The sequence below is a fragment of the Saccopteryx bilineata genome, chromosome 12 (genome assembly GCF_036850765.1).
Source record: "Saccopteryx bilineata isolate mSacBil1 chromosome 12, mSacBil1_pri_phased_curated, whole genome shotgun sequence".
Taxonomy (NCBI): Eukaryota; Metazoa; Chordata; class Mammalia; order Chiroptera; family Emballonuridae; genus Saccopteryx; species Saccopteryx bilineata.
In genome coordinates this window covers 1,534,166-1,606,254 of record NC_089501.1, presented here as the reverse complement: position 1 = coordinate 1,606,254, position 72,089 = coordinate 1,534,166, and positions in this window count along the sequence as shown.

Sequence of the window (72,089 nt, the reverse complement as noted above, 5' to 3'; positions counted from 1 at the left end):
GGTTGTCTGCTTTTTATTTTATTTTTTTTTGGTTTTGTTTTCTTTTATATTTACTGATTTTGACAAATAAAAATTGTATATGTTTAAGGGGTACAATGTGATGTTTTGATGTATGACTACTACAAACTAATTAATGTTTCTATCACTTCCCAGAGTTATCTTTTGTGTGTGTGCGCGCATGTGAGTGTACCTGAGCATGTGAGGACACTTGAGATCTACTCTCAGCAAATTTCCAGTGTACAGTACATTAGTACTACCTACAGTCACCATGCTGTACATTAGAGCTCCGGAACTTATTTACTGAAGGCCTTAGGTTGAGCTTTAGGCACTTTGTGAGTCATGATCAGAAGCATTAGATCAGAATATCAGATAGTCATATCGGGTTAATAGCCATTGGGTTTCCTTTACCTCACCTAGTCCCAGTCAGTGTGGTGGCAAAATGGACAAGGGAAATGAACACCTCTGCAGGAAATGTTTGAGGGAAAGAAATTTAAAAATTTTTGAAAAATTTTGTAATTAAAAGCAAACTGGATACAATGTTGAATATGGGTTTTGGCTTTATTCTATACTTTGATTCTTAACATTAATCGGTTAACTTCCATATAAGTGGAAGTTTGTATCCTTTGATCAATATTGATCAATATATCCCCTCCGCCTCCCCCCACTCCAGCCTCTGGTAGCCACCATTTCTATTCTTTGTTACTGAGTTCAATTTTTTTTTTTTTTGATTCCACATATGTGAGATCATGTGTTATTTGTCTCTTTGTGTCTGGCTTATTTCACTTAGTGTAATGTCCTCCAGGTTGTTGTTGTAAATGGCAGGATCTCCTTTTTTACAGCTGAATGTGTATATACATAAGTATATATATATAACTATATATATATATAATCACATGTTCTTTGTCCATTCATCTGATAAATGCTAGGCTATTTGATATCTTGGCTATAGTAAAATTTCTGCAATGCGCATGGGGGTGCAGATATTTTTTCAGATAGTGGTTTTATTTCCGTTGGATGCCTAGTGGGGGTATTGCAGGATCATATGGCTGCCTGCTTCTGTGAGGCTGCTTATGGCCTGGATTTCTGAAGCCCTTGGGTTCCTTGCTGCTGTGCTTCTTCCTCTGTTGGGACATCCCTTCTCTTTCCTGTTTTGATTCTCGTGCTGGCAGCTGGGCCTGCCCTTGGATACGTGTCTGTCTCTGGGATGAATGATGTCTGAGTGCTCTCAACTGGACCTTCCCCTCCGCACATTGTGCTCAGTCCCTCTTGGTTTCCATCCTGCTCCAGACATAAGGCCATTCTCACTTGCCTTGCTGTTTCAGTATTGTGGCTGACAGCTACCATTTCTAGGTTACCCATATTGTGTCCAGTCATTCTCTCATATTATCTCATTTATTCCTCATAAACATCCTAAGGGGCAGGTAGTATAGATGTTTTACAGATAAGAAAACTAAGGCTCAGGGAGGTTTAGTAACTTCCCCAGTGTATGTCTCTAGGATAATGGCAGAACTGGGATTCTAGTTGGAAAAAATAAATGCCTAGTAAAGTAAAAAAAACCCCAAACAAACAGATTCTTGGATCTTACCAAAATTGATTCTAATTTCTAGATGTTATATGGGGACCAGGGAATATATATTTTTAACATTTACATAGATTTTTAATTGGCCCATATATTGTCTTGGGTAAACAAGTGTTTTTTAGGTTTGCTGGCTTGTATTGGGGCAGTGCCATGTGTGTGGTCTGTGAAAGGCTGCCGGTGCTTACCCTCAGGGTGGCAGATTGCAAATTGCAGACTGCCTGCCTTCGTGGGGAGGAGCCATTGTTTGCCAGAGAAAGGGTATCTCCCCCCAGCCTATTTGGCTGGGGAGTCCTGAGGGGCTTGGGAGTCCTGCTGAGGCTGGTGGGGGCCTGTGAGTCCGGGAGAGTCCTGACAGAGGGTGTCGTCTTCCCTGACTGTTTGCTCCTCTGCCTTTAGGAAACTTAGATAAACAGAAATGGTCCACATTTTCTGGCTCCACAGTTCCTTTACAGTCAGCCCCAATCCAATGGGAACCTGTATGGCCACTGGCCTTACAGACTGTCTTTTGGGAACTCAGCAGTCTGCCATTCTTTACTAAGATAAAATTGATTATATATAGTCTTTGTGGGTCTGATTCAGGTTCAGACGGCATATTCTAAAATTTGGGGACCAGGTGAGCAAACCTGTCCTTTTAAACAGAAACTAGAAAGGATCAGCAGAAAATGAAGATTTCTTAAGAAATCTTTAGTTAAAATGCTGCCAATGGCCCTGGGATATTGTAAGCAAAAGCCTGGGTATATAGTGTGTTAAGAAAGCAATGAACTACTCAGCTACATTTCACTTTGACTAATTGTTGGGCTGCAATAATAGAAGGGTGTGTTATGTATAGGCCCAGGAGCAGGCAAACCAAGGAATGAGAGGTGTATCCAGCTGTATTTAGACAAGAATATGTTCTATTTCAGGGAAGGCAGCTGCAGTTCTTGGTATAGAAAACTCCCTTGGAGGAGAGGAGCACTCTTTGAGATATTTCCAACAGGAGCTGCTTCTGTGAAGAGGAACTTGCTAAGCAGTTGATCCATAGTGGGTCTACTCACTGGATGGCTCACTCAGCTGAGAAAGGGAAATCTCTGCACAAGGTGCACTCAGTTCTCAAACCAAGCCAGCTCTCTAGCTCCTTTGTGTTTGCTTGATCAATTGTTCTCCCCAGGAAAGAGAGGGAGTAGAGGTTTGAGGGTATGGGGAATGGGCTGGATAGTGTGGGCCTATTGCCTAAAGCAGGGGTCCCCAAACTACAGCCCGCGGGCCACATGTGGCCCCCTTAGGCCATTTATCCGGCCCCCGCCGCACTTCTGGAAGGGTACCTCTTTCATTGGTGGTCAGTGAGAGGAGCATAGTTCCCATTGAAATATTGGTCAGTTTGTTGATTTAAATTTACTTGTTCTTTTTTTTTAAATATTGTATTTGTTCCCATTTTATTTTTTTACTTTAAAATAAGATATGTGCAGTGTGCATAGGAATTTGTTCGTAGTTCTTTTTATAGTCTGGCCCTCCAATGGTCTGAGTGACAGTGAACTGGCCCCCTGTGTAAAAAGTTTGAGGACCCCTGGCCTAAAGCATGATCCCCATAGACTCCACTGAGTTTCTCCATTGGCTAAAGCTGAATTTCTGAATCTCTAAACTCTCAGTGCCTCCATCAGCTACTGATACCTGTGAGATTCAATCTGAAAATACCAGCCAGACTTTCTTAGCTGCATATAAATGAATGAATGAATGAATGAATACATTAAATTAAAATTGATTGTCCAGACTTAGGAATAGAGGCTCCTGAACCTCTATACCTTAGACTCTAACAAGATTAGAGACTTAATTTTTCTCCTAAGGAGTAGATATTTAAAAAAAATATGCTTTTCATATTAACCAAATATAAAACTTGGTACAAATGTATATTTAAATTTTAAAAAATGGATAACTTAGTGTATCCCGGAGGTGGGTCGGTATCTGAATTAGGGCACGCAGACACTGGGGGGAAGGGGAAGTGCGCGGCTGCCCAGTGAGTCAGTGGCAGAGCAGGGTTAGAATGCATGTGTTTCTGACTTCTCGAGCTGCGCTCAGTTCAATTAAATCTCATTTTTTCCACTCAGTGTCATTGCTCTGTCCATATTTTCCCTCCATTTTGTTCCTCAAGACACTGTCTACTTACTACCTTGGATTCAGCTGACTCATGAATTCCTTTGTTGTCAGAGATCTTGGGACTCTATTTTGCAAATGGTAAAGAAGGGTTTGGATGATGTGTTTGTTGTGATCATGGAGAGATAAATAAAGAGCTACAGACTTCACATGGGGCAGCGCTAAGAAACAATGAATAGACAGCACTCCCCTACCCACCTCACCAAAAAGATGTTCACAAGCTATGTGAAGGTGGGTTCTCCACAGAACGGAAGGTAATTCATGTCAGCAGAAAACCCAGCAGTGGTCCAGCTGAGCTTCTGGTGAAGCTTTTGAGGGCATATTGTGGTGAGTGTGTGAAAGACTGAAATTTGAGCCACAGCTGGGGACAGATAGGCCATCTTATGAATGAGGATTAAAGACACAAGTTAAACTGAACACACACACACTCACACCACAAAAATAAAAATCAAAACCACACGCACAAACCAAAAAAACCCCTGTAGTTCCATAATACAAATTTTTTAACAAATACATATAAATTACTCATAATTAATAGAACAATTGTTTTACAGTAGTTCTTGTGTCCTCAAAAGTTGTGTATCAAACCTTCCTTTCTCAGATGTTGCTTGTGCTGTTTACCTGCAGTGAACACTCCCTGGAACACAGACTTCCTATCCACCCCTGCTTCTTACGTCCAGACTTAGTCCCTGCCCCCAGGACTTGCCCACAGGACCTGCCCATATACTTACTGATGGCTCTTCAAAAAAAAAAAAAGGGTCAGCAAAGCCAAAGTTAAACTTTGCTCCCCTCTCTGAGTGACCAGCTTGTGATATTATACATATTCAAGTGATGACGTTTGCCAGCTTAGAATACACACAGAAGTGCTACACCCAACACAGGTTCTTTATCTTTGAATTTATCCAAAAATCTAGAATTCTCAGGCCAAAACAGATAATATTTACTAGCAAAGCAGTGAAATTCTGTCTGGCATGCCAGGATGGCTTTGAAGTTTCTCTTTCTGAGAGAAGGAGATCCTTTTATACATTACGATGGCTTATACCAGGTACTCACAGTTTTGAAAACAAGCCTGCCTCCAAAAGGCTTTTGCTATTAAGAAGTTACACGGGCCATGAAGTTGAAAGGTGGCCTGTCTGGTCTGAAAACATTTTGTCTGTGCAAACTACTAGGGGAGGCAGGAGAAGGTGGTCAGGGAGGCATAAACACAGCTGGATTCAATATTAGAAGCAAAGATAGGCATTTGGCTCTTTCTTGTGGTACCTGCCTGGGGAATCAACATGGAACACATGAAAAGCATCCGTAAGCACGGGGCTGCGCGTGGGGCTGTGCGTGGGTCCGGTACGCAGGCTGGGCAGGTCGGTTGGGGCTCCACTTCCCTTCACCACGGTGCTGTGGTGACATCTTCCCCTGCCTATCATGTCAGCACTCGGTTTTCATGAATTGCGAAAGTTCCTCTTTTTGTAGAAGAATCGACGTACGTCTTTCTTGCCTCATAAACATCATCCCAAATTGAAGCTGTGCGTCTTATAACCTCCCAGCAAACAAGAAGCAGTCTTTCTGATCTAAATTATGGGAAAGTGGACTTTTATTTTCTATTTAAAGAAATGTGAATTTTCGTAATATATTACTAATTCTAGTAAAAAAAAAAGTAATGTTTGCTGTGGACTAGAGGTCATAAAAAGAGGCAGTTCTCAACATGCTCCTGCGTTTCTGCTCGAAGCATCACTTTCAGTTTGTATGAAAAGAAAAAAACAAATTTAGAAATGAAAATGAAGTCACTGGTCACTTTTATTGCAATGATTTCCGCACAGAGCTTAAGAAAAAGGGAAAAAGTATTTTTTTTTTAACTCTAAGGGATGTACCAAATGTATTTGACAGTGAGAAGTTGGTATTATAATCAAATATGGTAAATTGAGTGGAAATTTACCAATCCCATTACAGGACAATCTGCTCATCTTTAGTATTCCTTTTGTATTCTTATTCCTATCATACTTTTCCACTATTTTCTAATTTAAAAATATATCTAGGGTGCCTCAGGGCTGAGGCTCTGCTCAGTGTTTGAAGAGACGAGCCTCTGATACATTTATTTATTCAGCATCAACCTTTCTCCGACATTTTAAACATAAACAAGCAATGGAACCTCAAACTCAAACTACTCCAATCTCAAGTCGTCATCCAGCACGCACTCCTCAGAACTGCTCCCTGCGTTCCTTTCCTGCACCCGGAAGGTAGGAGTCGTTGCAGATTCGGGTCCTCCTACTCATTCCTTAAATTCGTCATGACTCAAGCTCGTAAACTTGGCTCCAGCCTTTCTTGTTTTCTACACTTTTTATGGTCCATGCCCTAGTGCAACCCCCCGTGGATTCCCCCTGAGTTTGGGCAATAACTTTCCAGTTGGCGTCCATGTTTTGCATCTGGCCTTCATCTAATCTATCCTCTCCTTTCAGCCAGAGCGATCTTTCTAAAACATTCTAGGTAAAGTGACTCTGTTGCCCCGAACTTTCCGTGGCACCTCCCGCCCGAGAGTGTGGGATGGAGTTGAAATTGTTTAGCCTGGTGTTCCCAGGTCGCCGTGGCCTGGCTTCCCGCCCCTCTGTGCAGCGCTGTTAGTGACCCTGAAGACCCTGACACTTACTAAGTGCTCCACACTGGGTCGCGTGCCTGTGCCTGTCCGTTGATTGTCCATCTGCTTAGAATTCTATGTTCTCATTTTCCCTTGATGCATTTTTTTTTTTTACTTTAAGATCTGCCTCATGTCACCAAAGATCAGACAACTTCCCTCCCTGCCCTGACCACCTCCTACCAGGTGAAGGTAATCATTTTCTCCTTTATGCTGCTCAGAACTTTATATTTTCTTCACATTATGTTATAATGAGCTTTTATAATTTTTATTTTTGTACACATTTTCTTATCTATCTGTTGTGTCAGACAATAAGCAGCTTGAGGGTTTTGTCCAACTCACGTTTCCCCCTTCCCCAGCCCCTGTTCCCATTCTGCACTCACTACAGTGCCTACTATGTAGTGGCAAGTGGTCAGGGTGCTCACCGGGTGAAGAAGCCACTGAAGGCCATGGCCCAATGCACCAGTAAGCTTAATGCACTCCCTAGTATCCTGCTCTCCTCACTGAAATGCGGAAAGTGTGGGGAACACACCCTGGCTTTGTTTCTCACTTTTACAATGCCATGCCCTTACGACTGGACTGCACCTTCACTTCAGGGCTTCCCTTGCCATTCACCTTAATCTGCACAGAGCCCAGGGTGGGCAGGAGGATAGAGATGGACTTGTCTCCTCTCCAGATCACCTTGCCCACCCCTTGCCTTTTGAGCCCCAAGTATTTGGGGCTTTGCCATAAAAGCCACTCAAGCAGAAGAGTCACTTGTTCTAGATTCTTTGGTTACCTCCTTACCTGTGCCAGAGAGACTGTGTTTTGTAGAGGAAACCATGAAGCATAATTTCTCCCAATTTGTAGCATGAACACCCGCTTTGCGGGAATGATAGACAAAAATTCAAATTGATGTGGAGAAATTAGAAGTGATAGTCCACGCCACAGTGGGATAGTTTTCCAGGACTCACTGTCTTCTCTATGTATTGAACCTGACTTGGTATTGAAACTGTCCAGTCCCTGTAAGGACTGATCTGCTGACACAAATAGCTACTGTTATAATTAATGTAGGCTTGTTTACACTAGGCAGGGATTTTCATCTTATAGGAGTCGAGTTTTACTAGATCGAATGGAATGTCTCTTCCTTTGGGAGCTTGCTTATTTGTTTCAATATTTATTTGTGATAGAGAATCAGGAGCTTCAAAGACTTTCTAAATGGTTTACGTGTGACGGTGAACCACCCAAGGCCCACCCAGAAAGGCATATGCGTGAGATTATGCAATGTCATTGCTCTCTGTCTCAGCTTGGAACCAGTAACTAGTTAGCAGACAGTTCAACTGGCCCATTCAGGCCACTGGCCCACAGCTGACCTGGGTGACAGAATGTGGCTGAGTTAGTTCAATCTCAGTGTCTGGCCCAGGAAGTGCTGCAACCCAGTGAAGGTGTGTGATCCACACAGTAACCAGATTTAAGCCTCAAGGCCTACTACCCCCATGCCGTAACCAAGGGAACCAACTGACCACAGGCTCTGCATGATTAGGGTAAAAACTGGAAGAAAACAGAGAAGACTAATCAGTTTCCTCCAAGAAGATGAACTCAGTTCTTTCTGAAAGCTTTTTCAAAACTATGATTAAAAATTTGACAACCTGCAGTGGAAGTCACACTTGACCATCTCCAGACAGGGGCTGTTATTTTTGTGGAAGTCTATTTTAACCAAAGGAAATCCTGCTTCCAGCAGCCCTGGCAACCGCCCTGAGCCGCACGGTCGTCTCAGGGGTGTTGTGAGGATACGGTCTCTCTTTAATCTCAGAATAAAAATATTTGATGTTTACAAGGTGTATTAGTATAATTGGAATGTGTCTGCCTGTCTGCTGGCCTTCCTTCCACGGGGGACCTCATAATTAAAGAGCACCATGTTCATGTGGCGACCTGTTTATCCTTTCATGGTGTCTCGTGAGCGGTTACAGGCGAGACCGTTACCCTGGGCTTCTGGAGAGCTCATCCTTGCAGAGACGGCTGCTGCCAGAACAAAGGGGATGCTCCCTTGGTGGGAAACTCTCCACGGGGACTGTGAGGAGTACAGCTTGGTGTCAGGGATGCCTGGTGTCCCCGAACAATTCCAGTGTGTGCTGTGGACACACACCTGCATGAAAAACATAGGGAGGCTAAAAAGGTGATTTCTGTTTTCTTTAAGTAAAAGGCCAGAAAGAGCAACACCCACCCCTAGCTCTGTGTGTGTACTGGCTTTGACATTAGGTTTTAAATTGTACTCCTAATGCCTTGGCACTTTACTAGTCAGTGTCTCTGACAGTCACTGTGAGCGGTAAGTACTCACATCTCCTAAGCTTGAGTATATGTTGATTTCTGCTTTCTCCTGTAAATCCAGAACCTCTAACAGTGCCTGGCAAAAAGTAGGTAGGTGCTTAAATAAATATGTTTTAAATGAACGAATGAATCTTCCTGTAGAGTTCCTCTCCTCCCCAGTCTGGAAGTCCCCAGCAGAGTGTCTGCCATGTGCTCAAGTGTGTCTGTCAGCCACAGCCCCCTTGTGACCTCTGGCTGCACCGGTTCCCCTGCGTGGCTCCGTGTGTTGCCCGAGGGGCCCAGTGGTTGCAGCTGCTGCTGACCTCCCTGAGAACAGCTGCTCCACATGAGCACACGTGCTTCTCTCTGCCCGCCCAGTGCCCTTGGAGCTGCACTGCCCAGCGTTCTCGGCTCCCAGCTCTCTCACCTCTGCCTCTGATTCTGTCCTCAGGGAGTCTCAGAGTTTCTATGGAACAGGGCAGAGAAGTGTCTTCAAACCTCCTTTTGCTCCCACTTAAGATTTAAGGATCTCTGTCACAAAAACACTCTCTTTCTTGAGCATGAAACTAAAAATGTCCTTATCTTGGTGCTTTTCAGCCCTAGTTAGATAAATATGTCTCCTCAGGTCCCTCCCCCAGGAAGATATTTTGATTTGGTGGGTCTGAAGTAGAGTCGGGGCATTTGAATTTTTCCAGGATGCTCGTAGGGGATTCTGAGGACCATGCAGTATAGTGAAGGACACTGTCTTAGGTTACCGATTCATAGCAGTGGACACTCAGAGGGGTCCTCAGTTAGGGCTCCGTGATGGTGCTCTGCTAGAAAATGGCACCTTCACAGAGGCAAGGGTAATGTCTTTTAGTTAATTTGAACAGCACTATATTTGGGTAAAGATAGAATGAATTGTCATTTGCGTTGCTAACCTAAGGGTAGAAATTGTAACAGAAGTACTGAGCTCCCACCACTGAAAGCATCCAGGAGATGTTGTGTTATCATCCAGATGGGACACTGAAGAAGGGACATCAGCATGTGGTTAGACTGGCTTTGAAATGCTGAGAATGAACTCGTTGATTCCCTGATATATATATGGTGGGTTACAGAGAATAAGTAGATATGTACTCTATCCTCTACAGCATAGATTCTAGAAGGGTGGATCTGTGGTCTGTTCTCCATTGATTCACTCATTCACTTTGCCAGTCAGTGGCTAACTCTTCATTTATTGTCCACATACTCAGTACCAGGCCCTTGCTAAGCTATGGGGGTGATGATGAAGAAACAAAGCCCTGCTCTCATGTGGCGTATATTCTAGTGGAGGAGGTAGAAAGCGTGCAAACATACCTGGAAACAGCTATCAGGAAGGGGAGAGAATGTGAATCTCTTATGAGCATTTTAGACAAAGTGCTCTGAGAGTTCAGAGACAAGTTAATATCTGTATAGGCGGGTTAATCTCTTCAGAAAAAAGCAGTAAGATTAAAATTTTGAATAAAACACATAGCTCACCTAGGGTATTTAAAAAAATATATATATTTTAGAGCAGTTTTAGGTTCACAAATTGGGCTGAAGGTAGAGATTTCCCTTGTACTTCTAATCTGACACATGCATAGCCTCTCCCATTACCAACATCCTCCTCTCAGGCATTTTAATGTATGAAATGAAGCAAGCTATAGAGGGCTAAGGCAACGAGATTGGATGTGTTTGGGTCCTGCTTCTTGGGGGGCAAAAACCTGGCTCTATGTAGAAGTGGGTCCCCTGGAGAGATGGTGGCATAAAATATCTTCATTTCTTGTATCACTTCAGCCCTGGGAACAGATCTTTGCACATGGTTTGTGGAACTGAAATAAATTGAAGTAACTTATCAGCTGATTTATACTTGACACTGAATAAAAGACTCAGAGAAATAAACTACTTGAGAATTAGACAGCATTTTCTATTTGAAAGTTGTTTTTCACAACCGCAAATCTGACATGTGTCAAAGGAACAATTTGTGATTCATTTGGGTAATACTGTCTTTCCTGGAATGAAAGGATTCCTTTTCATATAGAAATTGAAAAAGAAGTACGCCCTCATTTCAAACTTAGAGCTGACACAGCTTTGTAAACAAGGCTAGTTCCAAGTCATAGTGATGTTTTCCCAGTCTATTGTCCTTGAGGGGTTATTATAGTGCAGGAAATAGTTTTAGGGATTGGCCAAATAAAATATTTCCTTGGGGACAACCCACTTCTGCCCCCAGACACCCAGTAACCTTAGAATGCATGTCCCTTAGAATGCACTTGAAGTGGCTCCAGCCTTTCAGCGCCCATGGGCCTTCAGTGCCTTCATTGGTCCATGCTTTCAAGCATTAAAGTTCATTCAGTTATTTCATCCTGCATTTTACAAGATAGAATGCTGTATATACCTGTCATTCTAGATTATAAATGTTTGAGATCAAGACTCTCTCTTCAATTTAGTTTTTTAAATACTCACCATCCTCTACCATGTAGCACAAAGTTAAATATGTGACATTTTTATTTCTTAATAAATATTAATTTATTATTTTGAGCAAATGGCTTTGTAGATATCTGAAGATCTATCACTAATTTTTGATTAGTCAGAAAACTATGAAAACGTAGATTCATATATGGTATTTGGCTTAAGTAGAATGTTTATTTTTATTTTAAAATTTTTTATTGATTTTAGAGAGAAAAGGGAGAATCAGAGAGAGAGAGAGAGAGAGAGAGAAGAACATCGATCTGTTCTTGTATGTGCTCTGACTTGGGCTTAAACCTGCAACCTGTGCATTTCTGGATGTGGTTTTCTATAGAAGGAGAAGAAAGTTTGATAGAAGAGAGGGGCCTTTTAGTGGAGATTTATAAAGCATCAAGAAGATAACAGGGGATGGGAAATTTTAAAATTAATTTTGGGCTTCTGGGGATCAACCATGGAGTCATGTGTAGACAGTTTCAGGTTGAGCCATGTCTTCTTAGAGGTCAACATGTGCCTGTGTATTCTTATTAGACTGTATTCCTTTTATTTATAGCTCCCATTTGATTGTGCTCATAAGATCATTACTAATACTGATAAGATTTGTGGGTACAGAAACACTTTGAAAAGAACCTTTCCTAAGTTGTTTTAGGTCTTTAGCTAATTTGCAGGGGAAACTGAATGAAAAAAAAAAAAAAAAGAGAAACCAAATACTGTGAAACCCCTAAATTTCTTAACCTTAGGCCAGGTGCCTATTGCAAATCTTATTAATTCTAATCATTTTCAGCTTCATTTAAATTAAGTAACATGAAGGCTTTTTTATTCTATCCCTGTTCAATCAATGGAAGTAGAGTTTTGCATAGTTGGACAATCAACTAGTGAGTATTTATTGGGTACCTATTATGTGCTCAGCATTTCTTTGTATTTATAATTTAAATACTATTTTTTAGAGCTTGAAATTTAGCAGCAAAAAATCTGAGGCTAAATGTACTGAAGTGTTGGTTCATAGTGTGATGCTCTATGAGAGTCTTAGTAGTAGAAATCTGGGAAAGAAAGAATAAAGGCCTTGGGTAATCAGAGATTTAGACAGCCAATGAGAAGAGAAGGGCTTACAGGTGATTGGACAAGAATGGGGAAAAAACCCTGAGGCAGAAGAGTGGGCTAGGGAAGCAGTCAAGGGATTAGAATCGATCTACTGTTTTCCAAATAACTTCTTCTTTCCTTGTTGTTTGAATGTGCAACAAGGAGAATCCTGAAATAGTTTTATTTAACAATGTTTGGCAAACAAAATTAGTTTCTCTCTTACACACACACACACACAAAATATATATATATACACATATCTATATGTTTCTCATTAATACCCTTGATTATCTCTGTAGTTGATAAGAAGAAATATATCTTTAATGTAATTGGTAAAAATTTTTGTGATAGTTACATTCTTAAGTTTTTTTAATTTAAAAAATAAAATTTTTAAAATGATTTTATTTATTCAGTTTAGAGAGGAGAAAAATAGAGAGAAGGGGGGAGGAGCAGGGAGCATCAACTCCCATATGTGCCTTGACTAGGCAAGCCCAGGGTTTCAAACCAGCAATCTCAGCATTTCAGGTTGACGCCTTACCCACTGCGCCACCACAGGCCAGGCCTTACATTCTTAATTTTTAAAGATTTCATCTGGGAGGTATGTATGGGTAGGTCATCAGATATGTGATTATTACTCTTTAAAGACTCTCAGTAACTATTCTAAACACATGAATTCCAAGGTTAAAAGTTTCATAACATTTTCAGTAAAAGTCATAGTAGTCAAGACTTTTATTCCCCTTCAATAGGCCATTTGGAAGTAAAAGTTATAAGCTAAGTATGAGAAATGCAGAAGTTATAAAGGGAACTTGAGACTTTATTTTTAGACTATTAACCAGACACATTTTACTTGGCCAGCCCAAGGCCCATTGAAATAGTGCTCATCCAGAGAAACTATTATCAACTGTAAATTATTGTTTCTAAATAATACATACAAAGTATTTGCAGATTTATCTTCATGGATAAAAGGCAGCCATTTCTCTGAAAAAGTTTTAAGAGAAGAGTACGCCTGGAGTGTTAATGTGCACGTGGCTCTCTTGAGTATCAGATGCAGATTCTGACTGGCAGTTCTCGGCTGGATTCTGCATTCCAAGAACTACTGCTGCAGTGGCTGGAACACGAGCCACACTTGAATAGGGAGTTACTAGAGCACCAATGTATGAGTACATTTGCATCTACTGTATGATTTTTATTTAAAAAATAAGTGCAGCCTGACCAGGCGGTGGCACTGTGGATGGAGGGTCAGACTGGGATGCGGAAGACCCAGGTTCGAGACCCCAAGGTTGCCAGTTTGAGCGCAGGCGCTCATCTGGCTTGAGCAAAAAGCTCGCCAGCTTGGACCCAAGGTCGCTGGCTTCTGCAAGGGGTTATTCGGTCTGCTGAAGGCCACGGTCAAGGCACATATGAGAAAGCAATTAATGAACAACTAAGGTGTCGCAATGCGCAACGAAAAACTAATGATTGATGCTTCTCATCTCTCCGTTCCTGTCTGTCTGTCCCTGTCTATCCCTCACTCTGACTCTCTCTCTGTCTCTGTAAAAAAAAAAAAAAAAAAAAAAAAAAAAGTGCAGTGACTGGAAGGGGAGAAGTTTTTATACCTTGAGCATGGTTTAGCTCTGTGGGTCACTCATTAGATAGTTACTAGACTGTGGAGCACTGCTCGGGGCAGGGATGAGCCCTCTTGTTCTCTGTCATATCCTCATGGCTAGCACTGAATAGATGCTTAGGAAATACTTGGTGAGTAAATGAGGCATTGGCCAGATAATGTTGTTAAGGTGGACGCTTTTTCTTGTTACACAGGCAGAACCTGACAAATCACAAAAGTCTTAAAACCTGGAAGAAAAAAGAGGTTACCCCAGCCTTAAGAACTTATTACAAGAGAAGCAACTCAAATCTAGGCATTATATAATAGAATGCACAGCACAACAAAACCACTAAGAATGCAGACGCTTGGGAGAACAAAGAATCCAGTTAAAGCCTACCTTCCTGAAGGACTTCAAGACAAGGTCCTGGCTATGTATTTAAGGCCTCCCACGCACCTTCTCTTACTCCCCTGTTCCATTTGTTCCATTTGCACTGGAGCTTCCTGTCCCCTCCTGCCCTCTCCTTGCTTCACCCTCTGATGCTTTTAGCTCAGTAGCCACCTCGCTGTGTTTTTCACCCTGTTTCCCTCTTGCCTTGTCTGTTTCCCCAAGCTCTCCTCCGGCATGTTCCTGACCATTATCAAAGCAGGACGCTGCTCTTTCTTCCTGATTACCTCCTTAGTATTATCTTAGAATCACCTTAGTATTTGAAATATTATCTACATAGCCACTTCTTATACCTTAGTATTACCTTAGTACTCTAGCATTACTAGAGTATTGTACTTAGTAGTGCCCCACCTGGAGGATGACTTCCTCACTTCCTTACATACCTTTTCATCCCCCTATCCCACCCCAGCTCACGACAATAAAGTACTACTTGCCACCAACATGACTAAACTAGAACAAAGACAGCACTGACATAGGGCTGTGCTAGATTTTTAAGGAAGCCATGAAGTTAATCCAAAATAAGTATATATTAATTTTGATAATTCTTATGGAAATAGAGACCCAAAATGAAGAAAAACGCTTGTAGAGCCCTTGAAGACTGCTCAGAATACATCTTCAGGCCTGTGGGGATTTAAAAAGTCCAACTGGAAAACTTCTCCAGACCTCAAGGCACCCCTTTGAGGCAAAAGAAGATGCCTGACTTCTTTGGTCTGGCCTATTTGATTAGAGGAAAAACAGGAGCCTGACCAGGTGGTGGTGCAGTGGATAGAGTGTTGGCCTGGAATGCTGAGGACCCAGGTTCAAAATCCTGAGGTTGCTGGCTTGAGCACAGGCTCATTGACATGGCTTGAGTGCAGAGGACACTAGCTTGAAGCCCAAGGTCACTGGCTTGGCTGGAGCCCCCTGGTCAAGGCACATATGAGAAAGCAATCAGTGAACAACTAAAGTGATGCAACTATGAGTTGATGCTTCTCATCAACTTCCTATCTGTCCCTCTCTCTCTCTGTCTCTCACTAAAAAAAAAAAAAAAAAAAAGGCTTTTTTAACAGTGGTGTTTGTGTATCAGTGCTTTCCTTTATGAAACTCTTGACTGGTTCAGAATTGCTTTAGTAGTCCTAGTCCATGTTCTTAGCTCAGTCTGCAACAAGTCCCTTAGGGCAAGAGCTGCAGTCTTCCACAGAAAACATTTGAGTTCTGCAAGCTGGTGGAAGAGGAGCTCCAAGTGTTTTTGTTCTGTTCACTAGCAGCAAATAGAAATTAGTTTTGATTATCCTTGAGGTGTTTCTAAGCCAACCCTCTAATGCAGTGGTCCCCAACCTTTTTTGGGCCACAGACCAGTTTAATGTCAGAAAATATTTTCACAGACCGGCCTTTAGGGTGGGACGGATAAATGTATCACGTGACCAAGACAAGCATTAAGAGGGAGTCTTAGATGGATGTAACAGAGGGAAGCTGGTCATTTTTTAAAAATAAAACATTGTTCAGACTTAAATATAAATAAAACAGAAATAATGTAAGTTATTTATTCTTTCTCTGCAGACTGGTACCAAATGGCCCACGGACTGGTACCGGTCTGCGGCCCAGGGGTTGGGGACCACTGCTCTAACGTACAGGGTCTAATTTTAACACTGTCTTCTCGTTACTTCTGCTCAATAACTTTCTCTGTAAATCAATCCATCATCTTAAATGTGACTGTCTGGTTCTACTCTGAGCTGGGAATCTTGACCCAACTGTGGTGCCAAACTCGGTGATGTCTCATAGACACTAAACATTCTGTTCTTCAATTCAATTTTTTCTAGCTTCCTTGCCAGGAGGCTGGGTTCTTCAGATTGACCAACATCTAATTCTCCTTTTCCTAGTTCTTTCCTTAGACTGTAATCAGTTGGTGCCTCTAGTTAATTTCCCTTCAAGTTCTCTTTTTCTGTGGATGAAACGAACTAGGAAGCCCATAAATTCCACTTGAAGAGAAACTGGAGTGTACAGCTTTCTCTTAACTGTAGTCAAGCCCCAATGGTATTAGTAAAAAGATGGCAATTAAAGAAATTTGTAGTCTTGAAAGAGAATGTATGTTTCCTGACTTGGAAACATCCTTGATCAAATATTGTAAAAATGCAATATTCTCTTGAATGGCCATCTGACAACTTGGGAGCCACCTTTAATTTCTTCTTATTTCTCTCTTCTCTTGATTTTTTTCTTTTCTTCATTCCTATTGCTTCTAATTTGGCTTATGATGTCATAACCATCATCTTAATCTTATTGCAACCACTACTCACCTCTACACCCACTCTCACCCCTCAAAAGTGATTTTTCTAAACACAGATCTGATCCATCATTCCCTGGATTTAAATTCTTCAGTGACTCCCCTTGCTTCACAGGGTGGAATCCAAACTGAATAGCCTGGCTTATGAAGTTTTCATTGTCTGAACTCTGTTTACTTACCAAGTCTTGCCATACCTACATATATTCAGTGTTGTAGCCAATACCAAATTGCTTTCAGTTTCCCTGATGCAGGATGCCCTTTCCCATGGCTAATCTTTGGCATGTGATGGCCCTCTGATTAGGAGGAGTCTTCCTTCCAGACTCCTATTCCGCCTTCGGAACTCAGTTTAGACATCACATCCTTGGATAAGCTCAGGTTCCCATGATGCTTTGCATTTTTTCCTTCTATAGTTCTTAGCATTCTGAATTTACTTTTTTAGTTTGTCTTTCCTATTGAGGATGGTGAGCAACTCAAAGGCAGACATTAAGTCCTACATTTGTCTCAGAATTTCAGGACTTTCCAATAGCCAGTTTTATGGCAAAGTCATTTCAGTAAGGACAAAGGAAAATCAGTCATTTTGATTTTCACATCAGAGCATCAACTGTTGAATTATCTATTCCATATAAGAAAAACTGGATCTTCCAGGCTTGATCTGGTACCTTGATGAAATGAATTTATCCTCCCTTTATTTGTTTAGGTAAGAGTTAACCCATGCCCAGGCACATAATATATTTTGAATATATAATAGCTGCCAGGTATATTATTAAAACTTCATCTTTGGGAAAATTACCATCTCAGCAAGGAGCTAGAAAGCCATGACATTTATTTATTAGTTAGTTCTTTTTCATTTAAGTCAATTCTACAGTTGGATTTTTAGGTAAATTTCTTTCTTTGCACTTATACTGATCCTCTATAAGTGTAAACCTTAGTCTGCCTTACACAAAACGGAAAGGATAACATTTAGGAGATAAGATAGTCCCATGGGATAAACATTTCTTCAAATTCTTGATTAAACTTTCTGTATTTAAGGACCTGAGTGTATCCTCCTCCTAGACAGAGTTGTGGGATTTTTCATTTTAACTTCAAACCAAGTGAAACTAAATTTAACTCATCCTTGTCTAGGAGAAGCAAACTGTCTATGTTATATTTAAATTTGTAAAGACAACTGAGAGCAAAAGAAAAATTGAAGGGAGGGGTGTATGTGTGCAACATTAGCAAAGCAATGTATTAAATGCCAATTGAGACTATTTGAAAGATTATTAAAAATTCAACTCCTTATATAGACAATGCACTTCTTCAAACAACTTGATTTCAATAAATTCCAAATGGGATTTCACAGGGACAGCAATGATTGAGCATTCAGTCTTTCATTCAACAAATATTTACTAAGCTCCTTTTCTCTGGGAAAGCAATGGTGAAGGCTCGGTTTACAGTGGTGAAGGAGGTAGGTTGTCCTGCCATGGACTGTCTCCCTCCCACTCTCACCCCCAGTGACTCAATGTCAGTGTCACCAAGCAGAAAACTGAGGAATCAGAGTGTGAAGACCTTCCCAGCTGCTAGTGAGCATGTAAGGAAAGAAAGGGATGTCTATGTGTCTCTCTGTGACATAGAGCCAGAATATACAGAGTGGGAGGCAGAGGTTCCCAATTCAGTTAAGGGCAGAAGGCTGTATGCCCAAGTCCAAGAACAAAAAGGAGGTTTTGCAGGTAGGCTATTTCATTATGTGCAGTCTAGCATTTCATTGTGTGAATATCCTATAATTTATTTATTCTCTTTTGCCTGTCATTTGGTTGCTTCCAATTTTTGTTTTTTATAAAGGTGCTACATTTTTTAAAAACATGTTTTGGTGCACACATAACACATTTTTGTTGGATATATAAATGGAAATAAAATTTCTGGGTCACAGGATATGCTAAAATTCAACTTTGGAAGATAATGGTGAACAGTATTTCAAAATGGTTGTACCAATTTATACTCTTTGCCGGCAGCATAGGAGAGTTCTAATTTTTTTTCACATCCTTCTCAACTCTTGGTAAAATCAGTTTTGGGTACTTTTTTTTTTTTTTTTACTTTTCTGGTGGTTAAAATGATGAATTTTATTGATTACTAATGAAGTTGAGCATATTTTATACATTCAGTGGATATTTATTTATTTTTAAAATTTTTGACAGAGACAGAGAGAGATAGTCAGTGAGAAGACAGATAGGGACAGACAGACAGGAAGGGAGAGAAATGAGAAGCATCAGTTCTTCATTGAGGCACCTTAGTTCTTCATTGATTGCTTTCTCATTTGTGCCTTCACCTCGGGGCTACAGCAGAGCCAGTGACCCCTTGCTCAAGCCAGCAACCTTTGGGCTCAAGCCAGCGACCATGGGATCGTGTCTATGATCCCAAGCTCAAGCCAGCGACCCTGAACTGGTGAGCCGATGCTCAAGCTGGATGACCCTGCGCTCAAGCCCGTGATCTCAGGGTTTTGAACCTGGGTCCTTCGTGTCCCAGTTCGACCCTCTCTCCACTACGCCACTACCTGGTCAGACCATTCAGTGAATATTTAGATGTTAGATATATTTATTGGATATCTTCTTTTGTGCAATGATGATTCCATTTTCTTGCCCAATTTTTATTGTTTTGACTATCTTTTCCTTTTTGAGGGGTGTGTGTGTATATGTGTGTGTATGTATATACATATATGGAAGGAGAGAGAATGAGATAGTGAGGGAGAAAAGAGGGAGATTTTTATGTATCTGCTCTATATCTATGGTTCTATCTTATCATGATTGTTTTCTTGTGACAGCTTAAATGTCATTTTCTGCTCATTCAGTCTAAAGGAACTATTTAGTCCCTCTCTATCACAAACCCTATTATTTTGATAGTTTTGTTGTTGTCATTGTTTTACTTAATTGCTTGTTAAAAGTCTCCTCACAGTCAGGTATAAACTCAATGAGGGCAGGACCATGAGTCTAATGGATTCATGATGCATCTCATGAACACAACGGGAAATGAAAGAAGCCAGAAACGTGCATATTGTGTATTTCCATTTATGTAACATCCAAACACAGACACAACAAATCTGTGATGTTGAGAGTCAGGTTCCTTTATCGAGAGGAGAGGAAGTAACTACAAGAAGTGGGCATGCAGGGAACTTCTGTGGTGCTGATAATATATATATATATTTTAAAAATCTGGGTGATCTCGTTGGTAGTTCAGAGATGTATTATTCAATTTGTGACATTAGATTGAGCTGTGCACTAATCTATTTTTCTGTGTGTATTTTATATTTTAGTAAAAAGTTAAAAATATGAGAGTACTTAATGAAGATTCATTTTAAGACATAATCTGCTTCAATTTTCTGGTTCCTCTGGGATTAGTTTTCAGGAGTTGATTTTGATGTTTTTTTATCCTGCAGTACATGTCAATTGTCCATTTTTCTGTGCCTTCACACTTAAGTTTGAGGGTATGAGGGCTGTGTAGGGAGGCTGATTGGCAGGTCTGTGGATGGAGAGGCTTGTTTACTTTAGATAGAAAGGGCGGGGAGCTGCTTTTTATGCTAGATGACCCCCAAACATTAGAGTAAGGAGGACTTCATGTCACCTTTCCAAGTTCCCAGAGAATTCATTTAATTTCTTTAGCCAAGAACCCTATAATTTTGGGGAAAGGGCCTAAGGATAATGTATGGCTGTTGGTCTGAGTACAGGAGTATGGATTAGGATATGAGTAGGCAACCCTTCCAGATTAAGACCTTCAGTTGGTCCTTGTGTTTTCACCATTTTCCTCATTCCTGCCCTCTATCACACCTGTTCACACCTGGGATGTTCACACCTGTGTCCTCCTCTGTAGCAACTTCCTCTCCATGAATCCTAGATTTGGGTTCCTTTTATTTCATTTTAATTTATCTATACTGTTCCATTCATTTTTCATAAGCTCTTGGTTATCTCTTAGGTCCTCATTATCTCCCTCCAATTGGTTATTTTGGATATTATGGACTTGTACCCTTTTAATTTCCTTTATGTTTTCCTGCATCCAGGGAAGAAAGAGAGCCGTAGTCTTACTGGGCCATTTTGACAAAGGAAGCTCACTGTTCCATTAACTAACATAGTTGCACTTGAACTTGCCAGCTCTATCATTTTCTAATGCATGTTACATCCCCCATGAGGAATTAAAAGCATTTTACTACCTCTCACTTCCCTTTCCTGCTTTAACTTCTGATTTTAATCATTTCTAAATTGTCAAAGTTTGTCATTTGTATTTGTTATTTAATATAATTAAACTCTTTTGTTATTGCTCTAAAGACTTAAAATTGTAAGCCCTGAAAACAGTAAGAACTAAGTCATGTGATTGGCCAATTTTGAAGGTAATCCTGTGTCTAAAACTGCTGTTGCTCATATAAAACTCAGGTCTTAAGTGTCAAGGTCCAGCGGATCCTTCTTTAAATATTTTTAGTTTCTTTTATTTCTTCTGGGTCTGATTCAGATGCCACTGTTCTTTTCTTTTTTTTTTGCATTCTCTTGTCATTCTCTTAAAGTTATTTTTGGTATTGCTATTATATTAAGTAATGTATTCATATTGGATTCTCGGATGGTTAGATTTTTGGTTTTTACATGTTTAAAAGTGCCTTGATTGGTAATTTGACAGTGCTCAGCCATTTTAGATTTAAATACATTTTCCTTCAATAATTGAAGGCCTTGTTCCTTCTTCTAGCATTTATTGTGGTGATGAAAAGTCTGATGACAGTGTGATTCTCACTTCTTGCAGGTGATCTATTTATTTTCTTTGGAACCCAGTAGAATTTCCTCTTTATGTAAAGAGTTTTGAAACTTCACAATGTTGTGTCTAAGTGTGGGTCTTTTGTTCATTCACCTTGTTCCTCACATGGAGGATTCTTTCCTTCTTAAGACTTGTGATTTTCCTCAGTGTGGTCAAAGTTAAATGATTATTTCTTTGACTATGTAGTATTTATACAGACTTCCCCTTACACTGAAAAGGGTCTCTCTGATGTATCCTCCCACTAATAATCATTCCCCTCATATTTCTTTCTTTATTTTTGCTCTCTGTGCTGGGATAATGTCTGACCTTGACTATCTAGATTTCCAACTTCTTTTTTCATTACACATTTTCTATAAATACTTGATAACTTATGGTTGCCAATTTGTATTCATGAATGCAGAAATTTATTGTTGATTAAAATAGCTCTGCAGCTGGGTAGGGTTTTTCTTTGCATTTGATTATCATTTACTGCAATTTTGAAAGGAAAAGTTTTTATCATTATATTTTCTGAATAGTCATTGACTAAAGTATAAAGGAATCTTAAAAGTTTTTTGATAGTTGTCCTAGTAGAGCCCAAGCTCTACGTCAATCAGGCGTCCCTGATTCGACTTCCCTGTGCAGTGGGACACTCCTGCTTATCAGCAGGGCTGGCAGCCTCTTCCAGACTACTCTTGAGGTGGCTGTGAGGATTCTACTCATCAGTGCCAAGACCAACTGCCACTGGAGGAAAGACATGACTGACACACAAGTTAGTTGCAAGAATCACACAGGCAGTTTATTACTCACAAATCCTTTTGGTGTGCCTGGGTATAGGTCAAGGGGGCCCCATCAGCATGCTCCTCTCGGCTGTCTTTGGTCAGAGCAGCGTGGAGACAGTCCACATCAACATTGTAGTCTGGGCGACTACCATAGTGGGGAAGGGCCCTTAGCTTTAGTACCTTTTCTGGCCAACACCTTCTAACAGGTGTTAATCTACAAGATTATCATCTCAACCCACCATCTACAGGTGTCAATCTACAGGATTATCACCTCAAACCACCTTTTTGGGAGTTTCTCACAGGGAGCCCTTTTTATATTAATGGGACGGAGTGGCAGTCCTACTCTATCACATAATTATAGCAGAACAAACGTAACACACCACCTCAGTAGCAATCACACAAGCTCAGATTTTAATGAGGCAGAATCTGATCTTTTACTTTATAAACAGGCTACATATTTGATTACACATATTTAATATCCAGGCTGTGCTTTTTTTTTTCAAACCATCCTGAAATATATCCACTGCTGGTTTTTAAAGATGAGTTCTTTGTATAAAATATCTCACTACTTCTAATTGCTCATATTACTGTAGACTATGAGACAGGTATACACAGCTTATTTGGCAGATGAAAAAGCAGTTTACTGAAGAATAGACCCAGTCAGGCACAGTTTGAGAATGAGAATTAACTTGCCATTTTTCCTAGTCCTGACATGAACAATAAAAAAATCATGTAACTGAATTTTCTTTTTCACTTTGTCTAACAAGGATTTCACACAAAAAAGGAAATAAAAAGAAAAATATCTGGAGCTTAACTTGAATAATTGTGAGGTCCTCAGCCTGCATATATACTTTCTTGATTTCCCCATGGCCCAAGTTTCTATTCTAATACTTATTATCTCTGAATTGCTAACATAATTTATATTTTTAAAATTTTGTTTTAGATTGCTTTTAATTCATTTTAGGTTTTTTTTTGGGTGATACCAAAGGAAAGAGAGAGAGGAGAAAAGGCAGAGAGAGAAAGAAAAGGAAGAGCAAAAAAAAAGGAATGGAAGAGAGATGGGAAGATAGCGTTTGCACGAAGATTTTATTTTAAAGCAGGATTTCTTGGGGTGGTTTGTTTTTGGGTAAGAATTGGCTGTGGCCTAACACTGATGAGGAATAGCCCATCTCTCCTTGCCCCTCTTCCCTCTCTCTTCTCTTGTCTCTCATCTCTTTTCCTCTTCTAGCTGTATCTTGCCTAACACTTGCCAGCAGAGGCCAACAATCTCACATACTACATATTAATTTATTTCAGTGAGTGCTGTTGATGGTTATTACTATTAAGTTAACAGCTCCATTTTCTTTGATAGGAAGAGAATCACTTACAGGCCCAAAGACCCATGAACTGTCCACACAATTCAAATAACCATGGGAGCTCTTGGGTGAAGGAGGAAGGAAACTTGCTGTGTAAGAACTTTCAGTTCTACTTCTGATGGGAAAATTTATTTCCTTTTCTTTTTTTGGTCTGGGTCTGAAACTCCTCATCTGCCCTCACAGCCCGGCCCGGGCGCACGTGCGTGTGTCCCCAGCTCAGCTGCTTTGCGTCTCTCCCACCAGAAGCCGCCTAGGACTGCTCTTGTCCCTCCCATAGCTGTTACCCTGCAGGCGCACAGGATGTTCACACTTATGTAAGAAGCATGTCAGTTCTTGCCTGTGAGTCTGGTAACCCAATCTTTAAAAAAAGTGTTACTAAAAGAGTTGATTACAAAATGATTTGCATATTCAATAGCTCAACAGGTGAAAGATAAATAGCTTTAAAATGTGATGTTATCCAAGGGCCTTGTCATATTTATTATTTGCCTGTTACATGATCGATTTTATTTTCTGAAGTTGATGAAATTAAATTTATCTGTAATCAACCTGTTTTTAGAATTGCGTTTAAAAATTAGGAAAATATAAGTACAATGAACAAAGTAATACCCTTTGCAATGCATTGGGCTAGCCACAGCCTACGTTCTGCAGGGAGAATCTTCCTTCTCCAGCCTTCCAGGTACCTAACTGATCTTATCTTCAACGTTTGACACAAGGAAGTCCCCACCTCACTGTAACTGACAGAAGAGAAGAGTAACATTGTTGTTATCTTAAGTCCATTGTTGTGACCTGCCCTGTCTCTATAACATTGGATAAATAGGACATCATCCTGTTGACCTCCCACCCAGTCAGGCCTGGTTACAGGGATGCCAGAGCTGATGCTAGAAACACCACGGCATGCCAGGTCTCTGCAAGGGTCTCAGCTAAGGGCCTGCAGCTCTTCAGGACTGTGTGCTCCAAGGCAGTGGCTGGAACCACTGATGGTGCCAGGACATGCAAGGAGGCTGGTCCAGTGAGGATGTCACCCAGGGCCATGCTGGAAAGAAAGATGGGCCACAGCACTCTTCATACCACCATCTCACTTCAGTTTTGTTTTTGTTGTTGAGAGGGGCAGACCTCCTGCAGGCCGAGTCGCAGAGGTCTCAGAGGGGCTTCTCGGGAGGCCAGAGAGCCTTCTCAGGAGGTGCCCAGTGTGCTTCCATGTCCTCGGTTCCACACAAAGGCAGGTTCTGATTTCCGGGTATGGCTCCTCACCACCTGTTCCAGCTGCAACTGCCACTCTTTTAGTTATATTACACAGCTTCTCATTCTTGGCTCACAATTACATAGTGTTCTATTTACAGTCACAAAAACTCAAGGTCACGTTGTTGTTCTTTTTAATAGGATGCTGATTCCCTGGGACTCAGTGGATGCATGGGAACCTCTGGGTCCTCTGATGAGACCCAGGTCAGTGTTGGGAGAAGGAACCAGCGGTACTTCTGCTTGGACTTCACGGAGGGGCACGCGCGTGCGCACCAGTCGAGTCAGACTTCACCATAAACCTCTTTAAAGATGAGGGATGTTGAGATCTGGAAGAAAATTTGGAAATCCGGAATATATTTTATCGTGGCCACGTATATAGGAGATATTGTGATATATGAAGAAGAAGCTGCTGTTAAACTCTGTGCCTGCTCCCTTCTCTGGGCCTGGTCGCCCTCTGGAAATGATTGTCCTGATTGTCCAGCAGTCTTTGTAGAAAGAAAACATGCTTCTTTAGACTTGCCTTTAATGTGGCAAGACACACTTCATCAATATCTCATTAATTAGGAGGCCCCAGAGGGAGGATCTGTGTTTCCTGGGACAATGTGAGAAAGTAGGCCTCCTGCTTCCACATTGCTCTCACTTTTGTCGAAAAGCCTTTCAACAATCTGTTACTAATGAAGGCCCTGGGAGCGTTTGGCTCCTGCTTCTAATTGCTATCACAGTAGGACACATGCGTAGGACAGACAGGATAAGGGCATTATACCAACGAATGAGAAGACTGTCAAGTGATGACATCATTGGCATTGAGTCTTTGTTAGGAGAAGAGAGCAAAAGCCAATAAAAACGTTGGAGGTCTATATCAGGGAGCCTCATTCTGGGATTTCCTATGCTGGGCATGGCAATGATATTTGTATGCTACACCTGTTCCCAGGTGTGCCCAAGGCACCAGGTGTACGAAAGAGTGGTCAGATCTCTGATCACATTGGAAGGTGTTATTCTACCATTGCCAGGGCTTTACAGTTTAAACTGTAATCAGACGTAGGTGTGGGGCTGAGGTCGGGGGTCCTGTCCTAAGGCAGGAAAACTCGAGGGGTGGTTGGAGGGACCGCGGAGGCGCTCCTCTCCTGGGACCGCTGTGCAGGCGCAGGCCCTGGCCCCAGTCATTGTGTATCTGTTGGTCGTTCGCCTTTTTAACAAAGCCATCTCACTCTTTTCTACACCGTTTCCTTGTGCATAAAATGGCTGCTTAGTGGGAAGAAGTTAGCTCACGTTTCAATTAAATAGAAAGACCTTTGATATCTAATACTAGTTCCCATCAGGCCCATTATGTGCCAGGCTATGCGCTGGAAGCTGTACCTATCTTATCTCCCATCCCCACAATGACCACAGGGACCAGAGCCTGCTTTGCAGTTTCACAGGTGATAAGGCAAAGGCTCAGACAGGCCACCAAATATGGCCAGTGTCGGAAGGTGAGTAATCACAGGAACAGCATCTCAGCCCGGCTCTGAGCGCTGAGCCTGCCCTCACCCTGCTGCTAGACCCTTCTCTGCCTCTTGTTAGCCTCGTGCCATGAATTTACCAGCTGGTCTGGAGAGCACGAACTTCATTTCCAAAATTTTGAATTATTAAAGCAAACCTGGATATTATCCTCTCCTGGACTAAAACAAAGAAACAAGCAAATAAAAATCCTGTTAAGTTTGGATTTTTATCTTTGGATTTTAGGCTAAAGATAGTGGGCTTCCTGCCTACAAGAAATGGGATCTGGAAACAGAAGGGAACAGGACAGAGAAACTTAGAAAACAGACAAAGTGGGTTTGACTAGTAAAACTGCAGTGCACCCCATAGGATGATATCATCAAAAAGCACTTTTTAATGCCTGAACTGAGTGGACCTCTGGGCAGACTTGTGTATTAAGACTTATGGACACGTGGGCTTATATAGCTAGAAGTCTGCAGGACAAACAGAAACTAGAGAGGAAGCATTAAATCAACCCAGGACGTGGACATGACCTGCTGGTATGTGGCGCAGATCAAAAGTTAGTGTGCCTGACTGGCGAGGGGCGTGCACAGCTGGGGAGGAGAGTGGAGTGAGTAAGCACGTTGCTAGGACACACTCAGAATTTTCATGGCCACCACCTCAATCTGGGCTGCTGGCCAGATAAATGTGTGGACTAATCAGTAGGGAAAGTGACTGGCTAACTATCATGGCCGCATTCTTGGATTCGTGGTGGGTTTGGTTGAGTTAGTGGCATTCCCAATCAATGGAGTTATTAACCTGACATCAAAAATGACCCTTGAGTTTTTCCTGAGGGTTCCTGTGGAAACTAACTTCTAATCCTGTTCCAGTACATGGACTCCACCACGCAGGACCCACCTGTGTTGCTGTGGGGGGAAGCCCTTTGTCAGATCTCCCTCGCCTCTCAGAGTTGCAGGCAGATGTGGCAGGCCAGCTGGGGATCGTTAGCAACAATCAAGGAGCAGCATTAAAAGGCAGCAGGCTGAGTGTCTCGGTGCTGAGGCTGGCCTGCCTGAGGAAGCCATCTGGACAGAGGAAGTTTGCCTTCAACCTTGGCAAGAGAACTTTGTTCTGTTTGAACTTTGTTTAAAGCCTCAGAGTGGGTGATCATTTTGTTTAAACTTTCCTTAAAACAAAGAGTGGGAGATCCCCTGCTATTAACAACAGGAACCTTCTTCTCCTCCTAACAGATTTGATAGGAAAAAACACAAAGGCTATTCTGATATCCATTAATGTGTCTCAGTTGGCAGGATGGAAGGAAAGACATGGAGGAGTGAGATTCTGCAGTCTCAGGAGAGTTAAAGTAATCAATATATAATCACATCATGCTTCATCCTTGATGGGACCTTCTCCCAGTTGAGGACTGTCCCTATTTGATGGTGGAGGGCTTCCGTGTATGGCTACCATAAAGCAGCAGTAGAATTTTCAGCATGATTTCTTGCATTCACTATTCATCTTTGCCTAGAGGTTGACTCACACTCACAAGTAATGGGATTTGCTGCTCTGCCTTCAAGTGATTCAATAGGGAAGTGCGTCCTCTCTGAGTTATGAGGCAGAGATACAAAATGCAGCTGCTTTTTTTTTTCTCTCAGCCCTGACTATTTATTTAATGTAATTCACATCTGGACTTCAGCCAAATTCATAGGGGGATAATAATAAAGTCAAAACTTTTCTCTTTAAACCTAAATGTTACTATTACATCTGTGTCTGTATTTATATTATCTAGGACACACGTATTTATACATGGGTATATATAAGTATTGACCACCCAAAGGAAAGCTTACTGGGAAACCCCCAGCACCTGGCTAGCTATTGGGTCTGTGGCGGCTGCGTGTGGACTCACTTTTCTCCTCTGCAGTCTTCTTGTTTCCCTGGTTGGAAGTAGGAGTTGAGGTGACCTCAGCCTGATCTCTTGGGCAGTGGTGTCGCTGCCCTCCCAGCATACCCCCTTCCCTGCCCGAACCATTTTCTCTCTGCGTCTCTTGCTACCCTGTGAACCTACTCTTCTGCCTGGGTCCCTTCTGTTCTGGATGGCCCTGCTTAGCATCTCTTCCCCCAGATGCCTCTCTGGCTCCCTGTGGCATCACATTCCCCCTGTTCTGGCATGGCTGGTTTGACCATTTGTGTTTGATTAGACCATAAACCTTATGGAGGCAAGGTATTCATTGTGTCTGCTACGGAGTCCTCTGGGCCTGCAGTAGCCACTGCATGGTGGTAGATAGGAGTCAATAAATACTTTTTGAATTGAAGGACAAAACGAGAAATGAATGAATATATGAAAGAAAGGAGCAAACAAGCTGTCTCCTCATTCAAAGCTAAGAGGTGAGTCTGGGGAATCTCAGTAGAAGGATTGCTGTCTCCCCACAGGCCTGATATGTATGCTAAACTTATACAGAACTCCCACAAACATTTCAAAATAGTCACCTGATTGCTTCCTCATGTGTTAAATGCAAAAGGGCAGGGGTTCTGTAGACAGAGAGATGCATAGATGTTCTGCCACTAGTGTGAGGGGATTGTATACCTCTCCTCCAGGGGAAGAGGGGCTGTGAATAGGAGGGGTCTCTGGGAGCCATGGGGACCCACAGACAGAAGACCACATGCCTCTGGCCTAGTGGCTCTTTATCTGGAGAGAGGAAGCTTACTTTTTGCCTCCTGTTTCTTTGTCAATATGTCCTACACACTAGGAGTTACGTGTGTGGATACTGTTTCACCAGGTGGTGCAGAGGCTGCGATGCTTTATTGAGATAGAGTTTGGGTTTCCTGCTTGTGTCTTCACCATTCCTGACTCCCATCCCTAAACCTGACCTGCTTTATCCCTTAATCCTACCTTAGTGCTCAGCTTTATAATCAGGTGGATTCCTAATTACACATAATATCAATTAAGTATGTAAGTAATGAGTCCTTGTTGCTAGAGAAATACATAAAACACAATCTTGTGTATTGATCATCCCATTTTATAGGGGACTAAAAGTTAATTTCAAATGTATGATATTTTTTCAGTTTAAGAACAGCTAAGTATAATTGGTCAACTAAAAAATTAATAAGACAAGTGTGATACTATGTATGTTACATGTCAAAAACAAATACCTATAAGTAAAATATTCATACTCTCTGCCTCAATAATTTGATGTCTGAAAGTCTATCCTAAGGAAATAATTTATTGTTTATTTATTTATTATTTTTAGTGAGGGGGGGAGATAGTGAGATAGACTCCTGCATGTGCCCCAATTGGGATCGACCTGGCAACTCCCATCTGGGGCTGATGCTTGAATCAACTGAGCTATTTTTAGCACCTGAGACTGATGTACTTGGACCAACTAAGCTATCTTTAGCTCTTGGGGCCACATTCGAACCAATTGAGCCACTGGCTGTGGGAGGGGAAGAGAAAGAGAGAAGACATAGTGGGAGAGGAAGAGAAGCAGATGGTCACTTGTCTTGTGTGCCCTGACTGGGAATTGAACCTAGGACATCCATACACTGAGCTGATGCTCTATCCACTGAACCAACCGGTTAGGGCCAGGGAATAATTTAAAATGCTGATAAAAATGTATACACAGAGATGTTCAACACAACATTGCTTGTAGAGTAGAGAACTCGGAAACAGTCTAAGTGTCTAACTTTAAGAGAATGGAAAATTAAATCATAGCAGAGCCTTCTAATGCAAAGAAATGAAGCTGTAAAAATAATCTTCATAGGTGACCATCAGTGCCGGTGATATAACATTAAGTATAAAGAGCAGTATACAAAGTTTTGCACATTGTGTCAGCTAGGCAGGCCATCATGTTTAAATGAAGGAAAACATACCAAAATGTTGACAGTGATTGTCTGGGTGGTGGAATTATAAGTTCTTATTACATTCTCCAAAATTTCTACAATAAGCTAGCATTACCTTTTTTAAGTGATTATTTTTATCCTAGGAAAGAAATGGTTGTAAAACATCATAACAGATGTTGTGCTCTGTGGCTGGTTATATGCTAGGTCATCACTCTTTGTTAAGAGTCATGACTTCTTTTCATAGCTGCCAGAGGCACCAGAAACTAAAAACAAGGCTTTGTCGACACATGCAACATAAAACTTGCTTCTCAGAGGGAGGGGATTACCATACAATTGTTGCTGGAAATTTCTGAGTGACCTGTGTTCTCTGAACAAGTTTTCCTTGGGATCAGTAGTTAATAAGTGCTATCTGCGTGGAAGTACCTGACTGCTAGTTGGTAGAATGTACTGGAGAGAGCCTGCAGTCCTCATCAGTAAATGTTCACTTCACCGCTTAGATCACAATCCCATAGGATGGAAATACGGTGGGCCGTGTCTCCATTTAGCTATGTGGAGACATTAAATGACACAGGACTTGGTTATGATGGCCCAATTTGGGATTGCTGTGTTCTCTTGCAAACATCACTTGTGCAGGCAGTAACCAGACAATTTTAACTTAGTGGCAGCTTTCTTTAGGATGGCGAAGCCGTATAGTTCAAGGTTTGGGTGCTGGCACATTTAGTTTGATGCAATATTCATTTTTCCTCTGAAGAAGCTAGGTCACACAAAAGCTTCAGGTTACATGTGGAGAGGATTGTGGCCTCTGCATCCCACTTACTTGCATTTCAAAACTGCCCAGGATGTGCCACACTAGGGCCCTTTTTATAAGAGGGGGAAGATTCAGGATAGAAGAAAAGAGAACTGTAATAAGGTTGGATCATAAAATTCTTGACTGTTCCTGCCTAGGTTGAATCCAGTTTTATTTACTCCTTTTAACATTTTTTTTATTTGCTTCTCTGAATTTTGGAAAAGTACAGTTCTCTCACTGATCTCAAAGAATGACCAAATTTTAAGAGCAGTCTGTTTGGTATGAGAAACCTGGGTATGGTTGAGAAAGAGGGTTAGGAATAAGGAAAACAAAGAAATAATTCCCTGTTTTATGCATAATCCTTCCCTGCATCCGACAGCTCAGAAATGTCCTCCATCTCATCTGGTCCTACTGGGGGCTTGTCATTATCAAGCTTAGCAGTAGTGCTTACCAGCATTATGAATCCTTACAACCTCAATTTGAATTTTTTTTTAAATTTTTATGGCCAATGTATAGATGAAGAAAAGAAAGAACAGAATGACTAAATAGGGATTGATCCCTGATCCTTACCCCACCCCTTCAGTACAGGATTTCAGATTATGGACCTTCCACAAAGGATTGGGCATTTGTAGGAATCATTGGAGATCTACCATAATGTACATTTCATCAGTATTGTAACTCACAAACTTCCTCTGATCTTTCTGTGAGTGGAATTAGAGCTGCCCTAATCCTTTGTCTAGGTCAGCAATTTTCAGCGTGTGAGCCATAGAATTTTTAATATATGCAATACCTGACTAGTCAGGGGCACTGACTGCTTTTCCCTTAGATTGTTAAATTAAAAAAAAAAAGACAACTGCCAACACAACAATAGCCATCTGGTGTAAATGAATCAAAATTATACCTATATTTTTGGTCAGATGGACAAAAAGTATATTTTTTGGTGTGCCGCAGAATTTTAGTAATTACTTCGTGTGCCACGAGGTGAAAAAGGTTGAAAATCATTGTTCTAGGTGTTCAGGTCCCTGGAGTCACCAATAGTTAGGACTTGAAGCATTCTCTATCTTTACCTCATAATTGCTTAAGCTAAGCCAAAAAGTGGACAATGTAGCAAGACCATAGTTTGGGTGAGATGTGTCTTCCTTCCATGTTTCCAAGAAACAGGCTACAGTGGGAAAATCAAGGTGGAAGTTGTGACTCTCACGGGCAGTCAGTGCTAGTCCTCTTTCCTTGTGGCAGGTGACCCCAGTCATTCTCTTCCATGCAGACTCTGCCCTTTTTTTTTTTTTTTAAATAAATTTTTATTAATGGTAATGGGATGACATTAATAAATCAGGGTACATATATTCAAAGAAAACATGTCTAGGTTATTTTGTCATTAAATTATGTTGCGTACCCCTCGCCCAAAGTCAGATTGTCCTCCGCCACTCTCTATCTAGTTCTCTGTGCCCCTCCCCCTCCCCCTAACTCTCTCCCTCCCTCCCTCCCTCCCATGTCCTCCCTCCCCCCACCCCTGGTAACCACCACACTCTTGTCCATGTGCAGACTCTGCCCTTTAGACAAAATCTCCCATTCCAATGGGTCCCACAGGCTACTGGTCAGGGTGAAAGTGTTCTAAGCAAACACAGGAAGGGAGTCTTTGGTAACAGAAACACTCATAGTAGAAAGGTAACAAGGAGATTATGGAACAGATATGTAAAGATCCAAAAAATAACAAAGCAATGGAGAGTCGTCACCCACTGAATTGCCTCCATCCAGGTTCCAAGCAAGTTATTGGGGAAATAGTATTACTGTTCTTGTATACCCCTTACCTGCCTTTTCCAAGAAAGAGAACTGAAGTTTTTCTTTAATCAGGGAGAGGTTGGTGGTTAGCATTGGTAGTTCACACATGAGGCACCTACCCAGGCATGCAGCTCTGCTCAAGAAGATTTAAGGAGAATTTAGTTGCCTTTGATTGGGGACATAGATTTTTTGGCAAAGTTATCCTGAGAAAATATAAAAGAGCTAATATTTCATGCTTTTAATACATTTTCTAAATTCTTCTCTGATTTGTTAGCTACTATAATTTAGTTCAAGGTGAGTGCTCGGGGACCCTTTTACATTACCTAGATGCTCATCAACATCGTGTCTTCCTCTCCTTGGACACATGGGAGATAACATTGCCCAGCCATTTCCGGCCAATGGACCATGAGCAGAAAGGACATGTGCAACTTCTAGGTGGAGACAGAAGGAAGTACTTCTGCAACTTTCAAGCACTTCCTGCCCTCATAAAGCCGGCCTAGGAACCATGGGTTAGTGTTATGGAGCCACAGGGTGGAAGCAGCCTGACCCCTCTGTCACAGGCTGGAAGGGAGTGGCCCTGGAGAGCTGCAGAACCGCTGCAGACTTGGTAGAAAGCTTCTTCAGAGATTGAGAGCCATCAGCACTCAGAGTGAGCCTCCCCTGATGAACCCGTGGACTCTTCCATGGGGCAGTCTCTTAGTGAATATTTTTCTACTTCATCATCCATTTTGGAATATTTTTCTAGTTTTCAAACCTACTTGGAAGCTAGCCTAGTGACGAGAAATTGCTGAAAACAAGTTTTCCTGACATCTGGAGTAGTTTTATAGCTCCATCTTGGGTTGCTGGGTATCTGAATTTTGCCCAAATGGTCTTGATAATGGTCTTGTGTTTTTCTGCATGTGAGTGACTTATGTGCTGGAGGCTACATCCTGCCTCAGAAAAAATGAGGGACGTGAGTATCTTTGAATTCTACATTCAGGCTACCCTAGCTAAGTGACTTTTCTGCATGGCTTTCTAGGACAACCAGTCATTTTTTCTACCACCTTCATGATTTCTGTTATATCTTCATACCCCCTTTATTACATTGCACTTAATATTTTTTCTCTAATTCACTTTTGACAAATATATTTAAAAAGTAAGTACTTACATAATACTTTAAATGGAAATCTATCACTTGCTAGAAATACAAGGTAACTACAAAAGTAACTCTAATAAAATTTTTTGTTAAGCCTAACCAGGAGGTGGCACAGTGAGTAGAGTGTTGAACTGGGATGCAGAGGACCCAGGTTCGAAAACCTGAGGTCACTGGCTTGAGCATGGGCTCATGCAGCTTGAGCTCGGACTCACTAGCTTGAATGAAGAGTCATAGACATGACCCCATGTTTGCTGGCTTAAGCCCAAAGGTCACTGGCTTGAAGCCCGAGATCACTGGCTTGAGCAAGGGGTCACTCACTCTGCTGTAGCCCCCCCCCCCAGTCAAGGCACATATGAGAAAGCAATCAATGAACAACTAAGGTGCTACAGCAAAAATCGATGCTTCTCATCTCTCTCCCTTCCTGTCTGTCTATCCCTATCTGTCCCTCTCTCTGTTTTTGCACACACAAAAAATTGTTAAATTCAAACTAGTAAATATTGCCTGTGTTCCAGACTGAAAATTTGAGCCCTCCCACCAATTCATATGTTGAAGCCATAACCCCCAATGTGATGGCATTGGGAAGTGGAGTCTTTGGGAGGTATTTAAATGACATCGTGGGAGTGGTTCTTATAAGAAGAGGAAAGGACAAAAAAGCCCTCTCTGTCTCCATGTGCCTGTACAAAGAGAGGCCATGCCAGCACACAGTGAGAAGGTACCTGTCTGCAAGCCCAAAGACAGCCCTCACTAACTGTGCAACTGGCCGACATCTTGATCTCAGACCTCTCAGCCTCCATAACTCTTGTTTAAGTCAGCCAGTCTCTGGTATTTTGTTAGCCAACCCAAAATGACAACTAGACCTGCAGAGTGCCCCCATGCTGGGGTCTACCTTTTCTTTGAAATTAAAAGGGGAAAAAAGCAACTGTTAGAGATGTTAAGGTCATAGTAGCCTAAACTGAGACTTAGCAGTTGTAATCCGAAGAATTAAAAGAGAACTGAAGGGGGAAAATCAGACATCTGTTGGTATCTTATGCTTAGGTGTTGATGATTCAGAGCAAAAGAGAGAATCAGAACTGTGTATCCTAGGACCTCAGCAGGCAGGCGAGCATCACCTTCTTCACATACATTGTGTGTCCCTCCTACATATCTTGTTCTTTCCACTTTAACCTTTGTGAAATATTATAATATAAAAATTAGGAGAAAAATCCAGCTGTGTTTTACATAAGATCTACATAGTTTTTCTATATTAGCTCAAGAGTGGAAAAAATTTGCAAAAGATATATTGTTCATGCACATTTTATTTGATCTTAAAGAAAAATGATTAGCTTTAACATGTAAGAAAAGGTTAGGCAGCAAAAGCAGTCTTCTCACTGTCTTTTAGGTCAATATGTTTTGTTTAGTATTTAACAACAAGTTTAACATAAGACAGTTAGAAAGTGAAGCTCTGTGTTTTGTTGTTTTGTTTTTTTAAAGAGCCAGTAGCTTTTACTTCTTGTCTACTTGTCCTTAGTTCCTTCAGGGACTTAAAAATCCAGTTTATCACCCTCGGGATGCTAGGGCTGTCAAAACTCACTATGGAACTCACTGAAGGAAGAATTCTGCAATTAAATATGAACTCAATTTCTGACTTAACCAGATTTAAAGTAAAATTCTGTGTTTGTTCCAAGAATTGCAGTGCATGAATAAAAGGCAAAGCTTCTCTCCTCCAAAGTAGGGCATTAACTAACATGTTTGCTCCTGGCAAGACACAGGAAGATACAACGGCACCTAAATCCAACCTTACTTGCTGCCTGTTACTGGTCATCCCTGAGAAAATGTTACATGAAGGGCAAATGCTAAAATTGAGTTTCTCCTGATGTTGGCCTTGAATGTTACCACTCATTTAATATATCTTTTTCTCTGCCCTTATCAATTCCTTTCCTTCATTTTCATTTTCATGCTATCCCATGGATTGTGAATTTAACCATCTGGTAGTCTCAAGGTCCTTTGATTTGAAGATATAGCCTTGGGAAATATGGCTGCATGTTAAAATGACAAGAGGGTAAGAAGAGTGCCTTGTCGGGATGCCAGAAGGCGTGGATGCCCCTCTGTGCTCCAGGGCATGTTGACTGCTTTTGGGGATTGGGTGGGAACTAGTTTTATCCTTCCTAAAATGAGGGTTGGGACCCCCAATGATTCTAAACTTTCTTTCTTCTATAGAGTTATGTAAGTGAAATTTGACTTATCCACATAGTATAAATCTGGCTGACTTACTCATATCTTCTTATGTCATTTAACTCCTCAACCCCATTATTTCCACTATCCCTTGTTTGTTTTTTAATTGTTATTTTTAGTGTGATTTTGTACTTTTGTTTAATTTTTTTATCATCAATGAATTGCTTTTCTTGTCTTTATTTTTACTGCTTCCTTTTCTCACCCTCTTGGTGTTACTGTGTTTTTCTTCTCCCCTGTAAACCTGACTACCTCCCTTCCAGCCCACTGCTAACAGTGTCGAGCATATTGAGGAAAAGGGAAAGGGGGGAGGCCGGTGAAGCGCAAACATCATCCTTTTCCCACTTGGGTTCATTGTGTCCTGGGCTTCCTGACAGCACTCACTCCTGAAGTAGCACCCTCCTCAGAGGCCACAACCAGCTTCCAAAATGGCACCTGCCTGCTCTGTAGGCCCTTAGCGGGGCTGAATCTGGAACCCTACCCCTCCTCTTTCCTGCAGCCCTTTCTACCATTGTCAAGCATGTCATTATTACTTGTTATGTCTCAAACTGAGAATCTTGGCATCCAGAGAGTTTCCTTCCCTGTTTTTGCTGGCTAGAATAGGTCATTTCATTCTTCATCTCTGTCCTGGGCTGAGTCACTTTATCTTACTGCCCTTTATGTCGTCTTATCTTCAAATCCCATCTCTTTGCAGTCCCTCAGACTGCTTGCTGCAACTGAAAGTTCCCCCTTCCTGTTCAAAAGCCAAATTCCATTTTCTTTCAACCTCCTCCTCAAAATGTTCATCATGAGTAAGGAGTGCAAACAAGGTATAAAACAGGGCCATAAATGTCCACTAATGTTAATAGGCTTCGCATGGGCTGATTTTCCTACCTCGGTCCCACTCCTGGCTGCTAATCACTTGGTTGCTCTTGGGCACCACAAGTGTGACTCCTGTCCCTCACTCAGCCTTACTGTTGGTGATCTCCAGGAACCCACACAAGGCTTGTATCCCACTGACTCACATTTGCAGGGCTCTGCACGTGACAATCAGGTGGTTCCCTGCAATATGTAGGTGTACAAACTGCTCTCTAGGGCAGGGTCTCTCTCTTCCAACTTATCAGGGGAATCTCGGTCAGTGAAAAATTTTGAGCATATGCCTCCAGTGTATGTCACTTATTTATGGATAAAACATATGCGTGTTCTATTATATCAACATTTTTTTTTTAAATAAAGCATATACAGTATATAAATTATAAAGGCAGGAACCATAGTTACAATAAACAAATATTTTAAGAACAGTGTTTTGTTTCTTTTTGGTAACTTTTTAACTTTTAATTTTAATTAATTTTAATTTATTGTTTTAACATGGATTCAGGTGTCTCACTCAATATAACACCCTCATCCACACCTCTGTGTCTCCCATTACAACCCCTTGGTTGTCCTCTCCCTAACTTCCTTCCCCCTTCCCTCTGGGATTTGGTGCCTTGTTATCTGTATCTATGTGTTATGTATATATAATTTCACTAATCCCTTCACCTTCTCTGATCCCATCCTCTCATCCCCCTTCCCTCTGACAGCTGTCCCTCTGAATCCTGTGACCCAACCTCTGCCTCTATTCTGTTCCTCAGTTCACATTGTTCATTAGATTCCACATGTAAATGAGATAATATGATATTTGTCTTTCTCTGCCTGGCTTATTTCACTTAGCATAATAGTTTCCAGGTCCATCTATATTGTCCAAAAGGTAAGATTTCCTTCTTTTTCAAGGCTGCGTAGCATTCCATTGTGTATATATACCACACCTTTTTAATCCACTCATCCACTTTCCAGATTTTGGCTATTGTAACAATGCTGCAATAAACATACAGCTGCATTTCTTTTGAATCAGTGATTTGGTGTTCTTAGGATATATTCCTAAAAGTGGGATGGCTGGGTCAAAAGGCAGTTCCATTTTTAATTTTTTGAGGAAATGCCATACTGTTTTCCACAGTAGCTGCACAAGTCTGCATTCCCACCAGCAGTGCAGGAGGGTTCCCTTTTCTTCACACTCTTGCCAGCTCTTATTGTATGTTGATTTGTTCATGAGTACTGTTTTGACAGGTGTGAGGTGGTATCTCATTGTGGTTTTAATTAGCATTTCTCTGATAATTAGTGATGTTGAATATTTTTTCATATGTCTATTGACCATCTGTATATCCTCTTTGGAGAAGTGTCTATTCAGTTCCTTTGCCCATTTTTAATTTGATTGTTTACCTTCCTGGTGTTGAGTTTTAGAAGTTCATTATAAATTTTGGTTATTAACCCCTATCAGAGATATATTGGCGAATATATTCTCCTATTGTGTGGTTGTCTTTTTATTTTGTTCATGGTGTCTTTAGCTGTGCAAAAGCTTTTTAGTTTGATATAATCCCATTTGTCTACCTTGTCCTTTATTTCACTTGCCCATGAAGCTAAATTGGCGAAAATTTTGCTATGAGAGATATTGGAGAGTTTTCTGCCTATGTTTTCTTCCAAGATGTTTATGGTTTTGCAACTTACATTTAGGTCTTTTTTTTTTTTTTTTTTGTATTTTTCTGAAGCTGGAAACAGGGAGAGACAGTCAGACAGACTCCCGCATGCACCCGACCGGGATCCACCTGGCACGCCCACCAGGGGCGACGCTCTGCCCACCAGGGGGCAATGCTCTGCCCCTCCGGGGCATCGCTCTGCCACGACCAGAGCCACTCTAGCGCCTGGGGCAGAGGCCAAGGAGCCATCCCCAGCGCCTGGGCCATCTTTGCTCCAGTGGAGCCTTGGCTGCGGGAGGGGAAGAGAGAGACAGAAAGGAAGGAGGGGGGAGGTGGAGAAGCAAATGGGCGCTTCACCTATGTGCCCTGGCCGGGAATCAAACCCGGGTTCCCTGCATGCCAGGCTGACGCTCTACCGCTGAGCCAACCGGCCAGGGCCACATTTAAGTCTTTTATTCACTTTGAGTTTATTTTTTTGAATGGTATAAGTTGGTTGTCTAGTGTCATTTTTTTGCATGTACCTGTCCAATTTTTCCAACATCGTTTATAAAAAAGCTGTCTTTACTCCAGTATATGCTCTCACCTTCTTTGTCAAATATCAATTGTCCATAATGGCGAGGGTTTATTTCTGGGTTCTCTGTTCTGTTCCATTGATCTGAATACATTTTCGAATACAAGTCTTTTACCACCTTGGTTAAATTTGCTCCTGGCTACTTTATTCTTTTTGTTGCAATAGTGAAGGGGATTGTTTCCTTAATTTCTCTGTCAGACAGTTTATTGTTAGTGTATAAAAATGCCACTTATTTCTGAAAATTAATTGTATATCCTGCCACCTTGGCAAATTCATTTATCAGGTCTAGTATTTTTTTGACTGAGACTTTAGGGGTTTCTATGTACATTATCATGTCATCAGCAAATAATGAGAGTTTTACTTCTTCTTTTCCAATTTGGATGCCTTTTATTTCTTCTTGTCTGATTGCTATGGCTAGGACTTCTAGAACTATGTTAAATAAGAGTGGTGAAATGGGACACCCCTGCCTTGTTCCTGATCTTAAGGGGATTGCTGTTAATTTTTGCCCATTGATTATGATGTTGGCTGTCAGTTTGTCATAGATGGTCTTTATTATGTTGAAATATATTCCCTGTGTTCCAACTTTGTTGAGAATTTTGATTATTAATGTGTCCTGGATTTTTATTAAATGCCTTTTTCAACATCTATTGATATCATCATGTGATTTTTATCCTTCCTTTTGTTTATGTAATGAATCACATTTATTGATTTGTGAATATTCTACCAGCCTTGCCTCAATGAAATAAATCCCATTTGATCATGATGTATGATCTTTTTGATGTGTTGCTAGATCCAGTTTGCTAATATTTTGTTAAGAATTTTAGCATCTATGTTCATCAGGAATATTGGCCTATAGTTTTCTTTTTTTGTAGTATCTTTACCTGGTTTTAGAATGAGGATAGTGTTTGCCTCATAAAAGGAGCGTGCAAGTCTTCCCTCCTCTTGAATTTTTTGAAATAGCTTGAGAAGAATAGGTGTTAGTTCTTTTTCGAATATTTGGTAAAATTTGCCTGTGAAGCTGTCTGGTCCAGAACTTTTGTTTGCTGGAACTCTTTTGATAACTGTTTCAGTTTCATTTATTGTAATTAGTCTTTTTTAAAATTTGAGCTTTTTCTTCTTAAGGTATGCCTGTAATGCTATGAACTTCCCTCACAGTACTGTTTTTGCTGTGTCTCATAAATTTTGAGTTGTTGTTTGGTCAGTTTCATTTGTTTCAAGGAAATTTTTTATTTCTTCCTTCATCTTGTTGTCAACCTGTTATTTAATAACATGCTATTTAGCCTTCAAGTGTTTGAATGTTTTTCAGTTTTTCTATTGTAGTTGATTTCTAGTTTCATGCCATTGTGATCAGAGAAGATGTTTGATATGATTTCAATCTTCTTAAATTTATTGAGACTTGTTTTGTGTCCTAACACGTGGCCTATCTTAGAGAATGTACCACAAGCAATTGAAAAGAATATATATTCTTCTGCTTTCGAGGTGAAAGGTTCTGAAGATATCAATTAACTCCACTTGATCTAGTGTGTCATTTAAGGGTACTCTTTCTTTATTAATTTTCTGTCAGAAGGATCTGTCCATTGATGTTAGTGGGGTATTAAAATTCCCTACAATTATAGTATTGCTGTTGATCTCACCATTTATGTCCATCAAAATCTGCTTTATATAATTAGGTGCTCCTATATTAGGCACATAAATATTTACAATGGTTATATCTTCCTGTTGGATTTCTCTATTTATCATTATGTATTGACCTTCTTTATCCCTTACTATAGCTTTTATCTTAAAGGCTGTTTTATCAGATATAAGTATTGCTACCCCAGATTTTTTAAAAATTTCTATTTGCATGAAATACTTTTTTCTGTCCCTTCATTTTTAGTCTTTGTGTATCTTTTGTTCGGTGGTGGGACTCTTATAGATGGCATGTGTATGGGTTCTGTTTTCTTATCCATACAGCCAACCTATGTCTTTTGATTGGAGCATTTAACCCATTTACATTTTAGCTTATTATTGATAGGTACTTATTTATTGCCATTTTATCCTTTAAATCTACAATCCTCTTTTTCTCGATTTTCCCCCCTTTGTTCTGTATACAGCAGGCCCCTTAACATTTCTTGCAGTACTGGTTTGGTTGTAATGAATTTATTGAGGGTTTTGTGGTTGTTTTTTTTTTGGTCTGGGATGATGTTTATTTCTCCTTCAATTTTAAATGATAGCCTTGCTGGATAAAGTCGTCTTGGTTGTAAGTTCTCGTTTTGCATGACTTTGAATACTTCTTGCCAATTTCTTCTGGCCTCCAGTGTTTCTGTTGAGAAGCCAAATGTCATTCTTATAGGGGCTCCTCTGTGGGTAATTAACAGCTTTTCTCCTGAACCTTTTTGGCTCTTAACTTTTTAATTATGCGGTGTCTTAGTCTAGACCTTCTTGGATTCCTCTTCAGTGGGACTCTGTGCTTCTTGAACTTGTGTGACTTTTTCCTTCATCAATGTAGGGAAATTTTCAGTTCTGATTTCTTCAAACAAGTTCTTTATCCCTTGTTTGTTCTTTTCTCCACCAGGAACCCCTATGATGTGGATGTTGTGTCTCTTCATGTTGTCACAGAGCTCTCTTAGAGTTTCCTCAGTCTTTTTGAGTCTCTTTTTATTTTTGCTGCTCTGCTTCTGTGCTTTTGTTTATCTAGTTTTGTAAGTTGCTCATTTGATCCTCTGCTTCGTCCAGCCTGCTGTTCATTCCTTCTAGTGCAGTCTTCATTTCTGATATTGTATTTGTCATTTCTAACTGGTTCTTTTTTAGGATTTTAATGTACTTTTTGATGATTGCTATCTCTTTATATAGGTGCTCATTATGACCATCCATTGTTGTTCTAAGATCCTTAAGCATCCTAAAAAACCATTATTTTAAACTCTGCATCTAGTAGTTTGATTACTTTCATTTTATTTATTTCTTTTTCTTATTTCTCTTGTTGATTCATTTGGGTCACATTTCTCTGTCCATTTTGTCTGTTTATTTGGTAGCACTGTCTGACTCTGAAATTTTTGTGGTGTCTTTATGAGAAAGATGGGCTTGGTGGTATTGAACTCCAGGCCACCAGTTTTCCTTGTTCTAGGAATGCTTCCTGAGGGTACTATTATTCCTCCTGTTGTATGTGAGTATTGAATGCAGTTGGTCCTTTTGTGGATGTGGTTATTCCTTCAGGCTGACTGGCTCTAAGGGTCAACCTTGATCATGCATATTACACACTGAGCAATGTCTGTCCTATTGCGCATATTTATTCTCCATAGTGTCTAGTGCCTGCTAGACTCCACCTATGGGCGTGCTCCTTATATAGCTAGCTGAGACTAAGGTGGATGCTGTCTGCCACCCACTACCAGTTTTGTTGGTTTTAGGTCTTCTTGCATTGACGCCAGCTGTTGTTTGTAACCTGCTGTGGTCTACCTGTCTGCAGCTACTGCTCTTTTTGCTGTTTGTGTCTAGATTTTCTGTGCCTGGGTAGTGTGGGAGGGGCCAACCTGTGCATAAGAATCAGCTTCCTCCTGCTTAGAGATGACAGCAGCTCCGTAAAAGCCCCAAGTTGCTTCTCCGTTTCTTGCAGCTGCCTGGTCTTCCCACAGAGTCTTCTGTAGAAAGACTAGTAATAGGCTCAGACTGACCTCACTGCACCAACCCCACTATAGGTTGCAAGCTTGTTGGATCAGGTGAGGTTGGGAATACAACCTATTAGTTAGTGTGACCCCCTACTTCAGGGGTCTCTTGGTCAGGAGCTCACTATGGGGAAAGTGGCCCCTATTCCAGAGCCTAATCACTTGGCCACTGCTAGATACTAAAATTTTATTTTTCCCAAATAAGGTGAGCAGCAGGTTCAGATTGAGTAGGGCCGACAGTCCCCTCTGCAGACATTCTTCCAGCTGATGAGACCCTCATTCAGGGAGAAAGACTGAGAGGGTCCTCACCTGGGACTGACTGTGCCCCTCCAAAATGTGGCTAAGCCCCTCGATCAGATCCAACAATAGGCTCACAGGTATCCACTCTTTAAATGTCCATGCTCCAAGTATCTCTCCCTTTGCCCTGTGGAATCTAGCCCAGCAGGGCAGGAGATTCAGCACCTGGGCCAGCTGACTGTGAAGCTCCACTCTATCCAATACACATAAATTGCTGTGCAGATGCTGATCACAGAGACTAGAACTCAGCTCAGCTGGGCCAGGTGTGAGGAACCCTTCCTTAGGATACCATTCTAGCAAGGGTTGTTAGGTCCTGAACTGATGCTCTCTTCAGCTGGCCACTGGATGTGCCAGCCCTGGGCCTCTCTGGCAGGAACCCGGTGCAGACCATTGGGAGACATTGCCTGTGACTGGCCCTCAGCAACATTCTTGGAGCTACAAACAATTCAGAGTTTCTGGCTGCCTCTGCTGAGCCCAGGTGTACATGGAAATACCAGCTGTACATGTAGGCTGGCTTTTACCCACTCTGGGCCTGGGGAATGTTCTATTTAAAAGGCCAAGGTCTTTAGAGTTCTGCCTCCTGCAGCTTCTGTCTGCTGGCTGCTTGTTGGACTCAGCCACTGAAAAAACCTCTGGTAGAGTCTAGAGCCTGGGGCAATTCAGGGATTAGAAAGGGTGGTGGAGACCCTGGCCAGTTGGCTCAGTGGTAGAGCATTGGCCTGGCGTGCAGAAGTCCCGGGTTTGATTCCCGGCCAGGGCGCACAGGAGAGGCACCCATCTGCTTCTCCACCCCTCCCCCTCTCCTTCCTCTCTGTCTCTCTCTTCCCCTCCCGCAGCCGAGGCTCCATTGGAGCAAAAGATGGCCCGGGCGCTGGGGATGGCTCCTTGGCCTCTACCCCAGGTGCTAGAGTGGCTCTGGTCGTGACAGAGCGATGCCCTGGATGGGCAGAGCATCGCCCCCTGGTGGGAGTGCCGGGTGGATCCTGGGCGGGCGCATGCGGGAGTCTGTCTGACTACCTCCCCGTTTCCAGCTTCAGGAAAAAAAAAAAAAAGAAAGGTGGTGGAAGTGGCTCCACCCCTCATTCCCAAGCTTTTTTCACAGACCTCAGGAGGGTGTGGCTCCAGGAGTATGGTGGGTGTGGCCTCTGAGACCCAGAAATGTGGTCTTCTTACAGTCTGGACAGTTTCTACTGAGTCTCTGTTGAGATGGAAGCACCAGCCTTAGACTCAAGAGTGTTTGGGGGAAAAGCTCCAGCCTCAACACCAGAAAACTGAGTCATTGACATGCTCCCTGCTTTCTGGCTTCTCAGCAGACCCAATCTCAATGACTGGGGCAGGAGAGACTCCCAAGGGCGGAATAGTTGTTTTTCCCCAGTCTGATGCCACTTGGAGGGGACTGCTCCACCCAAGAAAGATGGTGACTGCAGTATTGGAGAATAATTCAGCACAGGGGTTCTGGTGGCTGTCCCTCATAGTGTCTCTCCCTGGGCTTCTTACTTTACACTCTCCTCATGTAACTGTAGTCCTCTCAGCTCTCCCTCCTCTGGAGCCCCAGGTAAGTGGCTGTGAACAAGATAATCTGCACAGGCTGTTTAAGACAGAGCCTACGGCTCTGAGAGTTCTGTCTCTTTCTCACAGACAGAAACCTGGCTTTCTTCACTGCCAAATGCTATGTGGACACCTCTTCTAGGCTCTGGTGCTCCAGACCTGGGGTTTAGTACCCTTCCTCTCAAGAAGAACCTCCTGCAGTGAGAGTCCCTTCGGACCCTCAGCTGCTGTTTGCTCCTGGGAGCGGGGCAGCCCTTTCCACATCTTCACCCTTCCTACCAGTCTCAGTGTGGCTTCTTCTGTGATCCTTGGTTATAGACTGCTCTTTGTTTAGTCCAAAGTTGATTTGTCAAGATGATTGTTGTTAAATTAAGTTGTAATCCAAATTTGATCCTGGGAGGTGGCAGATGGAATGTCCAACTACTTCATTGCCATCTTGGAATCTCCCCAGAATAGTTTTTATTTTATTTAGTTCAATGGTATGAAAGACCTTTTTGTCCCTGCTACGATAAATATTATTAATAATGTTTTTGATAGAACAGTGTGATTTAATATATCAGTTCTGATGAGATCATTATAGTTTTCATCTCTTAATGTGGATGATAAAGGACTATTACTTGGAGTAGAAGTATTGGCTTTGCCAGTTTCTTCTTCTTTGGGGATCCTCATATTCATAGTATTATCTCCAATTCAGTTTCTTTAAAGGAAACTTTTTGTGCCACTTAACTATTTTGAGAAGACTAGTTTAGTTAAAACTAGATTATATTAGCTAAAAGCCCACATCTGAACTGCAGTACTTATGAGTCCCTGGCTCCTCTGTCCACCAAGGGGACCCTTTTCCTGGAAATTCCTCTGAGCTGTCCTGAGGCCTTGACCTCTTAACATATGCATAGGATGAGGAGGCCAGTGTCAATCTATACAATAAAGACTGCTAAATCTTAATTTATAAAAAGTTTTTTTTCTTGTATAAAGAAGCTTTATATATTTCCTGTAATGCTTTCTTTTTCTACCCCAGTTGGACATCCTATATAATTTGGAGACCTTGTTACTGCTTCCTCAGATATTCTGATTTTAATACCCTCTTGGAACAACCCTGCCTCCCTTTCCTGGTGCTCTCTTGACCCTTCTATGGCTGTTCTCAAGAACGTGTTGACATCTTTTTGAGACCTCCCAGCCTTTGTCTCTGCAGTTCCTAGCCCTCTTCTTCAGCAGTTCTTAAGCAAAATTTAACTGTACATGGTTGGTTATTTTCCCCCCCAGCTTAATGGACTGAATTTACTCTAGGCAATGGATGAGTCGAGAGGGATTGTTGATTGCCTGGTGCTTTAGGGAGCCCATCTCATGCTACCTTCAACAACCTGAGGAGACAGGTATAATTTTTTTTTTTGTTTGTTTGTTTTTACAGAGAGAGAGAGAGAGAGAGAGAGTCAGAGAGAGGGATAGATAGGAACAGACAGACAGGAATGTAGAGAGATGAGAAGCATCAATCATTAGTTTTTTGTTGTGACACTTTAGTTGTTCATTGATTGCTTTCTCATATGTGCCTTGACCACGGGCCTTCAGCAGACTGAGTAACCCCTTGCTCGAGCCAGCAACCTTGGGTCCAAGCTGGTAAGCTTTGCTCAAACCAGATGAGCCCATGCTCAAGCTGGTGAGCTTGGGATCTCGAACCCAGGTCCTCCACATCCCAGTCCGACGCTCTATCCAATACACCACCACCTGGTCAGGCGAGGCAGGTATAATTTGAAGCCCTGAAGCCCAAAGATGTACAGTAATTGTCCAAGGTAATAGAGCTAATAAATAGAAGAACTGGATTTTGAAGTCTGATCTCTTCGACAGTAAAGGCGCATGTGGGGACATCTGGCAAGAGTTGAGCTTCTCCCCAGGAGTCATCACAAAGCATTTGTCTCTGAAAGACCAGGAGACTTGGGTCAGAAACTTTTCCAGGGAAGCACATCCATCCATCCATCCATCCATCCATCCATCCATCCATCCATCCATGTATCCATTCACACATTCATCCAACCAACAAAAAATGTTTCCTTACCATGTTTCAGGTATTGATTGGGGAAGGCACTGAGGATTTAATAGCAAAGGAAGCATGAAAGAGGCTGAGATGAAGAATGTTAGGAGGGAGGGAGTGGGGTACCTATTTGGTTGGGGGGCTGTATAGCTACTGATAGAGCCATACAAGGTCAGGACACAGCAGTGTGTTGGGTTGATGTGTGTTGTTAAAGATTGAAGCTGTGGACAATTTTTGGAAGCTGTAGATCCACCCTCTGTGCCCTCTGCCGCTATGTGGTATACATGTAGGCGAGGGCATGTAAGTGCTGGGCAGCCCCTGAAGCTGTTTCTTAGGCCTTGTGATCTCTCCCCATATTTCTCATAGCATACCTCTTGAGCCAGAAATAAATAAAATGTATCTGAGTACTTGTCCTGCTGAATTGATTTATATTTGGTTAAAGATCTAAGCTCTATAGGGTATGGTTGTATCATTTATAGTTGATTTAAAGGGGACCCTTGTAAAAGATAACTTCTATAACATCAACTTCTCTGGGAAAATCAGATCAATCTACATCATTGTTTTAAGAGCATCCTCGCCAGAAAGTAAACCAACTGAAGTAAGTAAGCTTGAATGTCCCATAACATTCAATTGTAGCCGCCTGGGACCTTTTATTCCTCCCTCTTCCCCAGATGTTCAGGATGTACCCGAAGTTAGTCATCCAGACATCCAAATCCAAGTGTTTTTTAGTTTGTTTCTTTCTTTTTTTTTTTTTTAGTGTGAGAGAGACAAACTGACAGGGACAGACAGACAGGAAGGGAAAGTAGATAAGAAGCACCAACTCATTGTTGTGGCACTTTAGTTGTTCATTGATTGCTTTCTCATACATGCCTTGACCTGGGCTCCAGCAGAGCCAGTGACCCCTTGCTCAAGTCAGTGACCTTGGGCTCAAGCCAGCAACCTTTGGGCTAAAGCCAACAACCACGCAGTCATGTCTAGGATTCACTGCTCAAGTCGGTGACCCCACGCTCAAGCTGTATGAGCCCAGGCTCAAGTCAATGACTTTGGGGTTTCAAACATGGATCCTCGGTGTCCCAGGTTGACACTCTCCACTGTGCCACCATCTGGTCAGGCCCAAATCCAAGTTTTTGAAAACAGCTAAGGAATTGCCTCATAGTAGTAACACGACAGGGAAGATTTCCTGACACCATAAATTTCATAAATACAGAGCCTCATCTGTCATATTTACTATGAGTCCCTTGAGCTCAGAATAGTGCTTGGCACATAATAAGTAATCAATAAATATTTGTTGAAAAAGTGAATAATGAGGTTTTTTTTCCCTTTAAAACATGCTATTTTTTTTTCTCCAATTACAAAAACAACACATTATAAAAGCAGATAGGAGAAGACACAAAAACCCACCAGAGGAAACAGTAAAAGCCTGACTCTGCCGCCCAGAGAGCCACGGTGGTGCTTGTGCTCCACGGCCCCGGGGAGGACGCACACCGTGCAGCAGGATGAGGGCCGAGCCCGGGCCTTCGGCCACTGCACGCGCTCTCAGCACCAGCGAGGGCACGGAGTGCGGGGAGAGAAGGCCCGTTGGGCCCCAGGTCTCCATGACTACGGATCCAGGAGGATGGTTCAGCGAGATATTTGGAATGACTGTGAAAACTGGAGTGGCCAAATCACCTCCTTATTCACTCACTCCCGCTTTCAGAGACGCTCCCGAGAGGAGCGGAGGGCAACGGCAGGCCAGTGGCCTGGAGCCCTGAGGGACGTGTGAAACCCCTGAGCTCAGGGAGGACTGGCCGGGGACCAGCCTGCTGCACTGCCCGGTGCCGGGCCTGTGCGTATGGTGCCCTCGGAGCGGGGCAGACGCAAAGGAGCTCCTACAGAAAGGACAGAGGCAGTGTCCGCGCGTCGGGGTGGAGCCGTGGTGGCTCACCGCTTAGTCTTCAGTTTAACAGCCCTCTTTAACCATTTCCAATGCTGGGAAGCCCCGGCCCACTGGGGCGGTGAGTTTTTTAAGGCAGAGAATTATGTCTTATGTTTTATTTTATACAATGTCTTTGGTCTTTATTAGCTTTTATTCTTTAAAGAAAATGTTAATCTATTAAGGAGCTGTTCACTATTTTGTTTTAAAAAGTGTGTTTTGTGTTGAAATTAGTTTGGGGCATAGGAAGTGAGTCCCTGAATGTACTCACGCTGGGCTAGGGCAACTGAGATACACACCCCTACGCTCAGACCAAGTCTGGGCAAATCTCCTTTTTGTTTGCTGCAAGTACTGTAGTATTTTTTAAAATGTTGATGAGCAGTATTCCAAATGTATTATGTTGAGAACAATCCCCCCGACCCCCAAATTTATTTCTTTTTAAAATCCATGTGAGTTTTCAGGGAAATGTAAGCCATAAGTTTTTTGATTCATTTACACTTTATTCATCAAAATGTGATTTTGTGAGCACTCTTTGATATCCAAGGAGTCTTATGATTCTTTTTACTATACTGTTCTAGCCGATACCCATCTTAGAAATAGGAAGTTGCATTTGACCAAGGATATATACAATCATGCACCAAAACACTTAGTGGGACTCAAACTACAATATTTGAGAAGGCTTTAAACTTGAGAAAATGTTGCCACAGCTCAATCCCTCTCCACCTCCCCCATCGACTAGTGCAGTGGTCGGCAAACCGTGGCTCGCGAGGCGCATGCGGCTCTTTGTCCCCTTGAGTGTGGCTCTTCTACCCACAACATACCACGTATGGGCGCAAAGGCCAGCTTAGGAGTACCCTAATTAAGTTAATAACAATGTACCTACCTATATAGTTTAAGTTTAAAAAATTTGGCTCTCGAAAGAAATTTCAGTCGTTGTACTATTGATATTTGGCTCTGTTGACTAATGAGTTTGCCGACCACTGGACTAGTGCTACGAAACTCCACACAGGACAAGGGAGCAATGGGCTGGCTATGGCTAGGGAGACTTTCTGGCTCGCTCTTTTGAAAGAGTTCCTGGAAATGCTTTTTAAAGGAAATGATGTATGTACCTTCCAATGAATTTTAGCTGTCAATGGGACAATCAAATATCAGATTTTCTCCTTGCATTAAAACACGATTTTTTTTTCAAGTCAGGGAAGATGGTAACATGATATCTTTGAGCTGAGTACTTGCAAAATGTTAGCATTTGAAGAAATGAACACAACATATGCATACTTCCTTTCTTTCCTATTATCTGGGCAGAAGTTTTCAGTCCTCAAAACAAATACTCAAGATTGCTAAGCTATACTTATAAACCTGGTGATTACTACAAATACAGAGAAAATATTTTAAAATAGTACTTGTAGGTAGCTAATACAAAAAATTGTATTTATTTTCAGAAAGTTAAATAATATTTTTTTTCTTCTTTTCCAAGTGAGAGGAGGGTAGAGAGACTCTCACATGTGCCCCAACCAGGATCCACCCAGCAACCACCATTTGGTGCGGATGCTCTGCTCACCTGGGGCCATGCTCATAACTGAGTTATTTTTAGTGCCTGAGGCATAAGCTCCATAGAGCCATCCTCAGTGCCCAGGGCCGATGCCCTCAAACCAAGTGAGCCGTGGCTGTGGGAAGAAAAAAGAGAGAGAGAGAGAAAAAGGAGGAGCAGATGGTCGCTTCTCCTGCATGTCCTGACTGGGAATCGAACGTGGGACATCCACACACCCGGCCAATGCTCCACAACTGAGCCAATTGGCCAAGGCCCCAGAAAGCTTTTTTAAAACTTAATTATTATTAGAACATTTTGTCATCCAATTTTCTAAAGAAAAACAAAATAATACATGAAGAACTGAGGTACATCTAGAAATTAAATGTTTGAATCCCAAGGTTCTAGCTTTACAATACATGTAACTGTGAGAAATATTCACCTTATTTGTTTGCACAGAACATGGATTTCGGCCTTATGCTAAGCTTTAGACCGTAGTAAACACACATTAACCCTATTTTCTGTAACAAATTAGCCTGAATGCTGAGCTGGCGAACAGTTGCCATGCATTGCATGAGAAAAATAACTCCAGAAATGAAAAAATGTTACTGGTTCCCTAAATACTGGAGGTCAGGACTTTGAGAAGCCAGGAAACAAAGTGCTTTGGGGTTTTGCCAGGAGGCCTCATCAGTTTCAGCTGTGGACAGAGACCCTTGTCTAACCCTAGGGTTGTTGGTTTTTTTCGTTTTTTGTTTTTCTGCTTCTATATGAGTGATCATGGGCAGATTTCTTTTAAGGAAATCACTGGAAAGACATCAGAAGATGACATCAGTTCTCTTTAAATGTCCCACCTCTTGTGATTTTGAGGGTATTTTCTTCTTGGTTACCTGGAGTTCACTGGTCTTCCCCAACATATCATCCATTGGTTAGACTTGGTTTGGCTTGTCAGATTTACATGGGAGAGGACCTGCAGGAACATAAAATGAGGCTATCTTCTCAAATCCATTGCTGGTGCCAATGACAGTGAGTGTCTACTTTTGTTCAAGAATGTCCCTTGAGTGGACAATAAGGTATGGAATGGCTATATCTCACTCAAAAGTCAGACATGACAGATTCAAGGGATTCAGAGCCACAGTCTCTTCCAATTACATAAAATCTTCCCTTGATATCTGTGGGGGATTGGTTCCAGGACCCCCCAGGATACCAAAATCCACAGATGTGCAAGTCCCTAATATAAAGTGCCAAAGTATTTACATATAACCGATATACATCCTCCCATATACTATAAATCATCTCTAGACAGTAATACCTAATACAATGTAAATGATATGTAAATAATTGCTATACTGTATTGTTTAGGGAATAATGACAAGAAAACATGTCTGTTATTGTTCAGTACTAATGCAACCTTTGTAGACCTAATTACACATCAGGAACAATGTAACTTTTCCCCCAAATATCTTTTTTGTATGTGACAGAGACAGAGAGAGGGACAGATAGGACAACAGACAGGAAGGAAGAAAGATGAGAAGCATCAGTTCTTTGTTGTGGGTCCTTAGTTGTTCATTGATTGTTTTCTCATATGTACCTTGACCAGTGGTGGGGGGCTCCAGCAGAGCAAGTGACCCCTTGCTCAAGTCAGCCACCTTGGGCTCAAGCCAGTGACTTTGGGCTTCAACTCAGTGACCTTGGACTTCAAGCCAGCGACCTTTGGGCTCAAGCCAGCTATGAGGTCATGTCTATAATTCCGTGCTCCAGCCAGCAACCCTGTGCCCATGCTGGTGAGCCTGTGCTCAAGCTGGTGACCTCGAGGTTTCAAACCTGGGTCCTCTGCGTCCCCATCCGACACTCTGTCTACTGTACCACCACCTGGTCAGGTCCAAATATCTTTGGTTCACTGTTGGTTGAACCCACGAATGCAAATCCCAAGGCTTTGATGGGCTGGCTGTAATGCCAGTACTTGAAGCAAAACTAGTCTCTTGTGACTTATTTAAGTAGTTTTGTATGTCATATTTTTTGTCACATTTTTTTCTAGTTACTTGCTTCAACTGAGATTCATATTCTATTTTTGTAGCTAAAGGTAGGTAGAACATCTTAACCAACCACTATCGTGTAGACATTGCCAAAGATGGACACCTCTACCTGTGTTTGGAAAGACATTTTGCTGGCTACATTTCCTACCATTTTCAGATGATGACAAAACATTGCTACTATCATGACATACTGATTATTACTCAGTCACCCAGTTAAATTCATTGGCTAGTAATTCCTAGAAATTGGGAAAAATAGCCAAATTTTATTTACCTTCTCTTGACTAGTGGCATTTGTATCTTGGATACTTAATGTAAAGAAAGCCTAAAGCAAAGAGAAATGAATGTTTTCCTAATAATAGAACCACTTTGGAAGTATAGTGATGGGTCTTTGGAGAGCTCAATTAAAAAAAATCAACAGAGTCCTGGCTGATTAGCTTGGTTGGTTAGAGCCTTCATCCTGAAGTACAGAGGTTGCTGGTTTGATCTCTTGTTAGGGAACATACAGGAACAGATTGATATTCCCATCTCTCTTTTTCTCTCTCAAATTAATAAATAAAAAAATAAAAAAATCAATAGACTGCCTGACCAGGAGGTGGCACAGTGGACAGAGCATTGGACTGGGACACAGAGGACGCAGGTTCAAAACTCTGTGGTCGACAGCTTGAGCATGGGCTCACTCGCTTGAGCGCAGGGTTGCTGCTCGAGCATGGGATCATAGACATGACCCCATGGTCACTGGCTTGAGCCCAAAGGTCGCTGGCTTGAAGCCCAGGGTTGCTGTCTTGAGCAAGGGGTCACTTGTCCTTCTGGAGCCCCTGGTTATGGCACATATGAAAAAGCAATCAATGAACAACTAAGGTGCCACAACCAAGAATTGATGCTTCTCATTTCTCTTCTTTCCTATCTGTCCCTATTTGTCCTCTTTGTCTCTCTCTCTCTGTCTCTGTCACAAAAAAAAAAAAAAAAAAAAGAAAAAGAAAAAGAAAAAAATATCAATAGATCAAAATGGAAAAAAAGTTGGGAGATTATTAGCTGTTAGGTTCTAATTAAGAAATTGTAATGTCCTGCATGATGTCAATTATAGGAAGAAGTGGAATTTCCCTAAATGGTGAAATTCAGTCCTCATCAGTCCTTCCCTTCTTTCCTATCCTGTCCTATATCACTAGTCCTCAGAACCAACATGGACAGAATGTGGAAAAAGAAGCCCATCTAAGGCAGAGCTGATCTTGCTCAGCTTTCTTCAATATGGAACAGCAGTGATTCATGCCTTCCTCTGCTGTCACACTGTCAGCATCCGCTAATCATAGTCCCATGATCACAGGACTTGTGCACATAAACAATTTCCAGGAGGTACAGAACAGCCTAGGGACCTCTTGGGCATAAACACCGGTTATTCTGTAATTCATTACACCCCCTCCTCATCATCTTGACATGTGCTTGAAATAATAGCTTTCCTTAAAATGTTTGAACATGTCAGTGGACGAGATCCTTTCACTGTCCTTGGTACATACACATTTGCTTCACTAAGTTGTCTTTTAAATGGAAATCTTTGACTGTTCTGATGAAGCCAGTGGATTTGCTTCTTGAAGAATATTAAGAGGATAGAGTGGTGGAATTTCAAACACAAGCTAGTTCCTCTTGTGCTTTGCATGTTTGTGTATTGGAGGGCCCAGGGCACTCGAGTGAAGCCTTTTAATGCTATTGTTAAGCAAAGTACATACATTTGGTGTTCAAATTTGTGTATTTTTTTACACTAGTAAGGTAGATCATTTAACTCCTTCTCCACCTCCTCAAGCAGATGTTTTCAGCAAACTAAGTTCCTCCATTCAGCCAGTTTACACAGCCTGAAAAGGAGTCAGTAACTTGTAGTTACTCTTATCTAGTTAGTTTCTGTGTTCAGGAAATACTTATTTATCGAATGCCTACTGTGCCATTCATTGCAATAGGCATTGAAGAGCCTGCAGTTTCTATTCCTTCCATGAGAGTCTTGAATTAAGAAGAAACATTTATCATTTAAAGTCATAGTTGTCCAGTGCCTATGGTTTTTGTCAGGTTTACAATAAGGGTTGGTAGATTTTACACATCTCTTAATAATATTTAACTTCAAAGAAGAATGTATGTTATCTATTCCTGTATGGCTCAGCTATTTATCCTCAATACAGAACACAAGAGGTTGTATCTGTGTTGTCACCTAGCGTGTCAAGTATGTATTCTCTTGCTGGGGATTCTTAGCTCTTTAAATTTTGTTTTAAAACTAAGCCAAAATTGAAAAATTTCACATCTTAATATATATATATATATATATATATATATATATATATATATATATATATATATGCCTGTCTTCCCATCTTCCCAACAGACCTATGTAAGGAATAGTACATATTATTTCTTTTTACAAATGAAGACACAGGCTCAGCAAATTGACCCCAAATAAGTTCACCCAGTTTGAATATAAGGCCTGGGTTTGATCCTGTGATATAGTAGATTTACCCTTTTTGTGCTAATTCATGAGAATAGCAGCCAAGTATAAAGATAGGACAAATGTGTTAGGTCAGGATCACTTAGGGACACATGTGATTTTTAGCTGTGCTTCACATATGTCACATGCCTGAGTCAATGGGGGGTACATTATATGAGAGGGACACTAGAAAAAGAACTTCCAAATCACTTAACTATAACTTTTAAAGTAATTGTTTTTCCTAATTATGCTTTTATTTTTATGCTCTGGGAACTAACAGTTCTAACTATTCAATGAAATGATGGTGCCATAGTCTAATTGTTATGAATAGATCATTCATAAAAAGAATATATAAAAATAAAATGTTGAAAGATACTAATAACTAGCCATCTATAAATTTAAATAAAGTAATAAGAAATAAAAATCAAAAATTAAAACAATAATTATCCTAATGAAATGGATCTCTTATATTTTTGCTGTTGGCAGTTTAAATTAGGACAAATCATTAGGAAAGTAGTTTGGCACTATGAAAGAGCTAGAAAAATGTCTTTGCTCTTTGACCTTGTAATACCACTTCTGGGAATTTGTCCTAAGGAGCAATCTAAAACATGGGGAAAGATACAGCTATGAAATAGCAGAAGAAGTGTAAGTGTCCAATAGGGTCATGGTAAATTAATATTATTTCATTTGCTTAATAGAACAAATTGCCATTAAAAAGAATAGTGTAGTGGCAAGGCCAACACCTTGGGATGCAACAGTTGACTGAAAATGCAAAATTGAAATGTATGCAAGTTTACATTATTATTACAAATAGAAGAAGAGCAGATGCATGGGGGGGGGGGGAAGAAAGGAAACTTACCCTAATACTGACAACAGAAATTTAGTTAGGGTCATGGGACTTCTCTGTGGTTTTTTTCTTTTTGTATTGTCCAAAAGTTCAGCAATGTTATTTATATTACCTTTATTCAAATTATCAATAAAAATATGTCTAATTGAGTTGTTCTCCACAGCTGTGTTGGGAGTGAGTGGGAGGAAAGGGGTGGAGTTAGAGCTAGCAAGCAGAACTCTCACAGAAAGCTCTGGCAGGATCTCTCTACCCAGCTGCCCATGGAGAGGGACAGTTACTGAGGAGAGAGTTTCTGCACAAATCTCTATAGATATATATGTTAGCAGAAATACTAATAAAGGTTGTTTGTTTCCTGTGGTCTAACAGTATTTGTCTGTCTTCCTTGCCATGTTGTTGTCAATGCAATGGTAGCAACGCCTGTGAAATTACATTGCGCACCAAACACCCCATGTTATGTTAGTTACCAGTCCATGTTACACCCCAGTCCATGTGAGTTACCATTGTTGTAAAATTTCACTCTTTTTTTTTTTTTAAGATTTTATTTATTAATTTTTAGAGAGAGAGGCGAGAGAGAGAGAAGGGAGGCAGGAAGCTTCAACTCCCACATGTGCCTTGACCAAGCAAACCCAGGGTTTCGACCCAGTGACCTCAGTGTTCCAGATCTTTATCCACAGCACCACCACAGGTCAGGGTAGGTATCATTGTTTTAAAATAACAATAGGAACATTTGAATCTTGGTTTCCTTATCTGACAAATAGCCATAATAGTTTCTGTCCTGCTTACCTCACAGGATTATTGTTAGAATCAAATGAAATAATGCATGTAAATTAGTTTTGTTGACTTTAAGTGTTATAGAAATGAAAGCGATTATTTTTGACTGCACACCTGGTTCCCAAGATATTATAAATTTTGGAGTAATGACAAAGCCTAGCTTTACAAAATGGTACCTGTTTCAAATGTTTGGGTTCTCTGTTTCTCTGTGGAAGAGAAAAACATATTCTAAAAAGACTTTTTTTCTAGCTCTGGCTAGGCCATGGTAAGAAGATCCTGTTTACGTCAATGAAGTAGGTTGTTTAAGCGGAAGAGTCCGTGGCCGTAAATAGAATTTGCAGTCAACATGATCTGTCACAGTGTGAATCACCCATCTGGGGACAACTGGGTTGATTGTGTTGGTTGATGAAGGAACATAGTACAAGAAGCAGCAGTTGGCAATGTGTTAGAAACAGTGTGGACCTTAAAGAAACTTCTAGAATGCCAGCTTTTGGAATTCCCAAAGCATTTCTCAATCAGAAATCTAGAATATTCAATAGGAAAATATCAGTTTAAAATAAATATCACCCAAATAGAGAACATTGTGGCAATTCCTCCCTTCAGATATCACACCTATAATAGTAACCTTCCTATTAGTTGGACATGGCCAGTTAGCTAAGTTGGTTAGACTGTTGTCTCCATATACCAAGGTTGTGGGTTCAATTCCTGGTCAGGGAACACACAAGAAACAACCAATGAATGCGTAAATAAGTGGAACAACATATCAGTGTCTCTCTCTCTCCCTCTCCCTTTCTCTAAAAATCAATAATAATAAAAAGTTCCTGTTACTCCATGAATGTCACATGAGAAAGAAAAGATGAGAATGAAGAAAAAAAGGAAATCTTCTCAAGGCTTTGGTATCACATGTCATTTGTTCATAAGCCACAACTTCAGTGCCCAGAGTTATGCATGCAGGACAGATGTTGACATCGAGGTCAATGTTGTTTCAATTTACTTGTAGCCTGACCAGGTGGTGGTACAGTGGATAGAGTGTCAGCCTGGGATGCAGAGGACCCAGGTTCAAAACTCTGAGGTCATTGGCTTAAGCGCAGGCTCATCTGGCTTGAGCACAGGGTCACAAGCTTGAGCGTGAGATCATAGACATAACCCCATGGTCACTGGCTTTAGCCCAGAGGTTGCTGACTTGAAGCCCAAGGTTGCTGGCTTGAACCCAAGGTTGCTGTCTTGAGCAAGGGGTTACTTGCTCTGCTGTCCCCCCCCCTCGTCAAGGCACATATGAGAAAGTGATCAATGAACAACTAAGGTACCACAATGAATAATTGATGCTTTTCATCTCTGTCCCTATCTGTCTGTCTCTCAGTGTCTGTCACAAAAAAACTTGTAAACTTAGAACTGGGAAGATAACAATTTGGAAGTACACGTTTCGATTAATTGCTTTTGTAGAAGGACATTAAATCTGCTGGTAATCACTTATGTCCAATCGGTGAGCTAGAGCATGGGTCAGGAACCTATGGCTTGTGAGCCAGATGTGGCTCTTTTAATGGCTGCATCTGGCTTGCAGACAAATCTTTAATTAAAAAAATGATAACGTTAAAAATATAAAACATTCCCATGTATTACAATCCATTCATTTCCTACTGCTCATGTTCATGGTTGCAGGTGGCTGGAGCCAATCACAGATGTCCTCCAGGAAAACACCAAATTTTTATTGGATAATGCGTAAAGTACACAGGTCATTGTATGGCTCTCATGAAAAATACATTTTAAAATATGTGGTGTTTATGGCTCTCTCAGCCAAAAAGTTTCCCGACCCTTGAGCTAGAGTGAAGGTAAAATCCTTTTATAATTGCATTTGGAAAACAAAATGACATTGTTAACATTTTGCATAAACTAAAGAGAGTGAAGTATTTATGGCGCTATTGCACTAGTCACACATATAAGAAAATCCTTTCTTGAGACTTACTGAGGTCGGCTCCTTCCCTCCTCAGGAGTTCCTCAAATACAACTTGCCTATTCTAGTCTGAAAGCTCCCTGACCCTCTAGTTTTACACGAATACAGTTTTCCTAAGAAGTTGTTTGAAATCAAACTCAGCCATAAAGAGGAAAAAAAAAAACCCTTAAAATTGAAAGGAGTTGAGTGAGGGAAAGGAGGAAAAAGGAACTTAAATCAAAAATATATTTAAAGGAATGAATATACTTGACCATCTAGATCTCTGTTTGTGATGAAGTAAGGATTCGTTGGAACCGAATTCTACAAAGTAAGCATAGAGTTAATATAAATGCACACATCAAACTCGGGTTGTCTTCAAACAGCATCACCTCAGTTTTCTTACCTGTAAATTTCAATGATACTTGCATAATATTGATGAAGTGCCTAGAACATTAATGTATCTGACATATTTTGATATATTGATAAATGTATATAAAGGTATCATATTCAAGCAAGATAAGGGCTCCAGAGTGGTTATTTTAATGTTTTTGTAAATTTAATCAACTTTTTGAATTTGATCACATTTTGAGAGACCCTATATGAACTGGCTATAAAAAGGACCCAGGTAGTAAAATGCCTTATACACTTATATTTATCTCCTATTTTATCAGCTTGTAAATTGGAACTCTTTTTTTTGGTCTTAGTAGAACACACTTTATTTCTTATTTCAGTATTAAAAACACTTTTCATTTTTTATTTGTTCTCTGCATGATAGAATATAATCATGTCACCTAATTTACTTTATGGTAGCAGGACTCCAAGGCCCTCAGTGTTTAATAAAATTAGTCAATTTTATTAAGAAAATATTTTTCTCATTAAAGTGTCTCAAACAATTTCCACACTGATGATTTCCTAGATATTTTTTGTAAATGTTCAAAACATATAATGAAGAGTAGAATTTTTAGTGTATGAGAACTTCACCAATGGATTCGTATAATTTCCCAAGAAAACTCCCTTTCAAAAAGAGTTCTGCAACAAAAAATCTAAATGTGTTGATCTTCTTCAAAGAAAATTCCGGAACAACTTTGGTGCCGCAATGAAGAATTGATGCTTCTCATCTCTCTCCCTTCCTGTCTGTCTGTCCCTATCTGTCCCTCTCTCTGTCTCGCTGTCTCTGTCACATAAAAAAAGAAAATTCCCTTTAGAAAAGAAGGAAATACACCAACCAGGACAAGGGCAGCTGTCTGAGATCAGTGACCAGTCTGTTCCATAAATTATGGTTCTGAAGTCAGGTTGAATGTGTGCTCACTCTCATTGTAAAAAAAAGAAAGAAAGATAGCAATGGCACTAAAAATGTAGAAACAGACATAGAGGCAATTAATTTTCTAAAACCCTAAGTTAATATGCAAGTCAAGAAATACATACAAAACCAGGGAATTGCCAAAGGACCTATGGGGCATTGAGAAATTATTCTCCCAGTCAGTGGTGAGAATTAAGCCGGTGGTAGGCATAGGTTGGAGGAACATGGCCACGTGCTAACCTTTTATGATCCAGGTTGGTGAGAGAAGGTGAAGACAGCACAGAAAGGCCAGGCACCATGTGCTCCTTGGCTGGAAGAGCATAGTGAGCCCCAGTGATCTGTTCTACAGGAGCTAGTCCTTAGGCTTTTTTCAAGACCACAGACCATAATCCCTTGGGACGCTCCCTCTTAAAGTGGGTACTTTTGGTGATGATGAAAATTGGGTGAAAGTTTGAAAACTGACCTGGGTGAGTCCAAGTTGTTGCATACAAAACACAATTATGTTGGTGAAGATGCATTCCCTGGAGACATTCAATCACACATTCTTTTATCACTAAGTTCCTTCTTGGCCACAGAAAAAAATGTATACAAATATGGAGTTAGAGATCTTTACTAATTCTACCAGTATTGTTTCAAAGAAGTCTTGTCAGTTTCACCCCTTCTCTTGCTAAGGACAGTTTCCTGTGATCTCCCTTGGTCAGCTTATCCCTAGAGTCCTCCCCATGCTCAGCCTTCCTAGATGCATATATTCCTGATCTTGGTATCTTTAGGTTTAGTTACTGCATTAGGTGCAGAACTTGTCTTCTTCAGTTACAGTAACTATTCTGCAAATGGAGAAAAAAAAAGGCACAGTGATTTGTTACATTCTCTACTCTGTTATAGTTTATGGAGCAGAGCTATTTGCCTCATTAGCAAAAATCAACTGAGAACCTTCCAGGAAAAGTATTGGTTTGGCAAGGAAGTATTTTTGGTTGTCACACATAGCATTGTAATTGTTTTGAAGGACTTCTATCATTGTTATGGTTTTTTTCCTTTTGACATTTGATATCAGTCACATTTAGCTTACTTTAGAAGCAAGTTGTACGTAATTTTGTTTGTAGCTATTAGTTTAGGGTCAATTTTAACACAGAGTGCAGAAATGAACATTTTTGGCATATTTTAACTTTTTATTTCTATAAAGGAAAGAAAGCTGCTGAGGTTCACAAAAAGATATGTAAAGTTTATGGTGTTCATTGCATAACAGAACGCACATGTCAGAATTTGTTTAAAAAATTCTGTTCTGGAGATTTTTTCACTCAAAGGTGACCAATGTTCTGGTCGACCTATTGAGGTTGATGATAACCAAATCAAAGCCATTATCGAAGAGAATCATCACATAACTGTACAAGAGATTGCAGAGAGGTTAAACGTATCGCACACAACAATTGAAAATTACTTAAAATGTCTTGGACTTGCTAAGAAGCTTGATATTTGGGTTCTGCATGAATTGAAAGAGATTTACTTAACACAACAAATCAATATTTGTGATATGCATCTCAAGTGCAATGAAACCGACCCTTTTTTGAAAAGAATCATCACTGGTGATGGAAAATGGGTTGTCTACAGTAACATCAATCGAAAACAATCATGGTCCAAGCATGACGAACCAGCACAAACCACATCTAAAGCTGAATTGCATCAAAAAAAGGTCATGTTGTCAATTTGGGGGACTACAAAGGTGTTGTGTATTTTGAGCTGCTTCCAAGAAACCAGACAATCAATTCAGGTGTTTTCTGTCAACAACTAATGAAACTGAATGAAGCAATCAAAGAAAAATGCCAGTATTGGCAAATCGCCAAGGAATTGTGTTCCACCATGATAATACAAAGCCTCACACACCTTTAATAACTCATGGGAAATTATTAGAGCTTGGTTGGGAAGTGATGTTGCATCCCCCGTACAGCCCTGACCTGGCACCATCTGATTACCATTTATTTCGAAGTTTGCAAAACTCTTTGAATGGTAAAACTTTCACAAATGATAATGACCTTAAATCGCACTTGGTTCAGTTTTTTGCTGATAAGGACCAAAATTCCTATGAGCGCGGGATCATGAAGCTGCAAGAAAGCAAGCAAAAGGTCATTGAACAAAATGGAAAATACATAATTGATTAAAGTTTATTCTTTGTATAAAAAACGAGTTTTATTTCACACTACAAAACCAAAATTACTTTCTTGCCAACCAAATACATTTGAGTCTCCTCAAAGTCCTATATAATTTTAGTACATTATTTTTTCTCTTTCTTATATTATTGCATAATATTTTCATTTGGAAATGAAATTGTTAGTGTGAAGTTTTGTCTTGACTCCCAAGCAAGAATGCAAAACTTTTGGGACATGGTGCCTGTCCTTTTACTTGTTATGTTTTGCATGGACCCTGCATTATGAATGGAGCATGCCCAGATTGTACTTTGTGTATGGTTAGAGAATTCTGAGACCATAATAAATGATTCCCTCAGTTTTATTGATTTTAATGTATTGTGTTTACATAGATTCAACTGCCCCACCGAATATATCTCCCCCCACCCCCCTGTTCCCCTTGACACCCCCTTGCCCCCTCCCCCAACGCCTTCCCCCCTTCCCTCCAGGATTTGTTGTCCTGTTCTCTATAATGCTGTGTTATGTATATATAATTTCACTAATCTCCCTTCTCTGATACCATCCTTTCATCTCCTTTCCCTCTGATTGCTTTCCCTCTGATTGCTTTCCCTCTGGTCTCTTTGATCCCTCCTCTGCCTCTATTCCATTCCTCAGTTCACATTGTTCATTAGATTCCTCAAATGAGTGAGGTCATATGATATTTCTCTTTCTCTGCCTGGCTTATTTCACTTAGATTATAGTTTCCAGGTCCATCCATGTTGTCTCAAAAGGTAAGAGTTTCTTCTTTTTCATGGCCATGTAGTATTCCATTGTGTTTATATACCACTGCTTTTTAATCCACTCGTCCATTGATGGACACTTGGGCTGTTCCCAGATCTTGGCTATTAAAACAATGCTGCAATAAACATGGGACTGCATTTCTTCTTTTGAATCAGTGATTTGGTATTCTTAGGATATATTCCTAAAAGTGGGATGGCTGGGTCAAAAGGCAGTTCCATTTTTAATTTTTTGAGGAATCTTTATACTGTTTTCCACAGTGGCTGCACTAGTCTGCATTCCCACCAGCAATGTAGAAGGGTTACCCTTTTCACCACATTCTCACCAGCACTTATTATGTGTTGTTTTGTTAATGAGCACCATTCTGACTGGTGTGAGGTGGTATCTCACTGTGGTTTTAATTTGCATTTCTCTAATGATTAGTGATGTGAACATTTTTTCGTCTGCCTATTGGCGATCTGTATGTCCTCTTTGGAGAAGTATCTATTCATTTCTTTTGCCCATTTTTTGATTGGATTGTTTACCTTGCTGGTGTTGAGTTTCACAAGCCCTTTATAAATTTTGTTTATTAACTCGTAATCAGACATATTGTTGAATATGTTCTCCCATTGTGTAGTTTGCCTTTTTATTTTGTTCATATTGTCTTTAGCTGTACAAAAGCTTTTTAGTGTGATATAGTCTCATTTGTTTATCCTGTCCTTTATTTCACTTGGAGATAAATCAGCAAATATATTGCTGTGAGAAATGTCGGAGAGCTTACTGCCTGTTTTCTTCCAAACTAATTATGGTTTCATAACTCATATTTAAGTCTTCTATCCATTTTGAGTTTATTTTTGTAAATGGTGTAAGTTGGTGGTCTAGTTTCATTTTTTTTTTTGCAAGAACCTGTCCAATTTTCCCAACAACATTTGTTAAAGAGACTGTCTTTACTTTATTGTATGCTTTTACCTCCTTTGACAAATATCAATTGTCCATAAAGTGTGGGTTTATTTCTGGGTTCTTTGGTCTGTTTCATTGTTCTATATGCCTGTACTTATGCCAGTACCAAGGTGTTTTAACTGCAATGGCCTTGTAGTATTACTTGATATCAAAAAGTGTGATACCACCCACTTTATTCTTCTTTTTCAAGATTGCTGAGGCTATTCGTGTTCTTTTTTGGTTCCATATAAATTTTTGGAATATTTGTTCTATATCTTTGAAGTATGCCATTGGTATTTTAATAGGAATTGCATTGAATTTATAAATTGCTTTGGGTAATATAGACATTTTATTGATGTTTATTCTTCTTATCCATAAACATGGTATATGCTTCCACTTGTTTGTATCTTCCTTGATTTCTTTTTTCAGTATTTTATAGTTTTTCAAGTACAAGTCTTTAACATCCTTGGTTAAATTTACTTCTAGGTACTTTATTGTTTTGTTGCAATAGTGAAGGGATTGTTTCCTTAATTTCCTTTTCAGACAGATCATTGTTGGTGTATAAAAATGCCTCTGATTTCTGAATGTTAATTTTATATCCTGCCACCTTACTGAATTCATTTATCAGGGTCAGTAGTTTTTTGACTGAGACTTTAGAGTTTTTTATGTACAGTATCATATCATCAGCAAATAATGCTAGTTTTACTTCCTTTCCAATTTGGATGCCTTTTATTTCTTCTTCTTCTCTGATTGGTGTGGATAGGACTTCCAGACTATGTTGAATAACTGCAGTGAAAGGGGGCACCCCTGCCTTTTTCCTGATCTTAAGTGGATTGCTTTTAATTTTTGCCCATTGAGTATGATGTTGGCTGTGGGTTTGTCATAGATAGCCTTTATCATGTTGAAGTGTGTTCCTTGTATTCCCACTTTGCTGAGAGTTTTGATCATAAATGTGTGCTGGATTTTATCAAATGCTTTTTCTGCATCTATTGATATTATCATGTGATTTTTCTCCTTCCTTTTGTTTATGTGATGAATGACATTGATTGATTTGCGAATATTGTACCAGCCTTGCCTCCCCAGAATAAATCACACTTAATCATGATATATGATTTTTTTCATGTATTGCTGGATCTGGTTTGCTAATATTGCTGGAATTTTAGCATCTAAATTCATCAGGGTTATTGGCCTATAGTTTTCTTTCTTTGTATTGTCTTTGCCTGGTTTTGGAATGAGGATTATGCTCGCCTCATAAAAGGAACTTAGAAATCTTCCTTCCTCTTGAATTTTTTGAAATAGCTTGAGAAGAATAGGAGTTAGTTCTTCTTTGAATATTTGGTAGAATTCACCTGTGAAGCCATCAGACCCAGAGCTTTTGTTTGTTGGGAGTTTTTTGATAACTGTTTCGATCTCATTGTTGTAATCAGTCTGTTTAGGTTTTCTGATTCTTCCAGATTGATTTTTGAAAGCTTATGTGTTTCAAGGGATTTGTCCATTTTGCCTAGGTTGTCTAATTTATGGACATACTGTTCTTCATAGTATTTTCTTACAATTCTTTGTATTTCTACTGTGGCAGGTGTTACTTCTTCACTCTCATTTATAATTTTATTTATTTGAGTCCTATCTTTTTTTCTTGGTGAATCTGGTTAAAAGTTCATCAAACTTGTTTACCTTTTCAAAGAACCAGTTCTTGGTTTCATTGATCTTCTGTATTATTTTTTTTTAGCCTATATGTAATTTATTTCCACTCTGATCTTTATTATTTCCTTCCTTCTACTTCCTCTAGGTTTTACTTGCTGTTCTTTTTCTAGTTCTTTTAGATGCAGGGTTAAGTTGTTTATTTGAGCTTTTCTTGCTTCTTAAAATATGCCTGTAATGCTATGAACTTCCCTCTCAGGACTGCATTTGCTGTGTCCCATAAATTTTGAATTGTTGTATGTTTGTTTTCATTTGTTTCAAGGAAATTTTTTATTTCTTCCTTGACCTCATTGTTAACCCATTCATTATTTAATAACATGCTATTTAGTTTCCAACTCTTTGAATGTTTTTTAGTTTTTCTATTGTAGTTGATTTCTAGTTTCATGCTGTTGTGATCAGAGAAGATGCTTAATAGAATTTCAATCTTCTTAAATTTATTGTGACTCGTTTTGTGTCCTAACATGGTCTATCCTAGAGAATGTACCATGAGCACTTGAAAAGAATATATATTCTGCTGCTTTAGAGTGAAAGTTTCTGAAGGTATCTATTAAATCCAGTTGATCTATTGTGTCCTTTAAGGCTGCTGTTTCTTTGTTAATTTTCTTTCTTGAGGATCTATCCATTGATGTTAGTGTGGTATTAAAATCTCTTACTACATATTATAGTATTGCTGTTGATCTTGCCCTTTATGTCCATCAAAATCTGCTTTATATATTTAGGTGCTCCTATGTTAGGTGCTTAGATATTTATAATGGTTATATTTTCCTGTTGGATTGCTCCCTTTATTATTATGTAGTAACCTTCTTTATTCCTTACTATAGCTTTTGTTTTAAAGTCTATTTTGTCAAATATAAGTATTGCTACCCCAGCTTTTTTCATTTTCATTTGCATGGAATATTTTTTCCATCCTTCACTTTCAGTCTATGTGTGTCTTTTGTTTTAGGTGGGTCTCTTGTAGACAGCATATGTATAGGTTCTGTTTTCTTATCCATGCAGCTAACCTGTGTCTTTTGATTGGAACATTTAATCCACTTACATTTAAGGTTATTATTGATATGTTGTTTATTGCCATTTCATTCTTTAAATCTACATTTCTCTTTTTCTACATTTTTTTCTACATTTTTTCCCTCTTTGTTCGGTTTACAACAGGCCCCTTAACATTTCTTGCAGCATTGGTTTGGTTGCAATGAATTCCTTGAAGGTTTTTTTTTTTTTTTTTTTTAATGTCTGGGAAGCTTTTTATATCTCTTTAAATTTTAAATGATAGCCTTGCTGGATAAAGAAGTCTTGGTTGTAGGATCTTGTTTTGCATTACGTTGAATATTTCTTGCCATTCCCTTTTGGCCTCAAGTGTTTCTGTTGAAAAGTTAGATGTCATCCTTATGGGGGCTCCTTTGTAGGTGATTGACTGCTTTTCTCTTGCAGCTTTTAGTATTCTTTATTTCTTAACTTTGGTATTTTAATTATGATATATCTTGGTGTAGGTGTCTTTGGGTTCCTCTTTAATGGAACCCTCTGTGCTTCTTGAACTTGTGTGACTTTTTCCTTCATTAATTTAGGGAAGTTTTTGGCTATGATTTCTTCAATCAGGTTCTCTATCCCTTGTTCTTTCTCTTCTCTTTTGGAACCCATATGATGCAGATGTTGTTTCTCTTCATGTTGTCACAGAGCTCTCTTAGAGTATCCTCAGACTTTTTGATCCCCCTTTCTTTTTGCTGTTCTGCTTCTGTGCTTTCGTTTATCTTGTCCTCTAAATTGCTGATTCAATCCTCTGCTTCATTCAGCCTGCTTTTAATTCCTTCTAGTGTAATCTTCATTTCTGATATTGTATTGTCATTTCTGATTCTTTTTTATGATTTCAATGTACTTTTTGATGCTTGCTGTTTCTTTATTTAGGTGCTTATTATGTTCATCTATTTTTGCTCTAAGATCCTTGAGCTTCCTAGCAATCATTATTTTAAACTCTGCATCTGGTATCTTGGTTATTTCCATCTCATTCAGTTCTTTTCCTGGGGATTTCTCTTGTTGACTCATTTGGATTGCATTTCTCTGTCTTCCCAGTTTGTTTGTGTATATACTGCTCCCTTGGGTGTGCTGTTTGTGTAGCTAGTTAAGTATAGGGTTAGTGTTTTCTACCTACAGCTTCCAGTTGTTTCTAGATCTTCTTGGGTTGGCCTCAGCTGTTGTTTGTAATCCCCTGTGGGCTACTTGTCTGCTGCTACTGCTCTTTTTGTTATTTGTGTTGGTGTTTTTTATGCTTAGCTGGGTCAGGTGTGAGGAGCCCTTTCTTAAGATACCACTCTAACTAGGGTTGTTAGGTCCTGAGCTGATGCTTTCTGTATCTGGCCACTGGATGTGCCAGCCCTGGACCTCCCTGGCCAGAACCTGGTGCAGACCAGTGGGGTCACTGCTTATGATTGACTCTTAGTAACTGTCCTGGAACTACAGGTGAGCCAGAAAGTGTGGCTACCTCTGCTGGGCCCAGGTGCTGTTGTAAATATTAGCTGCACTCCTAGGCTAGCTTTTATCTACTCTTGGCAAGTGGGTGTGGCTTCTGTATTTCCGAGGTGTGGTCTGTCCACTGGCCCGCTGCAGCCTCCTCGGGCTCAAGCACTGGCACTGCCCAGCATGTGAGCTCGCGATCAGCAGCATGGGTGACTGTGCCGGCCACCTCACTGGGCACCGCCAATGTGGGCGCATGGGCTGCCTTGCCAGGCGCAGCCCCAGTTGCCTTGAGCTCTTGGCTGCTGCTGCAGCTGGGTCCGCCTGCCCTTCAGAGGGTACTTGGCTGTGTGTGGAGGCAGTATAGCCAATACTTCAACACTCAAAACTTGTGACCCTTATGTGCTCTCTGCATCTAAGCAACTCTTTGCTCTGACTGGAGTAGGAGAGCCTCTGGTGGGTGGGCTAAATGCTTCCCTTTGCTGGTGTTGCTTGTCCCAGGAAAAATGACCACTTTAGATTTGGGGAGTGTCCCAGCACAGGGGTTAGGGTGGCTGTCCCTCACAGTCTCTTCCTGTGCCTCTGAGACAACACTCTCCTCTTGCAACTGCAGTGCACTCAGCACTCCCCACTCCCAGAGCCCCGGGTAAGTGGCTGTGAACAAGGTTTTCTGTGCAGTCCCTTATAGACGAAGCCTGGGTCTGAGAGCTCTGTCTCCCTCTTGCAAACAGTAACCTGGCTCGTCTTTCAGCTAAATACTGTCCGTACGCCTCTTCTAGTCTCTGGGGTTCTAGGCTGGGGCTCCAGTCTTGGGGCTGAGGACCCACAACTGTCCGGGCAACCCACCCCACTGTGAGAGACCCTCCGGGCCACCTCTCACTCCTGGGAGCGGAGCAGCCCTTTCCACGTCTCCGTCCTTCCTACCAGTCTCAGTGTGGTTTTTTTGGTGATCCTTGGTTGTAGATTCCTCTTAGTTTAGTCCAAAGTTGGTTTTTCAAGATGACTGTTTCCAAGTTAAGTTGTAATCCACTTTGGTACTGGGATGTGGGAGTTGTAACGTCTGCCTACTCCATCGCCATTTTCTGGTCCCCCTGATTCCCTCTTAAAGTCTAAGCAAAACCCTCTCCCACTTTGACCATTTCCTTTGTAATTATTTTAGGTATCAGAGAACAATTAACGGGCTCACTACATTTAGAATATAATGGGATAATAAACTCCTCCTATTAGCTTGTTACCGCCTCCAGCTGCCTCTTCTGAGAAACCTGGGAGGGGGCGGTTGATGACAATGGCTTGTATCATCAACTTCTAAACATTTCAGAGTGCTGTTTCAGAAGTGCAAAGCATTTAGGCCTCTATTCAGATCAAAAGAGACTTCTTGGCAATTGTGGCTGTTCTTTTATATTCTAGATTAATCTCTTTAGCAGGTTCCCCAGCCTACCTCCTCTAATAAGTCTGGAAAGATTTTTAAATGGCTTATAAATAAATATTTTAATAACTATAAATGTGTCAACCCTTTGAGGAGGAAATTTAGTTAAAAAAAACATTTCCAATTACCTAAGAACCTGTTAATAGAGCAGGATGTATTGTTTCTCCTAATCTAAGAAGAAAGATGTCATTTGCTGGGGTTTTCTGAGAGCGTCTCTATTATTTGCTATTGTTAATTTCTTTGGTGGCTCCTCTCTAACAGACTGTTTGCTTCAGGTTAGATCAATTATAAGCAGCATCAAAATCTGAGTATATTTGCAGCCCCAATCTGGGCATGTGCTCTCTGATCAAGAATTTTGTCTCTTCTACATGCAAGAGGGGGTCTGGAGTTACAGATTTGAAAGCTTAACTATTGGCATTACTAAAACATTAGACTAAGAAATATGACAAGGTTGAACATTTAAAATAAAGATTGCCCCACAAAATCCATTATTTGTCCTTTTTAATGATTTTGTATTTAGATGATACTGTGTATGTTATAAAATATGAAGCTTTCGAAGTATAGTATGGTGATGGCCAGACTTTATACAGTGCAGGGGTTGGCAAACTTCTAAAAATGACCAGGGAGTAAATATTTTAGTCTTTGCAGATTGTGCGGCCTCTGTCAGCACTACTCAGCTTGCCCTTTAAGCTTTGCTTAAAGCAGCCGTAAGTGATGTCAGTGAGTGGGTGTGATTGGGTTCCAATAGAGTTTTATTTAAGACCACTAAAAGTTGACTTTTTTATAATTCATGTCACAAAAATATTCTTCTTTTTCTGTTTAAAATATAAAGCCATCTTTGGCCTGTGGGCTGTACAAAAACAGACTGTGGGATGGATCTGGCCTTCGAACCATGGTTTGCTGACTCAATGGTGAATTAGTAAATTAAGGAGCCAAACCCGAGAGAAGAAAGAGATAGGATGTCATATGCATTTCTTGGACAGACTGACTTTCTATCTACTAGACTTCTGAATATCATACTTGGTCGTAGTTTGACTATTTCTGGCAGGCATGAGTAGCTTAGGGAGCAGATGTAAGGGGATTTATAAGAAATACTTATTTTTTTAGTCCTTATAACAGTACTTTAAATCTGCAAAGAAAACAGCTCCACTGGCTACAATATAAACAAGAGTCACATAAAAATTCAGCTCGCTAAACTTTTAGTCCTTAAAGGTTCCCAGATGAGGAAATTGTGTTGCTAAAGGAAAGTTTTTGTTCTTCTTCAAATGGCAATCTTCTTAAATATTTTGGCTGTGACTATTGCTATCATCATGACTCAGAAAGAAAATACTGCTGGTGAGAAGTCTCAGGGACCAAACCTGGTCTTAGAAAATGACTCTCCAGGAATCCCCAACAAGCTTACATCTTCACTTCAGACCTTACTCTCACTGTACATCTATGTTTGGTTTCTGGATGAAATACTTCAGTTGTTCCCTTTATTATTCTTGCGCTGTTAGTCGCACAAGAATTGTTTGATTCTTCCTCTTTTCTCCCTTCCTCAATTTAAGATATCAAAAAAACCCGACCCCTACTCCAAGTGAACTTTTCAGCTCTGAGTTTCTTGCCTGTGTCTGCATGCTGGTGCAGGAAGGTAGTGTGGGCTGGGAATGCTCCCTTCTCATGGACATTGTCCCTCAATGGTATCATCATAACATTGCAATGCAACAGTGATATTCAGAAAGGGAGTTTATTTTTAAAGTATTGTTAGATGTGTGTCTGTGTCGACATCTGACTCAGAGCTGCACAGCTTTTTCCAGGAGAACCCACTGTAGCCGATGATCAGACTCTACTTAGGGTTGGTCAAGTCTATGACTTGTTGGATGGTAGAGTCTCTAGATTGCACAGAGAATCTGTGCAATCTAGAAATCATTAGTTGTATTTAAAATTACAGTATACTTATACCCAGTTACTTCATGTATTTTGAATATTTTAAGTATGTTAATAAGTACTAACTATTAAAGATTGTAAAAGAATTCATTTCTGTTCTTAACACCAGACTTTAATTCTTATGTAGGCTGAAGCATTTCTGTCAGTCTCCAGGTTCTGCCAAAGGAGAGATTTAAGGGATGGGAGGCCAGAAGTCAGAGGTGGTTAAAGGCTACCTGGCTCAGTGAGGGAAATGATGCCGAGTTTTCAAATCCTTTAATCGGGTATTAATGTTACTACTGTGGGCCAGAAAGATTACCTACAACATACCTGAAAGGAAAAGGTTGGAAACTGATTTTAATTCCTAAAGGCAAATTTCATAAAGATAGGAATCATCTCTTTTGTATTAGGTTTCTTCTTTTGTCCACTGCTTCAGAAACTCTGGTCTGTATGAGAAAATGCCTGTTGACCTCTGTGCATTGTAATAATAATAAAAAAAATCAGTGCCCTGATCATTTGTTTGAAGCCAGGACAGGTGCTGGTTCCTTGATGCTCATATGGTATACACAGTGCCTAGAACCTCCAGCACCGCATCCCAACCTCACCACCTGCTGAAGGGGAGTGTTTGCTTCTTCCACTTGGGTGGTAATGGGTGTGTGCTGATGTGTGCCCTCCCTCTCATCTGTGCTCCACAGATTCCCTGAATTCAGCTGCTCCAAGCCATCAGCCCCTCTGGCTTTATTTTCCATGCCCAAGGGAAAGGATCACAAACTTAGTTCATCATTTAAAAAAATATTTTCCCTCAAGGTAGAGATACATACAGTGAAAGCAAAGAAAGAGGAGAAACATGAGAAAGAGATTAAAATATAGGACAGAAGATCACAAGTGTGAAATTAGAAGCATTTCTATTAAAGAAAAGAATATATGTTATTACTACTAATATTCAACATGGAACTAGGAGCCTCTAGCCTATGCAATAAGTCAAGTACAATAAAAAAAAGAAATTGGAAATAAAGAAGAAGAACTGTAAATGTATAATTTTTGGATGATATGGCCATCTACCTAAAAAATGAAAGATAAGCAACTATTAGAATTAATGGGACCTGGCTGGTTGGCTCAGTGGTAGAGTGTTGGCCCGGTGTGTGGAAGTCCTGGGTTCTATTCATGGCCAGGGCACATAGGAGAAGCCCCCATCTGCTTCTCCAGCCTTCCCCCTCTCCTTCCTTTCTATCTCTCTCTTCTCCTCCCGCAGCCAAGGTTCTATTGGAGCAAAGTTGGCCTGAGCACTAAGGACGCTCCATGGCCTCTGCCTCAGGTGCTAGAATGGGTCCAATGATAACGGAGCAACACCCCAGATGGGCAGAGTATCGCCCCCTGGTGGGCATGCCGGGTGGATCCCTGTCGGGCGCATACGGGAGTCTGTCTGACTGCCTCCTGGCTTCTAACTTCAGAAAAATACAAAAAAAAAAAAAAAAAAAAAAAAAAAAGAATTAATGAGAGTTCAATTGCAAGTGGTCAAACCCAAAGAAACACTTAGAAAGGGCAAGAAAGTAAACAAATTAATGACATGAAACACTTCCTTCAAAATAATTGTATAATAATAATTTTTAAAACAGCTGGAGTAAATTTGTCTAGAAATAAGACATTTCTAGTTTGACTTCACAGGTTTAGAAGTTGCCAAAATTAT